Source organism: Copidosoma floridanum, unplaced genomic scaffold (genome assembly GCF_036245765.1).
Source record: "Copidosoma floridanum isolate Cflo_tuat_1 unplaced genomic scaffold, Cflo_Japanese_pri ptg000013l, whole genome shotgun sequence".
Lineage (NCBI taxonomy): Eukaryota > Metazoa > Arthropoda > Insecta > Hymenoptera > Encyrtidae > Copidosoma > Copidosoma floridanum.
In genome coordinates this window covers 11,309,081-11,381,169 of record NW_028321890.1, presented here as the reverse complement: position 1 = coordinate 11,381,169, position 72,089 = coordinate 11,309,081, and the positions used below count along the sequence as shown (strand labels likewise).

General features: G+C 35.1%; 2 protein-coding genes across 2 annotated transcripts; both read left to right on the top strand.

Moving 5' to 3' along the window:
* Positions 1-12,460: 12,460 nt before the first annotated feature.
* Positions 12,461-16,250, top strand: LOC149374839 (uncharacterized). Its single transcript, XM_089590664.1, has 9 exons — positions 12,461-12,507; positions 13,187-13,454; positions 13,529-13,808; positions 13,884-14,025; positions 14,366-14,510; positions 14,602-14,927; positions 15,534-15,625; positions 15,747-15,975; positions 16,076-16,250. The coding sequence occupies exons 1-8, from the start codon at positions 12,465-12,467 to the stop codon at positions 15,945-15,947; spliced, it is 1,497 nt and encodes a 498-aa protein (XP_089446790.1). The 5' UTR covers positions 12,461-12,464; the 3' UTR covers positions 15,948-15,975; positions 16,076-16,250.
* Positions 16,251-26,908: 10,658 nt separating this feature from the next.
* On the top strand, positions 26,909-46,188 carry LOC149374838 (uncharacterized). The gene is made up of 8 exons (XM_089591490.1): positions 26,909-26,975; positions 27,260-27,527; positions 27,602-27,884; positions 27,961-28,174; positions 37,332-37,479; positions 37,567-37,892; positions 45,516-45,619; positions 45,778-46,188. The coding sequence occupies exons 1-8, from the start codon at positions 26,933-26,935 to the stop codon at positions 45,976-45,978; spliced, it is 1,587 nt and encodes a 528-aa protein (XP_089447616.1). The 5' UTR covers positions 26,909-26,932; the 3' UTR covers positions 45,979-46,188.
* Positions 46,189-72,089: the final 25,901 nt, after the last annotated feature.

Sequence of the window (72,089 nt, the reverse complement as noted above, 5' to 3'; positions counted from 1 at the left end):
ATGAGAAGGATGAACTGATGTACACGCTTGTTACTATTTATTTAATACATTTAATTACCTATGAATAAGAAGATTGTGTCATTTGTTAAATGAAACATTGGCATCATTTCTTCTTTACTAGGTCACTAGGCCTAAGGTTCATTGGTTTTTTAGGAAATGGAAAGTGGTAATTTTTTAACAAATGATAATTAAACTCCTGAGTTGTTACAGTACAGTCTAACGTCAATACGACTTAGGTACAGTCACCAGTGGTAAAATCTGCTGAAAGTTTTAATATTTTCCGCTGTAAAATGTAGTATTTTCACTTTTCTACAGAAAGTACTGAGAACAACTCTTTAATTGTACATTACGCACCCAGTGAGCGAGGTTAAAAATGTCACAGATTTCACGTGAAATCTAGGACATTTCTTAACCTCTGAACTTGGTGCGTATTCTGTTTTTCATCAATCATGCGCCGAGAGAAGGGATTTTTGTCCCGCGAAGCGAACGAAAATTAGTATATACATCACGTTCGGAGGTTAAGAAATGCCTGAGATCTCATGTTATCCACGTTTATTAACGTGTAATCCGAGATATTATTAACCTCGTTTACTACGTGCGTAATGTCCTATAGCTGTTTTCGTATTATTTGCATTTCATTATCAGTATAAAATTCACACAAGTTACGAATGAACAACAACATTATAAAATGTTTCACAGTATCTATTTGATTGTTATAATTACATAAATCTAAGTATTTGTCAAATAAAAGCAAATAATATTAGCTTTTTATTATTAGAATAATAGTTTAATTAATTACTTTATTGAGGCTGCCTGGGAATTTAAAGTTTGACATGTTATTAACCTACTTTTTATTAAATTTGGTATGTTTTCTTAATGTAAGAAGAATATCTAACAATTGCCTGTCATAATTTTGATGACATTTATTTAAATATAGTTATGAATATTAAATATTATACAGGGACTTCATTTATGTAATCTATTAAACGAAAATCACAATTCATTTAATGTAATTTATGTTTATAAGTTACTGGACCTAAGATTCATTCGTTTTTTTAGGAAACTGAAACTAAGTATTGTTTCACAAAAGACTCTTTGAAAAAATTATTGTGTAACATCATGTACGGACATTGATAGTTGTATTTAATTATTATGGTCCTATACTGACTGTCATTTTACAGGTCTCAAGTTATTAGTATTTCAATTTTTTTTTTTTTAAAGTTTTAAGTGTAATAAATGCTTAATACAATCTTGCCATGAATATAAAAAAAAAAAAAAAAAAAAAAAATGGTAATCAATAATTAATATCTTGATGCTCTGAATGGAAGTATTTTACTTTGAAAACTCTATTGTGCGTAATTGTAAGCAAAGTCGTGCTTAAAATAGTTATTGATGCAGTTGTGTACAAAATAAATCACTTTGCTCAGGTAAATTAAAATCGGACACTTCACACATTGTGTGCCAGCACATCAAGGTCAATTTTGCCTAGTAATGTCAATAACATCTTTGAATAAAACTCATACAGGAGTCATCACTTTAGGTTCATTGTAATAACTGAGAAAAGAATTAGAAAGGAATAAGTGGCTCAAGCGTCACTGAATGTCTGTTCAAGTCAGCCTTTTCTCTTTTGTATGTCAAACACAGCACCATTAATTCTATCACTAGACTATGCAGACAAACGCTACTCTTGGGGTCTCAACCTCTTTATGGCTCAATGTCCACGAGAAAGCTTCCATGATTTTCTGCCCCAAGTTCCCTTGAAATCCTATTTACGACTTAACTGAAAGAGTCGTGACCACGAATCATCCTTTGTGACCACTTTATCACAGCCTACGTAATAGAAACCTTCTGACAGTTATGTTGAGGCAATAGGACGCGGGGTTTGCTCGTATAGTTATCTTTTGGTAACAATCTTTTAAAGTATAAGTAGTAGTTTTTGTTGAAGAAAACAGTTGCTAGAGTCGTGAACTGCTTCGTAAAATTTTTTTACACGGTTGTCATGTATATATTAGCCAAAAAAAACAAGATAATACATTATATCTATACTTGCAGAATTTTAACCTCTATTGGAAAGAACCAATTTCCCTAATTTTTTTTCACGATTTTATGAGCATAATTCACGCCCTTTCTTTATGTAACAATGGCTTCATCAGCTTACAACTAGTATCATTTGGATGTGGTTCGAAAAAACTTCAACCGTATTTCATGCTCTCATTAGAAGAAGTAATTCCGTAAATTTTAATACGTACTTTTTATTATCGCGAAATTTTTGACATTGAACTCCCACACAAAGTGAAGATGAAATAGTTATGCAAAAATCGGTTTGCAAAAGTTGACAAATTGTATCAGGAATATTTTAAGCTTTGTTGCATGATTTTCGATGCGAAATTGGCGTAAGGTAGTTTTTTCATGACTACTGAGTCACAGGTGTGACTCTCAAGATGATACTTATTAATGCTGCTTAAATTTTAAGCGATTATTTGTTAATATTATTTATACAAGATAATACTTTGCTTGGAGTTGCGTAAGCTTTAGTGTGTCAGTTTTTGACTTAATTACGTTCAGTAAATAAATTACTAGGCTATAAATTGCAGTAAAAAATGTTTAATTGCTATAAGAGCACATGTTTAGAATTTAATTTTTAGATATCATTTTCTTGGGTTTATATTCTTCAGCTCACTTTGAAATTTGAAGGGGTAGTATAATGTAACTTAATAAATGATTTTTTAAGATTTCATACCATTACGTTCATTATTATTTCATGAAACAACCACCTTAAAGCTCGTTATTTCTCTAAAAAATCTCGTTTTGTCCTACTGTATGTGAGTTGTAAAGAGATATTTACTTTAGTTTGGTTATTTAATTTCATTATTATTACTGTAAATGTAATATAATCAAAATAAGAAAGTACTGATCGTAAGGGCAATAGTGAAATAGAAGAAGACCAAGAAAATAATTAATTAAACACAAAATTTACACATTAATAACTGCATTACATCGCTTAACAACTCATCGCTGTTTTAAAAAATGTTTTATTCAGATCTGTTACTCCAAAAATTAAAACTTTGTTTTTGGCGCTTCATATTTTTTTTGGAGTCACCCAAAATTAAAATTAAAATTTACCATGATTGCAATATGGTTTTATGGAGCTCTGTCTTCAATAGTATTTAACTTACTCTAGACTTGATTAAAATATTTTTACAGTTTTTTATCATTTTGAGGAAAAAAAATTTATGCATCGATTTTTAAAGAAAATAAAACGAAGATTAGCAAACTTTTGAAACTTACAATAAACCTAACCAAACAATTTTTCAAACTTCTTTTTCAAAAATTTTTTTTCTTACAGTTTTATAGAAGTTCAAATAAATCTTGGCAAACGTTGTATTCAAGTTTACATAAACTGGAGTAACAGTTGAAACTTTAGAAAAAGTTTTATTAACCTTACTTTCACCGCTGCTAAATAGTCCATCTCACGCTTACATGTATAAATGTTTTCGGCTGCAGCTTTTGTCGTTTAGAATCTTGGTAATCTTTACTCATGGATTTGAGGCCCAGCCTTTACTCACTTGATTTGTATCTCTAGGAAGCTAACATCTCATGAGCACACTTCAAGCATGGTCCAATGGTTGGGAAGCCATATAAAATAACATGTCTTTATATCTGCATAAATTATTTATTCCCAATAAATCTGAGATTGTTTTTTAATACGCCAAAGACGATGGCACACGTGCAGAGCAACACATCAATGCTGAGCCGATATACTTATGTACAGTTCGTCAGAACGGCTGTAGATGGAAAAAAAAAAAAAAAAAAAAAAAAAAAAAAACTACTTATATGAATACAATATACATATGCATATTGTGCAGTAGAAATGTATATATACAATATGTGCACACTCAATAGCTGCAACGTCATTCTCATAAAATTTTCAATCGACGACTGTTTCTGGAGCAGACGTGGAAGAATGTGCACATGACGTATATAGACAGTTTTGTTATCGTTGGAACGACTTTGGTGATAATGCGTGTAACTTGAAACGTGACTTTTTCTGTTTGCCTTTTAGTGTAAATGTCTCTGGCAGCTCAGGCTGTTCGTAATACTACAGTGACAAAGCTTTGTGTGCTGGCCCAGATGCACTGTTTTAGATTATGAAAATATCATGTAAGTATAATATGTATTTATAATTAGACTTAAAAGTTATTGGGAACTTCGTAAAAATAATACAACTATAATTTTTAAAGATTTTTTAAAAACATCGATGAGAAATTTGAACAAACTCACAGTCCAATAAAGATAATTATTATTTGTGAGAAACGTTAAAATTAGCCGTACATAGTAAAAAACAAAAAATAAAAAACCTTTTGCAGTAGCGTTTTTGGCAAACAGTTCACACGAAATTTAACGTTTAGTATTTGTCAAAAAAATGAATGACGAAGAGTACTGCTAAGTTTACATAAATTAAGAAGTCTTTGCAGAGATCATACTGAGTCATAAGGTAAGTACGCTCGTTACATTCTGTTGATATTATTTTTTAGTAATTTTTTGTGAGCGTAGAATTCCAATGAGTTGTTATTTTTATAAATACTAAAGTAAAATTATTACATCTATTCCTGTTGATGCTTTTGATTAAATAAGTGATTGTAACAATATAATTGCACTACTCACCCTTATCTAGGTTTTTTTTATAAAAAAAGCATTGGCTGCATAAAGTAAGCTCAGATTATGCGTACGTATTAATTCAAGAAATTAATGCTAAAAATCACAAGTGATTACTATCTTACCTATTTAAATTAGTAACGTGACAGAAGACGTGGAAGACTCCAAGGTTATGAAATTCATAGTTTTGTCATGTGGTATGTTCAGGCTTGTTATCACTTACGAATGAATGTAGAATTAATTGTTACGTACACGTGCGTCTAATTAATTTATGGTCACTTTTAAGGAAAGTAAAGTGTGTCTCGGTCGTAGACTCAGTTCTTTCCTTCTCACACCTCTTGCTTGACTCCCTGGCCCTTGGCTCTCTACTTTTCTCCATTCCTTCGCTGTCTCTCTTTCATCCCCTACCTCCAAAGGCTTACTTGAGCTTAATGCGGAGTGCACAAACGCATAGCAGTGCTATCGTACGTAACATCCACTCTCAGTACTCTATTACTCTACATGTTTGATTGTATTTGCAGATTTATTTAAAATATAGTGTATATTATTATATTAGTGGAAAAAAAGTTGGGTCTCTCTTTTGACTATAAAAGTAGTATTTCTATAACAGACGGACAAATAAACATGGGATGCGTAACTTTGTAAACGAAGTACAATATCTGCATTCCGATGCGTACATGAGTAAGAGTTGTGATAGAATATTTAAAACTGATGGCTCTTAAATATTCATTGTCAACAGAGCTGAGGTCATCACATCTACTTCCGTATGAGTCTACTTTAACAGTTTTGGGCACATAAATGCCATCCAACCAGGAAAAGTATCTTACTATAAATTGATTCTTGTTGTTGGAAAAAGTAGCCTGACTATTATAGATAAGATTCTAAAGTTACTATAATTTAAAATCGTCATTGCCCGTGTCCATATTTTCGTTTAAATCACTAAAAATGTGAAGATCTAAATCATGTCGTGATTTTTTTTTCAGCTAAGGTAAAGTACCCAGTAGTTGGACGGAAATAAAAATGGCACCAGTAGTTGGACTGTCCAATATAATTAACATTTTCGAATAGAAGACGTTTTCAAAAAGAAAAAAAAATCTATTTATAATCCATCAATGCATAAGAATGCCGGATGAAAAAATTTATCTTTCTAACTCTTTCTCGTTTTTACGTAAAAAAATTATATTTTAAATGCGAAGCATGTAAGATTGCTGTCCAATAATAGATCCCCTTAATAAAATAGAAGTGTTGCCATACTCAGTACTTGGACACAGAAAAAATTGCTAAAAATTATAATTTATTGTTGGACATAGAATAATCAAGTTATTTTCTAACTAAAGTTACGTTGCAAAATGTATATTATTATAATTTTTATTGAGTTCATCAGAGTTGAACGCATCCAAAAATATGTATATATTTTTTATTTTATTTTTTCATATTATAGTGCTCTACGTCCGGCTCCTTTAATAAGGGCACTACTATGGGCACTTAGCACTTTGGAGAAGGAAGGGAAGAGGGATAGGAGGCCTCCCATTACTGGGAGGGGGGTAGGAAGAATTAGGCAATTATGATGTGAGGAGGTCGCCTAAACCCTCCTCGAGGAGCATTGCGTGGTGAAAAAGCACATGTGAAAAATCACAGAGGTACTTGCCCGAAAAGTCGTACTGACCGGGAATCGAACCACGGTCTCCCCCACGTGCCAATCCACGACCTAGCCGACTGAGCCACCATGCGCTCCGAAAAATATATATAACCCTGTCCAAGAATACTTAGCTTCCATTCGACAACATACGATTTTTCCTATACCTGGTACTTGGACAGTAAAAAACACTTAAAATTATTGCTTATTACCGAATATAACATGTTAATTTTACTGTTGAAAACTAAAATAAAGTTGAATGATGACCAGAAACTATGTAGTGAAAAATATTATAATCATTGAGTAGTTGAGAGATGTGAGAAAGCATTTTGAAATTAGGTCCACCCTAACCTCCTTTTCATTTAATTAACATGGGGTATCCAACTACTGGTCCCAAGTTTCATGTTGGACCCAGTACCTTGACACTGGGTCTTGATGATTTTTCTTTAATATTAATTTTTTCTTTGTTTACTAACCGGATTTTTTTTTTTTCTAATAATAGCTCAAACTTAAAATTTTTGAAAACGTGGCCTTTTTAATTATAAGCTTCCAATGGTTAGTATTTTACAACAGTGGCAAAAGGAATTGTGTACATCTCTTTTAAGGTAAAATTTATCTTTTCGATTATTTTTTAGTGATCAAAGTAATCATAATGTCATAATTTTACATACATTTCAACGCGATTTCAGGTTTATCAGAGTTTACAGTCATGGTTAATCAAATTTTACGTTCCAATTTCAAGTCCCTCTCAGGATTCGTTACATTTGTAACAGTTAGTTGTCGACACAGTGATATCGATTTATATCTGATACAACTTGAAATCACTAATTTGAAGCATCCGATATGGAAAAGTTTCGTTTCCTTTTTACATGGAATGCAGAATGGAGGAACAATTGTTTCGTGTGCAAAAAGGGATTTAATTTTTTTTCAACGAAATTTTGAATATTTCAAATCACTTGTTTTGAACAAATTAAAGAAATACATTATTTCGAAGAATAATACAGTCCACGACTAAATTTCTACCGATAAGTATTATAGATACTTAGAAAGGGAAGATCTCATCTCAATAAAACCACAGACTGTAGAAATATCAAGTGATTCAGAGCTCGATACTTCAAAAGATAACGTTTTTAATATTATTTCGACTTTTACAGAAAATGCAATTGCTGTCACGATTGTAAAAATAAAAAATGACGATAATTTCGAGCTTTACGGTAATAACTACAATTTGACTGATTTTGAGAATAGTGATTTTAAAAATTAATAGCAATAAAGACGGATTTAACAATATCAAGATTAACGAGGAAAAAAATTGCTTGATCAAACATAACAGTTATACTTTACCGTTAATTTTTTAGGAAACATATTGGACCAATGTTACAACTTTACGAGCTGGTAGGTCTGACAAATTCAACAGTTATTTAAAAAAAAAATACCCTATTGAGTTTTGTGTATTGAGTTTTAAGCAACATAAATGCCATATGTCGAGTGTTCAAGTTCTACATGTACATCATACAAATTTAAAGTAGTGGAAACGAATATATCAAGTAATGTAGAGGTTCAAGTGTTTCAAACGTTTGAATACAACCATCATTCAAATGAAGCTTGTCAGCGGTTTGTCAAAAGTCAAAAACGAAAAAAATCAGCTCCAGGATTGAAATGTGATGACCCGACTATAAAAAAATTGAAATTATTAAAAAAGAAAGGAAATTTAAATAATTTTCTAGACGTCTTAATTTTTCGAATAATATCCAGTGAAAACAATAGTAAGAAGGGTTTAGATAAAGATTTCAAAAGTTTTATGCAGAAAATGATGAAGTATCAGAAAAAAGAGTGGAAAGGAGCAGAGTTTAATTGATACATATAGCTGTATAGTGAAAAGCCTTTCTATGATATGTAATGCTTATGGCCAAGAAAATTCTAAAATATGCATTGCTGACAAAAAATAGTCCTTTATTTTTTTATTAAGATGCTACTGGGACAATAATAAAAAATCCGCTAGGGATAAAAAAAACTTATAACTATGCTTGTGTGTTATCTGGAAATCAAAAGTACTCTCCTTCACTCCTCATGAAATTAATTTCATCGAATCACTGTGTAAAAGACATTCTTATATTTTTTTCTATCCCAAGTTTAAGTAAATTAACTACTTGGTGACCAGTTGTAAATAAAATTGAAATCAATTTTAGTATCGCATTTTTACAATCCATATCATTAGTATTCAATCATATAAAATTATCTACGTATTTGCAAAAAATGTATGAAAAATTGATTTTTAAAAAACCCATTGCACCAATGACCATTTTGTAGATTTGTTCTTCACATTTTATCAAAACTGTTTTATAAGAAATTGATGAGACAGTGAATTTCGAAGATATGAAAACCCTAGCAGTATGTTATGTAACTAAACTAGTGCATGCATCTTCCTTGAATAAAGCTACTGTAATGTTGAGGCACATTTTTAATACATTTTTATCAATAAAACGTACAAAACTATGTATCAATAAATCATTAGAATTTTTTGAAACAGCTGAGTTTGGAGTTAAAGATAACGAAAAAAAGCAATAAGACGTAAATGATAAATATGAATTAGATGCAGAAAGAACTCATTTTTTCTTTAGATACAGCTTTTAATTAAAAACAACTTTTACAGTATGAAATCAACAAACTGTATCTCTCCTTGACAACGATCACGTTTCAAACTCATATATATGTTACAATTTTTAACAATAAATGCAAATAACAGAAGAATCTTGTATGATTCCATCACTCGAAAATACACATATTCTATCCGTAACATAGACTTACTATATAATCGCCAAAAAAATTTTTTCTGGTATTTGTCTGACAACGTCTCAATCTTAAATACAGATTTGTTGTAATAAGTGTATTTATTAGAAAATGAGCCATCAAAGAGCGTGTATTTATTGAGGACCCCTACAGCACCTTACTCTACGTACGACACCAACCACCCTATATTAAGCCCTTTGTCACAAACAATAATTTAATTTACTGATGATTCAATAACGTCACTAAGTTTTTACGGCCAAATATTGATTTTTTCTCAGCTACACGATGGTGTCATTTATTATATTATATTGTATCTCCTCTACAAGATACTAAAACATACATTTTTTTACCTCAAGCGTTTTCTTTTTAACATTTATACTTTCACTCTGCTCTTGGTAGAAAAAAATAGTGTTCGTCATTGATGCTTATTTGGCCAGGACGATCACAAAAAGGTCTCCCCATCATGCTTGGCAAGCGTCCTTAGACTGGAGGAAATGAGCGTCACTGGAAAAAAACTGAGATCTGGCTGATGGGTGCGTTTTTCTCCGTGTAATTTTTATTTAATGAATATCTTTTGACCATTACTAGAATGAAAATGGTATTTACCTGTTTTATTATAAGTTATATATACTTTAAAAATTATTTTTTTTAAGTACTGACGTAGTGCTATACGCTTTCATCATACCAACGAAATAGCTTTGGTAACAACCGACTTATCGTGGGGAAAATCTTTCATCGTTATTGAATCATTAAATATATAGTTATTTTGATGTACGTTGTGAACACAACGACCGTTTCCATTGTTTGAGCATTCAATGTTACTGCTTTGAACTGATTGAATATAAGTTTTTCTTTGTTTTTCAGTATTACAAAAGTTTATTCGCAAGTTTTTTTAACGAAATTATACTGCAAAAATAGCGAACTTATTTATGTATACCTAAGAATTTCACAATAGTTAGAATAAATTATATCAAATAAATATTGAAGTAATCATCAGAACTTGTTGAAAAAACGCCCAATTGCTTAATAGGCTATTAAGAACAATAAGCATCCTGTTAATACAAAATTTTTAGAAAAGTACGGTAACTAGTAAAATAACTACAGTGTTTGGAGCAAGAAAAAGCCACATTTTTACAGTAAGATGAAAAAAGTTTTTTGAAAAAATATCTAAAAATCTTCAGTTTTCATCAGTACGGAGCTCACTTCTTGACTCATAGGGCTATTGCCTAAGAAAATTTGGTTATATTGGGTTTGTTTAACAAGTTAATTGAAAGACAATTTGCAGTCACTTTACAGCTAAGTGATGTATACGATATTATTGCATCCCATACAGGAGAGATCTTTTTATTTTTTAGGGTAGTGAAATATATATTATAATACAGCTATAGCATCTCTGTGCTGTATTGGTCAACTAAAATTCTGTCACATTTGTTTAGTTACGTCTAAAATTCACTTACATAAAATTCATGTTTGAAATATATTTCATTGTCCCTGTAGATATTGTGTACAGCAACCACGCTCCTGGGTTTATATAGTTTACTAATTAACTTTTGTACACTACAGAGAAGTACCTTAACAAGTCTTTCGATTTTTTACTTAGTAATTGTTTTGACACTCTTACGTACGGACTTTCAGTATTTCATTCTTTTTAACAATTGACTATGCATTTATCTGCATGCATCTGCTGGCAAACATATGAGCCTATTTTAGTGTCTCGTACCAGAGGTATTGTAATCCAAAATCTGTACTTTTTTTGTACGTGGCGTTTATCTGAAGGCACGTCATGCTCCTCACCGTTTTGGACTTTTCACTCAAGGAAATTTAGGTCTTCTTTTTGAAAAACCATCATTTTGTTGGTTCATAGTCTAAGAACATTATGTTTAAACTTTGAAAAGATCCTGTGTCTAGTTGTTAAAATATTAACATTTTATCTAACAATAAAATAATTAAATGGAAGTGTGGTAGAAAATAATAGACAAAAAATATCCCAAAATCTCAATACTTTTTTTCAATTTTGTACCACTTCTAACAAAGTATAAAATATAACCCTATTGCTAAGCATCATATGATAATCAGCTGATAATCACCTAACATTTGGCATGATATTTACCTGATATTTACCCAATTTTCTCATAGTTATCACCTGATTTTCATCTGATTTTCACCTGATGTGTAATTGGTGATAATAATCTGATTAGAATAACCTGATAAATATCAGATAAAAATCAGCTGAGTATCATGTGAGTAGGTATCGGGTGAGCTTTGCTTGAAGCTTACTGTACAGAGTTTACCTGATATTCACATGATATTCAGCTGCAAAATATCAGGTGATTATCAGCTGATTATTATCTGACGCTTAGTAGCTAGAAAGTAAAGTTAGAAACTAATGATAAAAACGTTTTTGAAAAACTTTAACGTATTATAAGTAAATGTTGACGGACGAAACAGTAATATTTCTCTTTATTGATAAAATTGAACAATACTCTTCACATTAGCATAAGCTAAGCTCACACCTTGACCCTCCTCCTTGGTGTTGCTAACTCTATTGAACTGCCCGTCTAACCCACTGTCCGATTACTTTTTAAATGGTTGTTAAATCGATGCATTTTAGAAAGTTAAACGAATCTGTTGTTTACTTTTGAATGTTGTCTGTTGAGTCATTGCCATAGGTAAATAGCTATATTGAAAATAACCTCCCAACACGCCGAATGACCGAAGCCGAATACGGACACATTTCTGCGAGGGTCCTATTTGTAATTCTCATAGCAAATAGAGCTGTGATTGGCTCAGTGGTTAGAGTACTAGCCTCAGCAATAATGCTGCTCAAAGGGGTCATGGGTTCGAATTCTAGTAAGATTACTTATTCAGATTTTCTGTATGCTCTGACTCGAGATAAGAACGTATAACTTTGCCACAAGAGTTAACGTTCATACCTCATTATATATGAAAACTTCTGATATAATTCTGCTGTGGTGAAAGTACTAATCTATACTACGCATGGAAAAAGCGTATAATAATTACAGCCATGTGATGTGTAGTATCCGTGAAAATACTGCGTAAAATAAAGTTACATTGTAATATCTCATGCTAAATATCTACGAGTCTACAGCGGTGTACCTATAAAGATTCAGCTCGGATTCAGTTATATAACGTACAAAATTAAAAAAAATTATTATTCAAATAAGACGTCAAATCACCCAAACTAATGATAGTAATATTCTGATTGCATTATTATTAATTCGTTCCATTAATTACTGACGTATGGCTACAAGACAATTACTAGTACAATACTTCAATTTGTTTTAGAAGGAACTACACATGTGATATCAAAGAATTCAAAAGAATTAATTCAAAAAGGTATTTAAGCTTTGTCGTCGTCAAAATGATTTTGCTACAAATGTTCACCATTGTTTTGGTAATTTACGGTAAGTACTCTTTCTTTCGTATGTACTTAACGATATAAAATAGAATAAATTTATTTCTGTAGTTTAGAGCAGTTAATATATAGTACAGATTATAATTGATATTTTTTAAGAATCTTGAGAAGTCATATTACAGAGAAAACTCTCGAGTTTTCGTGACAATTTTCTCACGTTCTGTATCAATTTTTTATAACGCAAATTAATGCACCACTCCATTTCACTCACTACATTTGTATGTCATTTACTTGCACAATTTTTACGCTTATGTGAAAAATAAAAAAAAAAATAAAAAAAAAAAAAATAAAAAAAAAAAAAAAAAAAACGAAAAATCCTGCGCTAAAAACGTATGTTAAAGGACTTAATTAAGACACTACCAATCTTCATAAAAGATGCACACATGCACACATGGTTAAAATAATCAAGAATAAATCAAGACACTAAAAATAAGTTTTTAATGATTCGCAGTGATCTCTGTATTTTCATAAGAGTTTCGATAATCCTTGCGTCTACCATACTACAAAAACTAGCATTTATAACACATTTAAACTGTTATGTTGCTTTTTAAAAATTCATACCTTAATTCATTCATTATGAGTAATTTATCTTGGTGTCAGTACACAAACAATAATGATTTAAAAAATAATAAAAAAAAAAATAATAATAAAACGTTGTTTTTTTAAAGTAACCAGTGCCAAGATACCAGATAAAACAGTAAAAGAAGGACAGTTTCCATTCTACGTAATTATTGAAACAATTACAGCTAGTGGATCCAAATTTTGGTGTTCCGGAGCACTTGTTAACGACGAATATGTTGTAATGAGCGCCCATTGTCTATACGGTTTTAATTCGAGTAAACCCAACGTTATTGTTGGAGGTATTTCACATAATGAAAAAAGCGTGGAGATTATTCCTGCAAAAAATACTTTTATTCACCTGGAGTACAATTTTAAGTAAGAGATTTATTTGCAATATCGCCAAGGTTGTAAGTTTTTTAAACTGTAAATAAATGATGAAATTCTTTTAGTACTGATGAGCACGACATAGCTCTCGTGAAATTAAAGTGGCCAGTGAAGAGCTCCTCCACAAAACACTTGAATCTGCATAAATTTAATAAAATTAATGTGAATACGGAATTTACACTGATTGGCTACCGACGTCAATCCTTAGGAACTCCTGCAGTGAAATATAACAAAGTTGCAGTCACTACCAAAGAATTTTGTACGAATATGTTACATGACGCTTACTCAAATAATTCTTTGTTGCATACGACAAAATTTTGTCTCTCTGACACTGAATATTACACGGTAAATATTATTTGCGTAATTTATTTTACACATTGCTAGTTATATTTATTCATTACAAATTCTTATCTTTTTCAGATCCAACATGGAGATATTTTAATTCAAAATGATGGCATCAAAACCTTCATAAGTGGACTAGTTTCCAAACATAACATTTTCATCACGAACGCTTCAATATTATATGACGATTGGATAACAGATCTAATAAATCGAACAAAAGGTACTTACTGGGTGAGACATATCTCGCTTTAATCGAAACAATGAAGGTTTTGTTTGATGAGTTACTCCATTCAAATTGTAAGGAAAGCTTATTCGAATTATAGCAAATTTTTATTTTAGAATGGTATCTCAAAGTGCCAATGTGCTATCTTTCAACCAAATATATATTAATATAGTACGTTGAGCATCTAGGGATTTTAAGTAGTCAGCTATGACTTGGATTTTTTCGGTGTTTTATTAGGATAATTTTTTTTTCTGTAGCCTTAAATTAAGGAATATATGACTCAAGTAAGAAGAGAAAAAAAATTCAAACTATTAATAGAGAAATGACATTTTTTCAGCATTAAAATCTGAGTCCAAGATTATAATTACTTCCGACGAGTTAACAAATTTGTTCCGTAATCTATTCGCTAATGACGTCAATAATGTCTTGGATTACATCACGATACCAGGCCCAACGATTGATGATCTACCTGGATGGAACATGTAGGTAAAATATTTTTAGTTTTATTTTAGATTTTATTCAAGGTATAATTACATCATTTTTCTGTTTTATTGCTTTCCTGGAAATTAAAAGATACTCTGTAAAGCCAGAAGCCTTTCAGATCCCAACGATCCAAAGATTTTTGTCAATGTACGAGAAGTACTATATAAATCCAGATATAAAAATAACTAACACTGAAGAGTATCTCAATGATCAGAACTTGTTTATAGAAACATTACTTAACACCACTGTAATGTCAACTGCGATGCGTTTTCTTAGTGACAAGGGCATGGTCAAAAATGACTTGAATGAGTACAAAAACTCTCTGCGCAGACTATGGTTTGAACCCAATAATGCTTTTAAAACTAGTTTTATCGAGAAATGTACACCAAACTTCTCTTCAGCTTACTGCTCTAATGGTATGATATTTTTTTTTTAAAGTTTTAATTTAATTAATGTAGATATGTCTATCTGTCTACCTTATTTGTTTCAAACACATTTCTCATTATGTAAACTAAAATTTTTTTGAACAAAAATATGTATCATGAATAATAATGCAATGTACTAATATTGTATTACATTTAGCTTCGTTTTATATTTAATTCTTGCAAATCCACTTATATGACAGATTTTAAATACAGCCAATACAGATTGGGTTAAGGTCCTTTATTATTTGTACATGTCCGTTAATGGCTCGGCTTAAGTTACTCGTCTATCTCAAATATTGAGAGCATAAACTTTTGCTGAATCGGATGATACATAATATGTAATATTTTAAAATTAAAGTATTAAAATACACATAGTTTTTTTTATGTCCACGTGAGTATTTTTGTGCAAGTGTATATTTTTTTACATCAAAATGTATCTTTCTCGTTCAGTACGTATGACTGATGACTATAAACATTATTACTTTTAGTTCACCTCATAAATAATTAAAAGAAGGGTTGGTAGGGGATATTACACCTCTTTTTTTTAACTTTGTACACAATTTTATACCTGCCATGTTTAACTTGCTTTTTCTGCAGGTCGTACTTTCAATAACTGGATTATTTTGGATGAAAAGAAAAAAAAATATGAACTGGTGTGTTATACGAGAGGACGCTTTGAAAATGAACTTGTAAGTTAATACTATTTTAAGATTCACATTCACTTAAAAGAAAGCTAACGAAAATGACTTCTTGAAAAATGCCAGTGCCTTATTTAAAAACCACATTCTAATTGAGCTACATTTTTTAAAGATGAGCAAAACCATATACATCAGCTATGTCTGCGTAGATTTTACCAGGAAACCATTAAAGCGTGAATGGATGGTCATGTTGGTTGGCTCATCACCCGAGTTAGAGATAGCTTTGTACACGATTTGTGCTTACATCAGAGTAGATGGCCATTGTAATTTCTCTGATGATGGTTACATACAGAGTATAAGACATAACGTATAGCATCTACAAGCCACCATATCTGAGTTAGGTAAGTACCTTATTTATGTCCTAAAGTAGTTTGTAAATCATAGTTTTCTAATGACATGAGGGGAAGGATTAAAAAATGTTCATCTCAATTATTTTTGCAGCACTGGTTCCAAAAAATAACAAGAAATTTCCTAATTTGTCAGTTTAATTAAAAAAATATTAAGGTGTGAAAGTTTGAAGAGCCTACACTTAGGTAGCGGAGTCATGTCATGAAAAATGTCCACACCAATGCCAATCAGTGGCAAAACTATTGCAAAATACTATATGTCTTCATGCAAGCACAATAAATATATTTAACATGATAAAAAAAAGTGCTATGAGTGCATACGTGTTTTAATTAAGAAGGGTATTCAGCATGCAAAATAAAAAAGTTGAAAAAACATATCATTTTTCATGAAAAAATTTTAATTTCCCTGTGATTTTTTCAACTTAGGCTACGTATACATTGGAGTCTCGCAGTCTCGAGATTGAGAGTTAAAGCTTTGGCAGGTGATTAAATTTGAACTGACATACAATCTTATTGTATTTGATCTTTTAATTTGACATTCACAATAACCATTAACAAAATTTTTTCATTTTCATGTTTTTCCAATTTTGTAACGCAACTATACAATACAGTTTTCATATAAATAAGGCTAGTAGTTCGTGGTTCCAACATACTAATCCAGTATTTAAAGTGCATCAGTTTAACGTAAAAATTTTTTGTATCGCCCTCCATGATATCAATCTTATTGTATTTGATCTTTTGGGGCAAGAATTAATACACACGATATGTCGTGCAACGTTTCGGCAACTGGTGTGTTGCCCTCATCAGGCTTTATTGAAAATAAATAAATACACAATTAGTTAAAACAAGATTTTTCGCAGTGCATATTGTAAATTCAACAATATAACTTAATTTCAAACAATTCTAAATAAAAAAATGATACAAAATAATGAAGCAAATTACCTAATGATGAGAAAGTTTCACAAGTCATATTAAGCAAAGAGTAGACTGTCTCCAACGCCAGTCAAAAGTACAATAAGTGCTGATAAGACAGTTACATGAGCGAAACGATTAGAACGACTTATAAATCGTTCAATTTATTTTCAAACATATGTTTGTATACATGGTTTAGACGTTCAGTATCCTCCTGTCGACTGATAGTATTCTTCGTATTCATAATGAAAATTTTTTTAAAAATAAGGCGTTTTTTTCTATTTTTTTCAACGTCCAAAATTTTAACTCTATAAAAATCGAAATTATGATTAAATTCAGAAGTATGCACTGAAACCACCAAATTTAGATCATAGCCTTTCTTATATTCATTAATACGTGTTTTTAACTGTCTCTTGGTTTCACCAATATACGTAGCTTTGCAATTTTGACACTAGAAGCCATATACAACACCACATTTGTCCATATTTTTTACGTTATCTTTTCCTAAAGTCACTATGCGAAAAAACTAAAAAACTATTAGTTGCTAATGGAACCAGTTTTAAATTAAATTTTTTTTTAAAAAGATTTTATTTTGTAGAATAATTTCTCATGAAAAGGTATGGATAGAAAATTTGTTTGTTTACTGTGTGTATTAGTATTAACTGGATTGCTACGTAAGGCTTGCAAATTATTTTGTTATTTGATAGAAAAAGTGCGTTTGTTTATGTATTTATTAATAAAAGGTAGTGGATAGTCGTTCTCGCACAGTATAATTTTGACAATTTTAGTATTTTTCCTGTGGGATATTGGGTTTGAAAATACTATCGCTCTATTTATCAAATTGTATACAATGTTTGTTTTAGTCTTTGCTGAATGATTAGAGTGAAAATTATCAGTGACATTGCTAAAAGTAGGTTTTCTTTACCAATCAATGAGTATTTTATCTTTTTGTTTCATCAAAGTTAAATTCAGAAAATTAATTTTACAGTTACTTTCTATTTCGTATGTTAATTTAATTTTATCGTCATAGTTATTGAAAAGTTGTATCACTAATTTTATTTTTAACAACATTTCCTTTTTATTTAACAACATACATTATAAACAGATATCAGGCTCACCATTGAGATCACTACTATCACCATTTTTGCTAAAATAGTCATTGCATGATTTAACTATGAAATTCTTCGAAGTGTCCTGTCTACATGAGTATTGAATGCTTCAATGCAATTAAATTATCTACCTAAATCTTTGACTGGCAGTCTTAGGGTGCCTGCACATGGGAAACCTGCAGCCTGGAGAATGCCAGCCAAAGCTTCGGTGGGCGATTTAATTCAAATTGATAGAGATAAATTTTTTTTTTGCATTCGGTTTAACAGATACCTTGTTTGCAATGAAACTAGACTCTGAAGTCGTATTTTGATGTCAGAAACTGATTTTGGGAAAAAGTTTAAAAAAAATTTCGAGTAAGTATAATAAATGACTAGTTGGTAAACAGGGAAATTGAGTTGACATACTGCCAGCAAGAACTGTGTAGTAAGGTACCCACAACATATTTTGGTCAACTTGTAACTGGGTCAAATCAAAGTTGAATAAATCATAAAAATGTCAAACGGTAATACCGGGGTTAGTTTTTTAACCAACATAGAAAGATGAGCGGCGTTGGCTCAGTGGTAAGCGTGCTTGTTACTGATACAACGCAGTTCTAGGGGTCGTGGGTTCGATTCCCGGTGAATGCAGATTTTTTCAAAAACTGTTTTCATCGGGAAAAGTTCCTATGTAACTCCGGCTGTTTCGGGGCGGGTTTTTCCATGGAATTTTTCTTCAGAGTAATTCCAGGGTTTTTTCCTTGCCCCACAGGTTTTCGAGCCTGGGTGAATGCGAAACAGTGTTAGGGCTATTCGCTCCATGCATGACACGCAGCGCCGCCCTCGGTGTCAGAATCGCGCAATACCGTACCCCCGTATGATTAAATCGTAACACTGTCGCTTATAGGAGAAAGTATTATTTATTGAATAAGACGTACATACTGCTATCGCGTAAACATCAGCACCCTAAAAAATGGATATGATTATCCAAACAGGCTTTGAAAGTATAAGTTGCAACATAGTTTTTAATAATGAAACGCTGAAAAAAGCTAAAAAATTAGTAGAGAGTGGGCACGTTGCCTACGTACAGAAATATAAAAATAAAATATTAGAACTTTGTATGATGATTATTGTTACATTGCTATATTGATAGTATACAAATCCTCGAAAAATATGAAAAACTTACTATACTTATGTATTTTCTATGATTGCCAAGCAATGGTGACTACTAAGAAAAAGACATTTTTTTAATGACGTATGTAAGTAACCGCAGAGCTGTAAATTATATGTTGTAGGTAAAAAAAATGCCAGAAATTCGAGAAAAACAAAAAAGAACGCAAAATCTTCGCGTCAGCTGAAAAGCATGATTGTTAGTGCCAACGTTTAAAAGTGGCTTGTTTTAGATGATGAAGACAAAGAATCAGTGTATTGTAATTTATATAAAATACTCTAATCTAATCTAAGAACCAAATTCATGGCTTAATAGTTTATGCTTTTAGCTCACGACATACGAAGAAACTTCCTAAAAGTATGCGTTACACAGAATACGATTTTAAGGTACTGGATACTGACAAGTTTCAAAGACATATTGTGACTGCTAATCTTAAGTTTACAGTGATATTGGTTGATAATTTTAATCCTTTTGAATCATCATGTAAATTGCTGAAAGGCATTAGAAATATGTTTGAAACATCGCATATATTGCTGAAAGGCATTAGAAACCTGTGGGACACAAACGTATTGTATAATCTGCAAATAAGAGAAACCAAAACTTGTAATACCATAGTTGAAGTTATAGGTAAAAGTAAAAAATTGGAACTGGCTTAATAAATACAAGTGAATCATATTTCTATAAGCGTCGACAAAAGTACAGATAATAGCAAGAAAACGTGTTGAGTTATTATTTTACGCCACCCGGATTTTCAGAGTCAATCTGTAAAACCAATCTTGTCGGATTTAATGCTGATTTTTTTTTCGGGAATAAAAACCAAAGCATGGCTTGAATGCTTTATAGAGTGCCCGTTAAAACCTTACTCTGAATTGGAAATCCTCCTTGCTAATTTTCTCGCATCCTGTTTAAATAGCTACAGCACGATAATGGGTCAAGTTACTGGCCTTGGCGCTCGACTAATGGCAATGAGTCTCGAAATTATAAGTATTCATTCTCCCTGACACCATACTCATCTTTATTTGCAACACACACTAAAAGAATTGCAGTAAGAGGGATTGACGTTGATGAATAAATTTTACACTATGATAAAAAATGTGATCAACAAAGGGACTTTAAAAATACTCGAGTTGAAATGGGCTTCCCAAAACTTATTATTAAACACTAGCAGCCCCCCGTCTCGGCTTCGCCCGAGACTTACTAAATAAAACACCGTAGTGTGTTGACATGTAATGTGAAAAATTTTTAGTTAGAAAATTTTACACATATTCCCGATACATCTCAGAACAAAGATCTTCTTATTAAAAACATATTTTTTCGGAATCTATATAGATTATTTGGTCAAATAATAAGATGTAAAAATTCAAAAAAATAATTATGCTGAAAAGTACCGTGCGTTCTTTATGCCATAAAATAATCGATGGCTATAAGTAGTTGTTGATTTACAGTTTCTTCTGTGTAATTCACAAAAAGGGCTATTTTTTAAAGCTGTTAAGATTTTAAGCCCCCAAAAAATTTATATTAAAAAAAATTTTTTTTCTTATATCTCACAATTTTATTACCAGAGCAAAAAAGTCCTGGACCTTAAACCCAACATTTTTATTGCCACAAAAATAGAAAAACATTTTCTGCTTATTTAAAAATCTGAAGTAGGATCTTTAAAGATTTCAGAGATTGCTGTGAGGGTACAATGAAAAGCTAATCTCTCACGTAATAGACTCTTAAGTTGTCGATTTTGACGCTGCTGTTTCAATCTCGATAAATTTTCTGCGTCAGTTTCTTGACGCCTCAAATTGTATTCATTAGATACATTTGAAGTTCTCTTTCCAATATACTCTTTTGCAACTATTGGCATGCTTACGACTTTTATGACCCCTAAAGGCTATTTTCAGTCAACTTTGTTAATTTTAATACATTTGTTGGCTAGGTAGTTCGACGTCTGATGGCCCTAAAAAAGACCGGTGAGCTTCTTAAGTTAACTTTTTCTTGACTGCAGTTAATAGCAATTGTGACTGCCTGGATACCTCAGGGTGATCTTCTCTGGCTTACTGTTGAAAACCCAGACTGATTAGGAGAAAAATTACAAAGTCCGAAGCTTTGGGGCTAGTTGTCGTGCTCTTTCCCAACGTCTCCCAGTATAACGTCGAAGACGTTGGTGTCTAAAGCACCTTCTTTATTTGCAGATTCAGTTGTTTTGGTGATCTTAGATGGGGAGATTGGTTAGTGATACTTGTCCAGTGGAGGCTGTCCCGTTGGCTCAAGTTTTTTTTCCTTCATAGCTGTTATAGGTTTGCCCAACGCAGACCTTGGAGAGGATCAGTGATTCCTGGTTGAATGCTCAGAGTCGAGAGGGTAGTATAGGGTCGTCGGTCACCGGGTTTTCCAGCCTTGCGAAGAACAACTCCGTAGGTGACGTCTGCCAGTGAATAGCTGACTTGGTTTAATAGTGCCCGTCTTTAGTTAATATAGTCTTTTAGTCGACGAATCGCTTCCGGAAATGGTAATAAAAATGTATTTGTTGGCAAGGTAGTTTACACTTGGGTGGCCCCTAAAAAGAACCGATAAAATTGATGGTTAAGTAGGGAACGTAAATACTTATAATGGCCCTAAAAAGTGCCAGTGGTGAAACTTCCAGGCTATTCTTTATTATTATTCCTGATGATGAAGATCTGGCTACGGGTTGCTTGATTCTTACGCTGGGAGTCTCGATGTACGGAGACTGTGATGGAGGGAGGTACGCCACTGACCAAAGAATATCTCGTCTCGGGTCGTTCCCCGGATAACCAACTGCTCATCTTCAGACGGGAACATGTGGGTAAGCGCGTTGGGGACGCGACGACCAAGAAGGTAGCCGTTGTGGCTTCCCGTGCCCCTCAGAGCTGTTTTCCCTTGCTTACATTTATAGCCACAAATTCTCTAACTACACCAGGTGGGATGGTGGGACTGCCACACAACTCTGAAGAGTTGGTGCAGATTGTCCTCTGGCTAGATATGTCTCCTGGTATTGTGGCAGAGACGGCATCGGTTGGAATTAACTTTTTTTTTTTTGATCGCACTCATCGAGATTCAGGTTGAAGGGACACCTAGGTCCCTTCCCTTTTAGAGAAGAGTGTCGTCCGTAACCGGGATACCCAGCTGCAAGACTTTCATCAGCATGCCCTGTACAGTTCGTTGAACTGCCTGAGTACATCTGCATAGATATCGAGACGCTCCGGCTTATTATAACCACACTTTTTTAATTCTGTTGCAGGTAGCTTCGATTTTATGTCGACGCCACCTAGTGGATTTCACTGAACTAAAGTGAAAAGCTGGCTTATTTTTACAAAACTTTGAGCTCATTTATTGCTATTGTTATTAAATTTTTTATGATAAAAACTTTACTAAAACCATCTAGGGAGTATCATGAATCAGTGTGTAAAATTTCAGCAAAATCGGTTCAGTAGTTTTCGCAGTTAGCGATTACAACGGTTTTAGCGACTTTGCTTTATATATTAGTAAGATTGGATAACTCACTGGTCATATAACTCATGTTAGCATGTGTTAATAACGATTTGAAATAGTGGTCAGCGTTGTAAGAATTTTCTTCACATCTTGCTGAAGAAAATGATGAACTGGTAAACAAAGTATCTATTACCGTGGAACAAATCGAAATAAAAATTTTTTTTTATCATCGCAACATATTCTAAAATAGCTGAATTTGTTAAACTTATTTTTCAGAGAAGCCATGCTGAGTCAATCTTTAGCTGGGAGATGATGTACACCATCAAATCATAATAAACACTACTAACATGTGGTGATTTTGTGTCACTTCTTTCAATTTTCATAATTTCAACCACCTTAAAAATGAAATCTTCCTCCAATAATTTTAACAATGATCTCTACAAATGTATAATCTCCTCAGATCCTGTAAATACTTTATCAGTGTATTTTCGATAAGAGAGTCACCCAATGAATTCAAAAATTTTATCAACAACTTTAACAAACAAGTTATAAATAAAGATCATTTGAATACAATAATTTTTTAGTGAAACCTACTAACCAAATCAGTACTCTAGTTCTATCTAGAGCTAAACTTTCATTTGCTTATAATTAATTTAAAAGTTTATAGGTGTTTGAATTATTTTCAAAAATTTTTAACTTTAAATTTTTAACTTTAAACAACTTTTTTTTTAAACGAATGTCTCACATACTTATTAAAGAATAAAAGAGTAAGTATTATAAAGAAAACATATTCTTTACTTGTTTTTATATTTTCATACAAACATTTGAAAATATTCTTGCACAACCGTTATAGGAAGCATTAAAAAACGTTTTGACTGACCTTGACCAAAAAGTAACAGACTTGACTTAACGATGTGTAGGATTGGAGACGAAGTTGGACGAGAAATTACCCGTCAACTCTCATGTCACGTTGCATGATTTAATTTGTAATCTCGCAGGTTCATTTTCTATTAAGAATTTAAAAAAACTCAAAGTATTTAATACAAAATAAAAAGATGATCAACAATTTGAAAAGGATTGCGTAAAATTTATCTTTGTGTCTTTCTTTTTTCTTTAGTAAAAGTTTACAGACTGCTCAAAGCCATGTACCTATGCAATACATTTGCATTATCTTAGGTTAAATGTATAGTAGTGTCACACCTCATTAAGTTTATATAATTTTCTTGAGAGTTGGAATGAACTTTAGAAAGTTTCTAATCTTCCAATAGTATAAAAATAATGAGTTTGATTGTTGGCAAAAATTTCAAAAATTACCGATCCAGTCTTTTTCCAACTTGGCAGAAGATTAACTATAATTTCTAAATGTTTTCATTTGATGTGGACTATATTAAATAGCCATAGCATAATAATCACTAGAAATATGAAGTTGGAGTGGAAAATCTATCCTCTCGGAATCCCCATGGTGAGAGAAATTGGCAACTTTATCCGTCCAGAAATTGGCGGTGGTTAATATGAATACTGACCAAGAATAGGAATTTTCACGCACATATCTAAAATACAATGTTATTTATGGAGGAATTAAACATCACAACTCACAATCGCAGCTTACATAGCCAAAGTGTCACTATTTACAACTGCTGTTGGTAATGTCGGTTACTGTACTAGCATACGGCACACTTTTCCTACTTTACACGTTAGTTGTATCCTTAACATGATAAAGCAATCATAAGTTTTTAACAGTCATTGAGTTTCTAAATTCATTCACTAACGTTACGTTAAAAAATTAATTTACTTCGTTTGATCATATCTTTTAATTTTGGTATAGCGTCCATAAGATGTTTTTCGAAATACCGTGCGCGGGGACTCGATTGCGAGCCATCTGCTGTGGCTCTAAAGACCTCGATTTATACACGCTACCCGCAGCTTGTACTGCGCACTCGTGCGAGTGCGTGTGTATGTCGAGGTCTTTGTAGAGCCACATTAGATGGCTCATAATCTCATTCTTTGCGCACGCTGTGTCGAAAAGTTGTATACACCACACGTGCGAGAGGTTATGTGACTGACACGCATGCATTAATCGCTTTCCCCACGCACTATAGTATCGTAATGTACTAAACGAATTGGGAGGACTAGGTTGCAAGTTCTAGCCACGACGCAATAAACTACATGTTATACACTTAACAAATAGTATTAACATGCGTTCTCTTCAGAATGCTCAAGATTTTTTACTATACCTTATTTAATTCTTATTTTAAAAGATTGTGATCTTATCGTGTTCTTTAACACTCCCATGATAAATAGAATTTGCCGTTGAACGTTACAATTAGTATATTACACAGAAAAGTTGTAACATAAACAAAATTAAATATCTCAAACATTCATAAGTATAAAGTAGGTGAAGTGATGGAAGATACTTTGTTGTGCATTCATTTAAATTATTTAAAATGTATTACAGTTTCGTAAAAAGATATCATATTTCAGTACAAACTAGAACAAAACAATATTTTAAGCAATATTTTATAGGAAGCAGGCAAAGCCGCAGAAATTGACAGTACATTCATATACTTATTTTTTTTAGTATTTTGTAATGCTTACTCAGTTTGGTAATACCACTAGGAAAGGCGTTAATAACTTCTGATTAGTCGTTGAGAAAACGTCCATTATTTAATCATTACGTACAGCTATCTTGATATACCTACGTCTTTCCTGAATAAAGAAACTATTTCTATTGTGCTGCAATCGCTGTTCCAGCTTTGAACTGCCTGAACAACTTCTTTTATTCCATTGCTAATAACACAGGCCTACAAAGTAGCGGTCTAAAATTTTTTCTTTGTATTTATAAGTTTAAGCAGTACAAACTTTTTCGTTGATTTATAATTTGATCACAGAAGTGCCCTTTTGTATCAGAATTGAAAGATATCTTAAAAGTGTCATCGGAATTTTTTCACTTAGAATAATTTAAAACAAGAAAGTGTTTAGGCAGATATATTATCGGTATTTCACGTGATGAACTTCAATGTACAGGAAACTTCATAGTAAGTTCACAAACTTGTGAAAATTCTTGTATATTACAACAAATTAGTGACTTAGGCTCAATCTAAAAACCATACGAGTAGAAACAACAATTTTTTATTTTATTTTAAAGTATTTTTTACTAATAATTCGACTACTTTAGTACTTGCCTTTCATAAACATAAGTCAAATCATGAAAATAAAATGGGGCAAAACCGATTTTCAAAAAATAAGGGTTTTCCTATATAAAATAGGTTGTAATTAACCTACGTCTAAGTTCAGACACAAAAAATAGACGTGGGTTTTTTTTGTTTTTCTATTAAATTATCGTTATTTGTGAGATTTAATGTCTAAAATTATTTCTCTTGAAACTGTTTTTTTGTATCACTGAGATGTACCAAACAATTATATTTCTTAGATTACGTATAAAAATAAATTTTTAATCCTAATATACATGTGTATACAACCACATTAATATTAAGCATGATTAATATATAATACGATTGTTTAGAATAAATAAAAAGACATGTGCAGCAGTGAAATTGATAAAATTTCTAGAAATATTATTGTTTTAAAGTAGTACAGATAATAATTGTTTATGTTGGTATACCACACGTATTTCTTTAAAGGCGTAGTAATAAGTAAATTTAGAATTAAGCTTTTGAATTCGTATTGTTAAAAAATGTCTTTCATGTTACATGCCACCAAAAGCATAAAATTTTTAGTTGGAAACTGGGACATTGAAAAATTTCGGAAAATACAACTATAATATTTTTATGAATACATAGACAAAAAGTAACAAATTTCTATGAGCGGATATCCTTCAAAATCGTTACTCTTTTTATTAGTAAGTTATGACTTACAATAAATATTAATTGTTTGTTGTAAAATACTTGTAAGATCAAAAACATATAAACCTCGAGCAGGACAAAATTTAGAAATCAAGCCCGTACGTCTGTTGTTTATTGCCTAAATAAAAATATGCAACGATCACTATTATAGAAACTTTTCGACAGGCCTAATGAGTTATGTCAGTCAACATCTTAATTATGTCAATCATTTTAAAAAAGAATACAAAATTTAACATTTAAAGTTAATAAATTGGTAATTGAATCATCAACGTCCATAATGTTCTAAAGCACTTGTGATGATTTCATAATTTCGCGATTTATAATATGTTACACTAAAATAATCTTAATAGCATGTACTTAAAAAAAAGTTCTTAGTCCAATAACTACATTTTTTTTGAAGGAGGACTTACTAATGATACATCTTGCAATCCAAATCATACAATGTAAAAAAAAAGGATAAAAAGTATTCTTTTTTCGTCAAAATGATTTTGTTACCAATTTTTGCTGTTCTTCTGGTAATTCAAGGTAAATATTCTTGTTTTCTGCGTTTTGTAAATAAAACTATCTAGCTGATATTTGAGTTTCATTTTTTTTGTTAGTTCAAAATAAGTAAATTCCAAATTTAAATGGTAAAAATTTTTATTGTATTGTATTAAAGCTGCTAGCTATAAGAATTAATAAAAAGTTTCTTATCTTGTTTTTTGTAGTATTCGACATTAACATGTTGCTTATTGTTTCTTTATTTAAAGAATATTTTAAGGAAGTTAGTTGGTACATTATAAATTCTTACAAAATTTTTTGTTGTAAAGCTAGTACTGTAGAGACGGTAAGAAAAACAATTGAAAGAACTCAGTTTCCGTTCTATGCGCTAGTTCAAACAGTTACGGCAAGCAGATCTAAGTTTTGGTGTTCTGGTGCACTTATTAACAATAAATATGCTATAACAAACGCACACTGCCTATATGGCTTTAATTCAAATAAATATAGTATTCTTGTCGGTGGTATTTCACATAATGACAAAAATACACAAATGATTCCTGTGAATACTACATTTGTCCACCCAGACTACAACTTTGAGTAAGATATTCATTTAAATCGCAGACAAAATTATAATTTCATTGAAATAGAACTATAAAATCACAAATTTCCAGTACTGACGAGCATGACATTGCTGTCGTAAAATTGAAATGGGCAGTGACATTCAGCTCGCTCGTGAATGTCGTCAATCTACTTGAGTTTAATAAAATCAGCGTGAATACAGAATTTACTCTAATTGGCTATAGACGTCAACCTTCAGGAGGCCCTAAAGTAACATCTAACAAAGTGACAGCTACAACCGAAGATTTATGTCAGTATAAGTTGGAAAAAACCTATTTAAATATCGTTTCGTTGCATAAGTCAAAATTTTGTCTTTCCAACATGGAACACTACACGGTAAATATTTTGTGTGATTTTATTTTACAAACACTCTAACTTAAATATTCAATTTAAAATTTCGTATGCATCTTAGGTTCAACATGGAGACATTTTATTTCAAAAGAATGGTGAGAGTATTGTGCTTATTGGACTTGTTTCTAGAGACAAGACTTTTATTACAAGTCTTTCACTATTATACGAAGATTGGATTGTAAACGTAACAGATGACACAGCTGTAAAAAATGTAAAGCCATCCGATGCGAAAGGACAAGAAAGAAACAATGCGGTTGTTGAACATCCAGTCAGAAGTAAGATTTTTTTATTATAATATGATAATTTTGTATTAGTGAAGCTTGCAAATAATGGAATCTAATTTGATTTATCACTCTTCGAAGTATTCAACATAAAATATCCCCTGGTTTGATTCAAATGTCAAATAATTACTTTTTTAAACTCATTTGACATACATTTTGACATTATTTTTTATTGACAACTAGTGAACAAATTTGAAAGTTACACGTAGCACCCTTCAGAGCCGTCCATGCAGCTATTTATTTTATCGACACCAACGAGGTCCCTGTCAAATTAATTACCACTATCAGATTTTATTCCCTCACCACCTATTAAAAAAAAAAAAAAAAAAAAAAAAACCGTGTCTACCGACAGAAGTGGAAACTGAAACTATAGATTAGCTAATTATTTTTGCTATTTCTGAATGACTCGTTGCATCAGAAATTAAAATTTTATCATTCGTACATAAAAGTTATTATAACTACAGTAGTTTTTGATTTTTATACCTATGAGCATTCTAACAGAAAACTTTATTACATTTTTTAATACTTTTTATTTAATAATAGAAAACATACAATCAACAGACTAAAAAAAATATATATAACTTTCGTCCTCCCGAAAACGGAGAATTAGGTATAATATATGTACTTAAGTATGTCTACATGTATATTATAATAACAAAGCCAAAATACTGTTCATCTTTTTAGCACGATTTATACCCAGTTGACATCACTTTGCCGTGTTTTCACGCTGAAAAATTTTCAGCAATTTTAGTCAGCTCTTCTACAACTCCGCGTTTTCTTGTCATTTTTATGCTGTTTGCAACTGATATGTATCTTCATGCATTATGTCATTGAATTTGTCACTTTATTAGCCTGTTGATTCACTGTAGGTACGTATCTTCTCATACTTATAATACAATTGTTTTTAAACGGTGCCTACTAGCCACTTCACCTCACCCCGTAGCCACCCTCCAATCACCCTGCAAAATCGTGAAAATTTTTTTGAAGGTCTTCATAATTTTAATAGAAAAAATTTTTTTTAATTACCCTGCTTCATTCCGTGGTGCTTGCCAATGGCACCTCGCAAAACAGCTGCGTAGTGTTTGGTGAGAATATTAGTAGTAAATGTGCTATTATCTATAGCACAAGATTATGTTCTGTACTATACTCACGTTTATTCATTTCAAAATTTTTATAAGTCAATAAATACGAAAACATTTTTATTTTTAATTGTTCGTTAGAATTTCTGATGAAGAAAAAATACGTTAAATAATACAATATTTCTTATGATATGATATTTATATAACAGTGATTTTGCAGAACATTGTGTATTTTCAATGATTGTTTACAAAGAATTTTTAATTAATAGGATAATTCAATTGTAAAATATTATTTTAGTATGAGTTTTTTTTTACGTTGAAGCCACTTACCGTTAAACTATATCGTATAGGTTCGGTCTTGTAATAATCAGTATGCGCCAAAAGTCCTCCATGTTCCTACCCAATGTTTGATAGCTACAGGGAGTATAGTTTTAGGAGACGCAGTGCTACGCATTAGTGATCATATAAAGTAATCGAAATAAGTGTCTTTTTTATTGTTTTTCGCCATGTTGATCTAAAAACGTAGGACTAATCAAGGGGCTAAGAAACTATAGTGCAAATAAAGCAATTACTCCTATGAAACTTGGACGGCTCAATGTTAAATTTGATGTAATTGTTATCAGAAAATAAAAATAAATTGACTTAAACCAAAACAATCCTATAAACGTAGTGTCTAACTTTTACGGCAAATTGATTTAGAAGTTAACCTAAAAAATCCAAAAAAGTTCTAAAAATGGTTTTAGATGATACTTTTTTTAAGTTATGAGTAACAGGTTCACATACCTCCAGTAATTTTTCCGGTAAAAAATATTAAAAACTTCTTGAAATATTGCGTTTTTTCGTAAAAAATCACTTTTCGTAAAAACTTCTCTCTTGGCTCTTGGTTGAGAAACTATGGTAGAAACGTTTTTTAAAGCTTCATCTCTTCGTCTGGACTTCTATTTATCATGAAATTTTTTTACAAGTGAAGTTTTTCAGTTTTTTTTTGGGTACCGAAAAGAGTACTTTTTTATTTAGTTTCTTACGATTTTTTGACGCGGTTGAATCAGAACACTTATGAAACTAACTGAAATCGATAGTCACTACTTTTTGTACGAATTTAGAAAAAAAAGTTTTACAGTACGACTATCGGGTGCAAAGATAACAATTTTTTAAATAAAAATTCTCAATGCGACTGTAATAATCACACACCTCTGAAACTTGCACCATCTAATTTTAAAAATTTACTCGTCATAAAAAAAAAATTTGCAATTATAACCTTATACCTATCAACGGCTATAATCCCGTTAAAATTGAGTATTTTTAGCATCGCATGTCGGCTGCCTACTGCTCTGACTCGGGCGCTCCAATGCTACTTAGACGTTATGATAATGTCAGCAAATAAAAAGTTAAGTTTAAACCAAATGGTCGCAAAATAATTTTTTTTTCAATTCGTAGAAAAAATAGTGACTTTCGATTGCATTAAGTTTAATAAGTGTACTCATCAAACTCCGTAAAAGAAAACCAATAATAATAGTAATTTTTTCGGTGCAGGATAATCAAATGAAAAATTGTATTTGTAAAAAAATTAAGTATACTCGTATAATGGAGGAAGTCCAGCGAAAGAAATTGGGCTTTGAAAAATTATTCTACGATAATGTTTTGAGAGAGAAGTGAAGAGAGAAGTTTTTACGAAGAGTATTTTTTCTCGAAACAACACGATATTTCAACAAATTATTAATATTTTTTGCTAAAAAAATTACTGGAGTTTTTTCAACTTAAACTCATAATTTAAAAAAATATCATATTAAAAACACAAAGAAAGAGCTATTAACTAATTGAAAAACGATTTTATTTTCGTTGATTTTTTCAAGTGTTCTGAGCGCCAGCGTACAAATCTATTCAAATAGTTTGATGTAATAACACCGTGGAAAATTTTTAAAAATTTTATTGCGCAACGACATAAATACAGTTATTGACCACGAGGATTCTTGAAGTTGCAAAAAGCTGAAATTTTTATATAAACTATTACATATCAAATATTTTTAAAAATTTTCCATGGTGACCTTAAACTGTCCAAAGAGTATAGAAGTTTAAAAAAATTTAGAACGGAGTACTGAGGATTATCCTCAAATACATTATAGTTGATTTTTCAATAGTAAATTTTTTCTCTCTCATAATGTACTCCTTTCCTATATTACACTATCTCTTTCTTATTATTATTATTATTACTATGACTATTATTATTGTTAGTATTGTTATTATTTTTATTATTATTATTATTATTATTATTATTATTATTATTATTATTATTATTATAATATTGAACCATGGTTCATTATACTGCCCTATAGGCAACTTAATAAATCTATACAAATGGTGCGCTGAGTAGTGGTAGGGTCATATTAATCAGAACTACAATAACCTCAATTGTTAGTTGTTTTGCTTGTGTCGACAATAAAAAAATATCTACGTCCCCTACAATTGTTAATAAGATTATATATTTTTTAAATAAACTAAAACTAGCTTGTACTTGTGTATTCATCTCGATTTTTATCAGCAAAACTGATTTTTTTTCTCTGAATTGGGTTTATGTCTACTTCGCATTAAAGATCTGCACGAAACAGTACTTCAGAACGCATATTTTAATGCAGAAAAAATTTTGTCTAACTGTACTGTCCTATTTAAAATTCTAAATATATATAACTTTACCAACAATTAAACTACACTATAAGTACAATGTATTATTTGCATGAGCAAAGGTTTGCGCCCTGATAGAGGAACACTATATTCTGTGAGCATAATGCCTGCGCAGAACACTCCATGTATAACTTACTAACTGTGCGCGAAAGTTCAAGAACATTCAAGGTAAGCAATAAAAGATAAGCATAGTACATTTAATTTTTGCTGATGACAACCTTTGGATAAATTATATGAGTATAAATGTAGCAAAGTCTCTAGATTATTGATTTTGATTTTAGCGTAAGTCTGTAGCAGACAAAAAAGGTTTATAAGCTTAAGAAAAGTAATGTATCAAAGTTTAAAAAGTAAAACAAACAAAAAAAACTGTCCATTCAAGATTATTACTGATAATTCTGCATATCACTGTTGAAAATAATATTAATTGCTCGTTAATTGCACTACACTATTTGGAAAATGTTCTCCTTGAACTGAATAGGTTCTTGTTTCCTTACTTAAGTAAAAATAAAGAAGGTTAGTGTACTTATACAGGTGATCAGTACACTTGCAAAAATATTAATGCCACAACACCGTCGTCTGCTCTCGGGTACGAAAGATTTGGTTCTTTGTCAAGCCCGTTCTTTCGGCATCTTTTGTGAATAAAAACTGTAAATAGTGCACATAAACTGTCTAATATTAATCCTCGTGTCGTAACTCTGCCCTGTGATTGTTAGGGCGATCGGATCTTGTGCTCTTCTTTGTAAATCTGCATCTTGGTAAAACTGTGCCAACCCTAACCTGTTTCGCCTGTAGCCTATAGGCATATTTGTATTGTACATAGTGTGTTTCTTCGTGTGGCAATGGGCAGTAACAAATGTTCCCATCTTACCTGTGAGCGTGCGGACGACGATGACGACGATGACAATGTCCTGGACTGTATTAAATGTAGTTCGTGTTTTCATGTCGAGTGTGCACGTAGCTCCGGTGCTAGTGTTACGGAGAGAAATGGGGAGATCATGTTTATCGTGTGCTCGGCCTGTAGCTTGGTGGTGGATCTGTCTCTGGAAAACTCTGCTGCACTCGTTGATCTAACACAGTGCCAACAAAGAGCTCATCTCTTTCTGCATGGTGTCATCACGGCCGCGGTGTCACAGGCAGACAGTAGGTTGTCTGCCTCTTGGGAAGACAAAATGCAGCAGGCCATCGACGGGGCCATTGCCCATTACAGTGCCCAGACAGACGTGGTGGTGGCTAGGTGTGTCCAGAGAGTGATTGAGCCGATTGAGAGCAAGCTGGTATCCCATGATGAGGATATATCTGATATACGGGCATCGCTGCAGGGCCTGAGAGACAATTTTGACGCTCTCTCTCAGGGTGGTTTCGTTCGTTCTGGTCCCGAGACCGGCCTGTCCGGAGACAGCATCTCTGCTGAACTCAATGACAGAATCGTTAGATCTTGTAACGTCCTGTTGTTCAACTTGGCAGAGCCCAACCACAGTCCGGCTCTCCCGGGGCAGAGTGCTAACAAGGACTCTGCTGCTGCCTTGATTGGTAGGGTTCACGACATGGATATGAAGGCTCTTAGAGTCAGACGTATTTGTAGACGTGACCCAGTTGATCCCTCTAGATCTAGGCCCCTTCTAGTAACTTTTTCTTCATAGGCTGATGCCTTGGCCGTTATTTGAAAGAGGAAGCACATACCCAAACCCTACTATATCAGGGCGGACCTGACCAATTGGCAAAGAAGAGAGCTCGAGTCATTGAATAAACGGCTAGATGCACTTAATGCCGATGGTGTTGTCAAGACTATCAGATATATAAATAACACTCCCACAATTGTTGACTCTGAACAGTCAACGGATGGCCGGAGGAACTCTATTGAGTCTGGTTCTTCCGCTTCCTCAACTATGGCTGGGGCTGAGTTGAGACACCGTGATGCGCCGCACTTAGGCAAAAAACGTAAAGCTCAGGCTGTCGTGCCTGGGTGCAGCTCTAAGCCACTACACAAGAAAGGACGGGGACGACCCATGGGTTCAAAAAATGATCCTCCTTTACAGTCTACTACCAAAATGTGAGGAGCATTGGGGGTGCTAGGAAGCTGAGTATGTTTCACTGCATCCACTGCATCCTGGATACGGAGCTTGGCCTGCTTGACTATACTGTATATCGCTTGGATAGTAATGCGCAACATACTGGCCTATCCCGGAATGGAGGAGTACTGATCGCCGTTCACTCGCGTCTTCGTTCAACGTTGTGTCACTGTGACAACGTGATTGACCAGATAATACTGAAGAAATTTTTTTCGTCTGGTGCAGTGATACTCGGGGCTTCCTATATCCCCCCCTCCCCCGACGCGTCGTGTGCGGTTTATAGTGATGCACTTATAAATCTTGATAGAGTGATGGCGTCGAACCTGCATGCTGAGTTAATCTACGTTGGTGATTTTAACTTGAGAAACCTTGAGCGTCTGACCCGCTTGGTTTTACTGCTTTGGATTATGTGCCGCCGGAATTATTGAGTGCTGCATCTGAACTAACTGAAGTTTTCTCCTTCCACGGTCTGACTCAGCTTTTTCCTGCTCACCCTCATAAAAACTACACTTTGGATTTTCTTTTCGGCAATTACAATATTGTCTGCTTGATTGACGACTTCGACGTGCATCATGTTGCCGCGGTCTTTGAAGTGAAGCTCGAACTGCCAGTGTCCAGGGGGGCTGGCCCGGCTGTGAGGAACTTTGGTAGGGCCGACTATGCGGCTATATCATCTTATTTGTTAGGGATCGATTGGGAGGCTTGACTAGTGTATGGTGATGTGAATGAAAATGTGTGTGAATTTTATAATGTCTTAAATGAGTGTGTTGATCTTTTTGTGCCCTTCGGTGTCCCACATCCTGGCACATTTCCTAGGTGGTACAGCTCTGAGCTTAAACAGCTCATATTGGACAAGAAGCTAGCACACGCTAGGTATAAGGCCTCGCGTCAAATAAATGACCATATTGAATTTAAAAGACTACGAGCAATGTTTCTACGCCACTCAAATCGTGTTATAAAAATTATATTATTAGTGTCGAAAAATCTGCGTTGCGTAATGTTAAAGCTTTTTGGTCCTATGTTAATGGATTACGTAAAGATAGAACCGATTCAGGCACTATGATATTTAATGGTATCTCTCTCAGTGATCCCCACTTAATTGCTAATGCTTTTGCACAGTATTTTGGTTCAGTGTACAGTGATTCTAGATGTGATTTTAATTATAGTTTTGATAATATTGTCCGCATGAATGACATTCATTTTGAGGTCGGGGATGTTGAGAGAGCTATCTCTCGTCTGAAGTGCGTCCTGCGTCCGGGCCCAGACGGGATTCCCTCAGCCTTTCTAAAAAATTGTCACATGTTTCTATGCGATCCACTTGTTCTGTTATATAATCAATCTGTTAGCACGGGTGTTTTCCCGGACTGCTGGAAGAATTCATTTGTACAGCTTATTCACAAGGGAGGTGTCAAGAGAGATATTTTGAATTATCGACTCATATCTGTTATAAGTGCGATCCCTAAGGTCCTTGATGCCGTAGTTGCAAGTAAGATTCCTGACTGCTTTAGTTCTATAATCATAGAGCAGCAGCACTGCTTCGTGAGGGCTAGATCGACCACAACGAATCTTTTGTCTTTTATCGATTATGTCTCCGGGTCGCTTAATGATTCTTACCAAGTTGACGCTGTATTTACGGATTTTTCTAAGGCCTTCGATAAGATTAACCACGAGCTTTTACTCTGCAAACTGTAGAATCTCGGGATCAGGGGCAGGATGCATGCGTGGCTCTCGTCGTACCTTACGGGTCGTGTTCAGTTTGTTCGTTACCGTGATGCTGTCTCCGGTCCTATTGAGGCATTGTCTGGCGTCCCGCAGGGCTCACATATTGGCCCAATACTGTTTGTTTTATTTATAAATGACTTACCCCGCTATTTGAGCTTTGCACAGTTTTTGATTTATGCAGATGACGTTAAGATATTACCTACAATTAAGTCACCATTTGACTCTTTCAAATTACAATATGACTTCAACTTTTTCAATGAACTGGCTTTAATAATTAATTTGCCGTTGAATATACGCAAGTGCCATATTATTAGATTTTGTAAACATAGAGACCCATTTATATACAATTACAACTTTAATGGTAGTGTTATAAATACAGTTGAATCTATCAGCGATCTGGGCGTAATCCTGAATGACAAGCTCTCTTTTGACGAGCACTTGGTTAAGGTCACGTCTAGGGCTCACAATGGGTTTCTTGATAAGAAATACGTCCAACTTTAGGGATCCCAGGACGCTGATTTATTTATACAGAACGCTGGTGCTACCTATTGTAAATCATTGTTCAGTCGTATGGACCCCCCATTACCAGAATCGTGTAGAAATTTTGGAAAGAGTCAATCATAGTTTTTTAAGATTCATGTCATATAAGTTACGTAGACCTATGTCGTATCTGAGTCATGACTACACTGCTATTGCGTCAATGTTGAATGTTTGTTCTGTAAAGTCTGGTCATGACCTCATTGACTGTTGTTTTATTTATAAAATTGCACACGACCTCGTTAATTGTCCCAATCTTACAAGTCTCTTCGTTGCAAGATCAACCCCATATAATTTGAGACACTATGCGCTGGTCGTTGAGCGTACCCATGTTAACAATTTTTCGTTCTTTACACCTACTGCAAGACTGAGAAGAGTATAGAACTATATCGCGTCTTTGGATTGTGACTTCAATGTGTTCGATAATGTTAACCGGTTTAAGTCATATAAGGTCCCACTTATTCTCAAATTCATGTAGCGGCCCATAGCAGTGATTATTGCGTTGTATTAATCTTTGATTTTTAATTTTTCATTTTTCTATTTGAAATGGCAGTGTGTATATGTTGACTGTTTTGTGCGACTTATTCGTTTGTGTTACCTGAGCACTGTCTATCAGAGCACTTATTGTATTGATCTCTCACCTTAACTTTACACTATTATTTAGCTACACAATTGTATGTAATGGGACTTTAGTCCCGTAAATTTTTAAATAAATAAATAAATAGTTATTTTACGGAATTAAATACCTTTAAAGACGTGAATGCATGTAAAAACAGAAGTTTCTACTTTTTGTCTATTAACAAAAGTAGATGCTTGGAATTATAAAAAAAATTTGTTTTCGGTAAGCTGTGGGAAAAATGTTGGAAATTTTTCGCTTTAATCAAACCTGATCAAATGTAAATAACCTGGTTAAATCATAAAATCGATGTTTTATTATCTTAAATGACACAGAATAAAGTTAGACACTGCTACTTTACATTCAACCTTAATATTATGCATGCATAAGCTTGATGTAATGGAAAGTTTTAATTAAAGTAATAAGTATAATGATATCGTTTATTGCAGCATCAAAAATTAAAGTCGAAAATGTATTCATCAATAAAGACGAGTTGATAAACCTCTTCAGTGATCTATTCAATAATGACGACAATCATGCCATTGAATACATCAACATATTCGGATGGGATCACTATATTTCAAGATATACGATTGGGTAAGTTGGTCATTTTGCATTTTTGTTAAAAAAAGTTTATAGGTTAAATGCAATTTTTATTTTTTTTTGCGTTCTTGATAATTAAAGATACCTTGTGCAGCCACATGCATTTGAAATTCCAACGATCCAAAGATTCTTATCGATGTACAAAAAGTACTACGTGAATCCAGATACTAAGATAACCAACTCAGAAGCGTATCTCAACGATCAGGACTCGTTTATAGAAACATTTCTCAATACCACCGTTTTATCAACTGCGATGCGTTTTCTTAGCGACAAGGGCTTTGTCAAAGATGATTTTAACGAGTACAAGAATGTTTTACGCAGATTATGGTTTGAACCTTACAATGCTTTCAAAACTGTTTTTATGGACAATCGAACACCCAGCTTTTCTGCGACCAACTACTCTAATGGTATACAACTTTAGATACATTATTCTGGTGACATTTTTCAGACAATTTTAAGTTGGTACTTTATGGCTGAGGTACAGTGGAGGCCGTTTAATTCGTTGAGCGGAAAGTATAGAATTGACCAATAAAAGAGGTTATGTGGTCGAATCAGCCAATGCGAATTAAATGTTTGAATTTCCTGCTCAACGAATTAAACGGCCTCCACTGTACCTCTCCATCCCTCCAATTAAAGCTTGCTTGCTTGGCAAGGGATTACGGAAGCACCTCTTCGCCACCTATAGGCACTGATGCGGGAGTGCCTTTTTTCGAGTAATGTATAGCACGATAGCACGCATGCACGAGTGCGTGCGTACCTTTTTTTATTAAATAATCTACAAAATAATGAAGAATATTAATAATACAGGAGAGCAGCCATAATAAAAAGTAATGAAAATCAGCATAAATGATTAATTGGACAAATAATCATGGTTACAATTTGATGTAAGACTTTAAAATGTGTATTGCCTATGTAATCATGGGGCTGTGATTCTCAAATTGAAGTACGTCAATCATATTTTACTGCTTCAATAGATTGCTCCCAGGCCCTGACAGCTTGAATAAAAGACTCCACTACTTGATCACTTTCCCTGAAGTTCGCTTAACACTACAAGTAAGAAAAACTCCTGGGAAGTAAAGTAGTATAGCAGTATGAAACAGTCAATCTAAACTTCCAGCAAGTACTGGCATACATTTGTTTAAAATCAAGTTTTGATTGTTGCTAGTATCGTGCAACTTCTTTGAGTTTATGCAAAGGCTGAGGTAAGCACTTACTATCACAGCTAGCTGATGTTTTGTATGTGAGATGTATAAGTAAATGGTTTTTTTTTCCTTAATAGCCAGTGCTTATGAGAATTTCCAATATTCTTGTGTTTTCAGTTGTTTTCTTTGGTGTTTGAGTTGGACCTGTCATTAACAGTTTGCGTTTTGAATGTCCTGGCCAACAAACACAAGTGACATTCTACCAAGGACAAATTGATGTTGTCACTTTGTGACAATAGCCAGGACATTCAAAACGCAAACTGTTAATGACAGGTCCAACTCAAACACCAAAGAAAACAACTGAAAACACAAGAATATTGGAAATTCTCATAAGCACTGGCTATTAAGGAAAAAAAAACCATTTACTTATACATCTCACATACAAAACATCAGCTAGCTGTGATAGTAAGTGCTTACCTCAGCCTTTGCATAAACTCAAAGAAGTTGCACGATACTAGCAACAATCAAAACTTGATTTTAAACAAATGTATGCCAGTACTTGCTGGAAGTTTAGATTGACTGTTTCATACTGCTATACTACTTTACTTCCCAGGAGTTTTTCTTACTTGTAGTGTTAAGCGAACTTCAGGGAAAGTGATCAAGTAGTGGAGTCTTTTATTCAAGCTGTCAGGGCCTGGGAGCAATCTATTGAAGCAGTAAAATATGATTGACGTACTTCAATTTGAGAATCACAGCCCCATGATTACATAGGCAATACACATTTTAAAGTCTTACATCAAATTGTAACCATGATTATTTGTCCAATTAATCATTTATGCTGATTTTCATTACTTTTTATTATGGCTGCTCTCCTGTATTATTAATATTCTTCATTATTTTGTAGATTATTTAATAAAAAAAGGTACGCACGCACTCGTGCATGCGTGCTATCGTGCTATACATTACTCGAAAAAAGGCACTCCCGCATCAGTGCCTATAGGTGGCGAAGAGGTGCTTATGTACGGCCTTGGGTCACTGAGATGAGACCCGGTTTGCCAAATTAAAATATATCAATTTGCTATTACTGGCTGATGGTAAGAGCTTATGTTCAAGGTTTGAACTGTTTAGAGATCCAGCAGAGGGTAAGTAAGGATATTCGGGAGATGTTCAAATAGATAGGTCAATTTTAAGTATGAATTCTATCAGAAGTTTGGCTGGGACCCTAGTTGGTTTTTGTAGTATGAGACTGGAGTCAAAAGTGAAAGTAGTTTCGTTTTTGCTGTAGTACTAAGTAAGTTTGTTTATTAAGGCTATTTTGTACTGCTGATAGATGAGATAGTACCACAGAACGTATTGAATGTCCTGGTAAATTTGGCCACATGGGCAAGTTGGTGAGGAGATGTAATTTTTTCTGTGCAGACTGGCTGCGAGAGAATAGTGATTGGAGCGAAGTCGGTTGATGATTGTTATGTGTTTTCTTCTGTATTTGAAGTTGTGAAACCAGAGTTTACATTTTATTTTGCCGAAAAATTTGGAGAAGTAGTGGATGCCACGGTAGTTTGCTTGAGAGGTGAAAAGATCTTGGAAGCTATTCTTGATTTGGAAGTTTATTTGTTCAAAGAAATTAGTGTAGTGCAGAAAAATGAGACATAAGGTATCAGAGATAATAGCATCTTTAGCAAAGAGGTCTACTTGTTCGTTGAATTGAATATTTAAATGAGATGGAATCCATATTAGTTGATAGGTTTTGTTTTGTTTAGCAGAGTCATAGAGGAGAGCCCGGATTTATAATATAAAGTGAGAAGAGTGTTTATTTTTTACCGGTGAGGAATTTTTTACAGCTTCAAGAACGCTTTTGGAGTCAGAGAAAATGTAGAATTTATTGTGGGGATGGTCCTGGATGTATTGGATAGCTTGTATTTCTGAACCAGAGAGAGGGAGGGAATGTAAAGTGCCAGGCCAATGTATTCACTGTCTGGAATTTCGGAGGCGTTAGTGAATATGCAAATGTTGTTTTCCAATGTTTTCTTAAAAATTTTATCGAAGGCCAGGGATGGATTGTCGGAGTTCTATATGATTCTGCCGGATGAAATGTCTACATTTAGTTGAAAGATTGTGGTTGGATAGTGAAACATATAGGGGAGAGGTAAATCATAAGATTGAATATGGTTGTTAGTAATTTGGGAGATTAATCTAAAGGACTTGAAGAGATAAGAGTTATTAAGCTGGTAGTTAGGATGACAGTGAATTGATCCTTTGAAAAAGAAGTGAATTTTTATTTGAGAAAAGTTTGAGGATAAAGTGATCCAGAAGTTGTTTTATTCTAAAATCAAGGAATGGGATGTTCGATTCTGCATGCAAGACGTTTAGGGGGGTGGAATTCCTGTAGCCTAGGGCTATTCGAATACATTGGTTTTGAATCTTTTGCAACCTGTTCGGGAGAAGACGCTAGGAAGAGGGGAGAGCCAGAAAGAGAGAGTATTGTAAGGTGAATCTAATGAAGTTGGTATAAACAGATAGGAGGATTTTTGGATGAACGCCTCACTATGCACTACACAGAGATTTCATGATATTCATTAGCTTGGAGGCTTTTCCAGAGATGTTTCGAAGGTGTTCATTCCAAGAGAGTTTATTGTCCAATGTGAATAGTGTAAGAATATCAAGTTTTTGGATAGCCGAGTGGATGTCGAAGCTTTTGATATAGATCACTGTGTCATCTGCGTATTGCAGAATTTGTATTTATGGGTCATTAATAATATCGTTGATTTGTGATACATATATGCTGTAAAGAAGGGGGCTTAGGAAACAACCTTGCTGAACGCCAGTGCTTTTATGGAAAGGTCCTTCGAGATTGTTAGCGATTTTAAAATATAAGAGTCTGTCAACAATAAGATTATGGATGAAGTTTCTAGTTTTGAAGGGTATTTTATATTTGGTGAGGATGTTGTTCATAGTGGTAGGGTATACGTTGTCAATGGCAGACTTGATATCTACGAAGCAGCAGAGGAGGTGCTGATTGTTTGTCAAAGCATGATGGATATCAACGATTAGGGATGTAAGTGCATGCTGGCAAGATTTGGAACACCTTAATCCGTTTTAAGTGTCAGGTATTAGTTTATTATATTCAAAGAAGTGTGTTAAGCGGCTATTTATCATTCTTTCAGTGAGTTTGAGTAGGACTGAGGCAAGTGACACAGGTCTAAATTTATTTGTAGAATTTTTGGGTAGAAGTATAATGAGAAAGTTTTTTCAGCTTTTGTGAAAAATACGAAATCAGATGAAAGGGAGGAGATGAATGTTTTAGCGTTTTATAGTCTATCTGGTCCAGGCCCGGGGAAGATTCAATTTTCATTGCTTTTAATGAAAAATTGAGTTCGTCCATATGGAAGGGATCATCTAGGGTGGTGAAGGCGTCTGTATGAGAATGATAAAAGGAGAGGGTAGGATTAGGGGGGATTATAACGGGTGGGAGGCAGTGCTCATTGATGAATTTTTTGGCATTTTGAATCAGTTTCAGGTTGTTGTCGGGGAATGAGTTGTCGTGATTGCGTATGGAGTTTTTAAATCGATTAATGGTGTTCCATATTTTTTTTATGTCTGAGTCAGGCGAGATGGAGGTTTCTATAAATAATTTGAATTTGGAGGATTTGATTCGTTAAAGTTTTTTTTTAGTTTGTTTTTTTATTTTTTTTTAAGAGAGAAAGATTTTCATAGGATGGGTATTTAAGGATGTTGGCGGCTGCGCGAGATCTAGTTTTGACAAGTTCTGAGCATTCGTTATCCCACCAAGGGGCCTTTTGAGAACGGAGTGTGAAGTTTTTTTCAACGGATATATTTTTGCAATCTTTTGATGTACCTAAGTTGGAAGGAGGAAGATAGTTGGTGTAGGTATTTTCTGGGTTCGAACAATTATTGTTTGATGTGTAATTGATTATGTTAACAAGTAGGTTTGTAGTGAAATCATATTTTTTAATAGGATTGAGAGTATCTATATATTCAGCATTATATTGTAAAATTTGGTCAACTTGCACAGAAAAAGTTTCCAATTAAAAAATTTGTGGTTGAGTCTGTGAGTGAGGGAGAAGGAAATGGAGTGTGGTTTGATAGAAAAAAGGTAAGTTATCAGAAAATGGTTGCTGCTTATCCTGTCAGGATGGATTTGCCAGCTAGAGAGATGAGAGAGGCTGGAAGAGACAAAGGTGAGATCCAATGAAGAAGAGTAAAGCTCATCAGTATTGGAAGGGTTTGGAGCGGTGTTATTAGCGGTGTTAGTTGGTTTGGAGCTATATAACTTGTGTGAACCGTCATTTAGTAGGATTACGTTGTAGTCTATTAGGCAATCTAGTAGATTCTATGCAAAATTATAGGTTTTATGAGAACCTTAAGCTCGGTGATGTGAGTTGAAGTCTCCACCTATAAAAGAGAATTTGAACTTGTTTGTGATTGAGAAAAGTTTGGACCAATCTGCTAATGAAGGGGTGCGGGAGTTAGGTGGATGATAAATTGAAGCTATTAGGAGTTGATCAGGTGGAGATCCTATGTAGTTGTCTGCGTTGGAAATTTGCGTAGCTTCTTGAAAAGGGGTGTTTTTTTTTTAAATTAGGATAGCCAGACCACCATGACAGCCTGATGGTCTGTCTTTTTTAACTAAATGAAATTTGGGTATTCTAAGGTAAAATAGATCATACAGCCAAGTTTCACATAGGATAATTATGTTAAATCAGTCAGCTATGTTCTTCAAAATATCAAGTTTTTTTGATAAGTTTTGGGAATTCCATTGTAGAATTTTTAAAGAGCTAATATTCATTGTTGAGTTTATTTGAGTGGCAGTCTGTAGGCAGTTTTGAAAGTGATTGCAGTTTTCGTAGTAGGAGTTTGACAGATAAATTTGAATAAATTATTAGAAATATTTGGGTATAGAGTCTGAGATAAACTAAAAGGCAGAGGAAAACTTGAGTTTACTGTTCAGGAGGTAGTGAGTGTTCGTGGTGTATGTTCTAAGTTATTAGATTGTTGTGCTTGTTGAGTAGGAGAGTAATTGAGTTGTTCTTACGAAAAAGATTTTTTTGTGGAAATAATTATGTATTTGATAAATTTTTTTTTAACAAAGATTAGGAGATGAGTGATGGTTTGAGTTTGTGGACGGTGGATGCTAGTGATTTTGGCAGGAGCTGTGGGAAGACTGAAGTTGTTATAGTTTTGGTACTGGATAGATGTATTTTGTTGTTGGATTTGGAAATAGTTTAAGAGGACAGAGAGATGAGAGGAAAGAATATTGCCGTCTGGAGAGAGAAGGATGGCAAGATTATCATCTCTGTACCCTGATCTGCGACTTTTAGTTAGGGGAAGGGAAGGTCTATTTGAATTGAGTGGGTTGCGAGATTTCAAGACTTGGGAGAATAGGGACCAGGTGACTGAGATTGAGTGGATGAAGTTGTAGACATTAGGGTAAAATTTTGCTTTTCAATAGAAGAGGGGTAGTTATCAATGGTGGGAAATTCAGAGGTTCTGGTTCTTTCAAAGGCTCTTTTATTCAGTTCTTTGCGTACTTCGCTGACTGATATCATTTTCTCGGTAGCAAAGCTCAATATATCTTGCTCTATGGCACGAGTGTCACAGTTGCCATCATTGGGGAGGTTTTCTTTTCTGGCTAGGTTGGTGCAGGTATCTGCTGTGCGATCTGAGGAGCTACAATAGAAACATCTAGGTTTAGATTTACATGAAAATTTGGAGTGTCCATGCCTATAACAATTGGTACATAATCGAATGTTTGGTATGTATAAGTCAGTAGGGTAAATAACACAGTATAGAAGGGCATGTTGAGGTAAGACCTCGCCTTCGTTAGTGATGAGGATGGTTCCGGCGGGAACATTGGTAGTGGAACTGTTAGTTTGTGTGTTTGGGTTGGAGTTTTCGTTGGTCATTTTTCTGCGGTAGAATCTCCTGACATTAACGATTTTTAATTTAGTGACAGGGCAGAATAACTCGAGGTTATTATCTTTATCAGTGATATTTGTTGGGACTTTTCTGATAACTACTTTTTTGTGTACAAAAAAGGAGGGGACAAATGCTTCTAGATTGTTTGCTTTTAAGAATAGGTGTTTTAAGAGACTGCTTCTTACATCTCTGCGATTAATTATAGCTAGTACTTTATTAGGACCTGATTGTTTAAAGAGTTTCAAGGATTTGTTTGGAAAAAGTGGGATCAGTTTTCTAGATACATCAATGGGGTAGAGTCTTTTTATGGGTTCTGAGGAGTTAGAGGACATAGAGTGCTGCATAGTGATTTTGTAAGGTACAGGAAAGTCTTCAGGGTAGCTTGTGATGGTTAGAAGTTGAGATTTTTGAGATTGGCCTTGTATTAAGGCTTGGGTAGAAGAGAATTTTGAGTCTGATGTAGAGGAGGTGTTAGCTTTTTTCTCTTTATTGACATCACCGATGTTTGAAGTACTTGAAGACCTTTATAGGAATTGTAGGGCTTTAACCGCAGAGAGCACGTCAGATATTTCAGAGTCTACGGTATTAGAGGTGTCCATGGGAAGAGCGGGATTGCTTTCGCCCATGGCGAATGAGCTCGAGGAGAAGACCAGAGTGTCCTCTCCTAGCTGTTACGAAAGCGTGTAAAATCTGATAGGTTATGTGTGGTATACCACTGTGTAAATGCAAGAAGTGAAATAAAAACAAAAGGAAAAAGCAGGGCCACCTTTATAGGGAGTAGTAGTGAAAAGAAAAATCTCACCAATCTGCTGTTGAAGTCAAACTATTTCGTGGAAAATATAGAAAATATCAGTAGGGTTGGGAGCAACACGTACGACGCGGTCAACCGTCAGCCATCCCTCCAATTAAAGCAATTTAATGTTTGTAATACTAAAGTTGTCCTCCTTGCAGGTTCTACTTTTAGTAATTGGATTGTCATGCATGCAGAAGAAAGAAAACAAACTATGCTGCGTAACTATGGCCCAATAAATACAATCTATTTGAACAAATACCCTGTAAGTTTTTAAAAAATTATTCCTTAGATTAAAAAAAAAGTAAACCATGGAAGATAATGCCTGATTAAATCGTCTTCACTATTCTCCAAAATCTTAGTTTGTTCTTGCTATATTTTCACTTTACAAAAAATACACAAGTTCAACTGCTTTTTTTACAGGGTAAAAAAACGGCAATCGTATGGTATGATTACTACGAACTTCCTAAAGACTACAAATCATTCCAAGGACCGCAAATAAAGTCGATGATGATCCTGACTGGCACATCACCCGAGTTAGAGATAGCTTTATACACCGTATGTGCTTACGTAAGCCTTAAAGATTACTGCGTCGTCTATGAAATGGTATCTAGGCCCGAGTGATCTTTCCTGGTAGAGGCATAAGTACACTGATGATAAATTCTAAGATAGTTCGGGAAATGTATACATCTCAAGAGACATGGTAGGAGGTTTGATAAATATGTGTGTTTAACTATGTTTCAAACTCAGTGGTTATAAGAAAAATATGAGGAAATAGTTAAGAATCATTGTAGTAGAAATTTGTTTGCATACGATAACTCTTACAAGAAATTAATAAAGAAAAAATTTAAGAACTATTATGGCCAACAAAGGCATTTAATAAAAAAAAAAAAACTCGCACCAAAAAACAGAAAGCTTGATTTTATCCTTTGTTAAATCATGAAAAATATTTAACCTGTGAACTGATAATATATTATTGAAAAGCGACTATTTATAGAAGTTTTGTACTCTTGAGTAACATATTCTTAAGTTAGAGCAGAAAGATCCTCACCTTAGATGAAATAAATATTAATAATATTTTTTATACCAATCGTTCCTTGATAAATATTTCCTGAACTACCAGGAAATTTAACTATGAGTGTATGTATGTATATTTGCATCCGGGACTGTAATAACTCTTCTTAAATTTTTTTTTTTCGTATGTACTCTAAAGTGTCACACTGATTCTAGTAAAGATTTTTTCATAAAGGGCCTTAAAGAATATGGAATAAGCTTGTATACGATAAAAATAGATGAATTTATGAGTTAGATAGAGTTTTAGATAGAACACATAACCCATAAATTCACTGTAAAAAATAAAAAGATACATTCAGAAGATGATATGTAAGGCTGTTTGTGATAAAACCGTAATAAAATAGTGACCATAACGTTTTTTATATGAATAAGTTGATTTAACTTCTTATCATTTGTCTTTTTTATGTTTTTTCCTGACTATATTTAAATAATACTACTAGTATTATTTGCATGTGTTAATCCAACTAATGTTAATTTATGTTTGAAATATTAATAATCCTACACAATAGCAATAACACTATCTTTTTTTTTTTATTGCATAAGTGCATTTACGAGCAGACACTAATCATGGTATAAATGAGTAAGTAAGAATTTTGATGACTTGTTGTTAGATTCTAACACGTAAGAAATCCATTGAACGGAGAAAATCTATTGTCAGTAACAAATCAAACTTATTTTGAATTTAAAAAATGTTTTACATTAAATTTTTTTGTGTAATAGTACATTACGCACCTAGTGAGCGAGATTAAGAATGTCGCAGATTTCACATGAATAAACGGTTAATGTAAAATCTAGGGCATTTTTTAACCTCCGAACATGGTGTGTATACGATTTTAAGTCTCCTAGTGCTCGGTACGTAAAAAATCCCACCTGCGTAGCAGGCCGTAATTGTCACTTACGGAGCACCAGTGACGTAATCGAAATTTTTTTAAAGGTAATATATAGGTACTAGTTCTTAAGATACTTGAGTTTAAAATATGTTTTTAATACGGGCATGAGATATAGCAATAACAGCTGTAAACACTTACGTATTAAATCAGACTATTTTTTTTTTTTTTTTTTTAAATTAATAACTCTAAAAAGGAATAAAACACTTCGATAGCTTTTTTAAAATTAAAGGTTATTACATGTACAGCAGTGATATAAAGCTGATTGATAAAAACTCTAGACTAAAAAAATTACCGAATAAACATTTGCCGACAATTTTAATGTAGAGATTAAAACTATCTTTTACGTTAAAGTCTATCAACACAACCTTAAAATATCTTTTGATAAAAGATAAATATTAAATGATATTCAATATTTATTTTTTGTACATGATATAATGACATTTTGAGCATGAGATGAATGTCAGTTATTACCTTGGTGAAATCGCAACATCAAATATTGCTTGACCAAAATAGAGGTAAAAGTTATGTCTATTAAGTAAGAGGATAAGGGTGCCAAAAAAGGCTTTTAAAGATTTGAGCCAATTCTTGTAACATATAATAGAAAAAAGTATTTTATATTTACAATGAGCTTACAATAATCAAAGAGTGTCTAAAGAATTTGCAAAACCTTAAAAGTCTTTAAAAAATATATTTTTTTTTTATACCAAAGTTATTAAGTGAAGGTACCTTTCATAAAAGAACAAAGCCAAATAATAATTAAGGTACTGTAACATTTAGAAAATGCGGCATGAATATAGAAAATCGCCTGGGGGATGCCCTTGATATAATGTGGATCCTAGTGTTATGCTAGCGTAATACGTAAGGTTAGAGCTAAGCTTTTGCTTAATGCTGGGGATTATTTTTTACTAATGGCTCTTGTGTAGCGGTTAGATAGACGAACGTAGGCCGCAATGCGAAGCGGTAAGGTACGGGAGTGAGGTTTAACCCTCTGCCAGCCAATCTCGCAAGATGGTGCAAAGGTTCACACGAGCAGACCAACTTGCTTGCTCCTCTACATAAATACGAGCAGCCCGAGTGATTCGGAAAGGCAGCTCTTGAAGATAGGGTGTGTAGCAGGAAATTGAAAAGATTTTTGATTTGAATTTTACTCACTGTTTATTTGTTACTGATACAAAAGCAACCCGAACTGACTTTTAATTGGGAGTTGAAAAGCCAAATAAAACGTGTGTCTGACTTACAATTGAGCAAACTTACTCTGTATTTATTGCCATACGTTAGGGTTCAGGAAACCAAAGGATCAACATTGTGCTCTCTGACGGTGAGATACCTTCACGAATGTTACGGGGTATGACGATGTGGATTCACGAGGCAGATTTTTCAGCCTCGACTGGGTCTGTGTTTTTTTTTTTTTTTTTAATTTAAAATAAGCAATATATTTAAAAAAATATAAATAAATGTAAAAAAAAAAGCTCGCAGGTGTAGGTATGTGAATGTGTGTGTGTCCTCGCAACGTCGAGCGTGATTGCTTGACGTGCTCGCGGCACGAAATCGCAAACTGGGCAGACTTACGCGGGTTAATCAAGGGCCACTGCCCTTTACAACCAAACTGCCTATTAGCTGGTACTTACAGCAACGAGGTCACTAGTTTGCTGTCGCGGGGACGCTCTTCTGGTCTCAGAGAAGCTGCAGTGTATTCGCTGGGGCCAGTAGACGTCCCTACTGGCAGTGGTAGTGAACCGACGACTTCAGCGTCGACTTCTCGCCAAAATTTGTGTTCACCTGCCTTCACGGCAGCCTCCAACATACACTTTTGGTCACCCTGGACATCACACCCAAGGTCACAAAAGGCCACAGCGAATCCTATCACGGCCGGAACTCCAAAACAACCAAAAACTCGCTTCGAGCGGGGAAAAAGAAAACAACAAATCGCGTCACGCACGCTCGAGAACAGAAAGAATAGAAAAACAAAAACAAAAACAAAAACAAAATCAAAAACAAAAAAGATGTTGCAGTCTATCCGTGGCTGGGTTGATCCTGGACCGGATCACTTGCAAGTCCAGCCCCCGCCCACACGCTCATATTTGAAATGTTTGGAGCGTCTCGGGCACTCCCTAGAACGTTTCTCCGCCTGAAGGCCGCACATATAGCAGCAGACGGGGTGAGCGGTGATCCCCGTCGCCTGGGCTTCGACCATGCAGGCCTTGGTCAGGAAGCGTTCGGCCTCCTGGTGGAGCTGACAAGTCTCCGCGTCCACCTTCCTCCTTTGCTCAAGGCATTGGGCCTCCTTGGTCCAACGACGCTCTTCCTCATCGAGAAACTGAATCGTCTCGCTCCACGTCTTGTGGAAGGCCACGAAGCTTCTACGGACGATAATGGCCGTCTTCTCGGCGTTGGATGTCATGGTCAAGGAGCCGTGCTCCCGAACAAAGGCTTCGACTTCCACAAACGCGGCGAGCGCCTCCTCGCGGCTCGCCACAACGTGCTTGCAAGCCCGGTCAAGACGCTCCTGGATGCCTTTCCAGGCAGCGTCAGGGCTGGCAGCGGCTTCGGGAGCCAGCGGCTGTGGAGCCTCCGTGGCCTCTGAGGCAGGCAAGCCTGTCAGCAATGGATCTGCCTGGTCCTCGCCGCAGGGCTCAATGGCCAACTGTGGAGTTGCTTTCATTTGTAAGTTGAGGTCTCGTTTAAAGGCCTCAACGAGGTCGTTGACCTCCTGCTCGTTATCGGCTCGTTTTAGGCGCCTTACAAGGTCGCCCAGACTGATGGTTGGTGTCCCCATCTGAAACAGTTCTGCCCCAAGAAAACAAAAAGAACAAAAAGTAGAGAGAGAGAGAAAGAAAGAACATGATCAGATTGGATCGAGGTGCATACAATTTAAACGTTTTGTTAATTTTCGGGGCCGCTAACATCGCGCGTCGTTTAGTGGCTGACCCATCGCTAAGTCACCTATCCAGACGTCGTCGCGTGGTCTGCCATCAATCACAGGTGTCTCAGCCACGGCGGATGGCTTCGACACCACGGTCGCTTTTTGCGGGCGGCCTCGCTTCGGCCTGGCTGATCCGGCAGCCTTGCTTACATGAAGTGGGCTCATGATAGGCGTGTCACGCTTCGCCTGTTTGCCACTTTCCCACGGTGGTTGAGGAGCACTAACCACTTCTTCTTCGGACCCTGAGTCGTTAAAAGAAGGGTCTTCTCCTGTCATCGCTGATATTTTACTCACGTAGGGTTTCAACTGCCTCACGTGAGTAGGGCCAGAGTGTGTCCCTTCTTCAGATTCCAACTCGTATGTGTTGGAACCCAATGCCTTCCGTACGGTAAAGATGCCGACGTACCTTGAGGCCAATTTCGCTGCCACGCCCTGCGTTGCCGAGGACAAGACGAGGTTCTCCCACCATACTTGGTCACCAGAAACGTAGATCACTTCGCGATGCTTGGCATTGTAATGCTGGGTGGCATTGGCCTATGCCTTATCGCTTCGCTAGGCTGCTTCCACGTGCAACATTGGCAAACGCCCCATGCGCTGCTTCCAGCTCTCTAGTGCCTTATCCTCTAGGCGTTGCTGGGCCGTCGAATTCATCTGTCGACGCATCGTACCTGGGGCGTATGGTTCCCTACTGCTGTTAAGCATCACGGGGGAGAAGCCTGTGGAAGCGTGCCTCTCTGTGTTGTAAGCAAACACATGTTCAGGTAGCTTCTCGTCCCATGACCTAAAATTGGCTTCGACAAAAACTCGAATCATGGTCTTGATGGTGCAGTTCAGGCGTTCGATCGGGTTTGTCTGCGGGTGATACGGTGGCGTAAGCATGTGTCGTATACCCAGGCTCTCCAAGAACCCATCGACGTCTTTGTTTCGGAACTCAGTGCTATTATCCGTCAACAGCGATTCCGGAGTACCATGTTGACAGATGACGCCTTCTCTCAGTACGCTCACAACAGCCTTCCCATTGGCTCGCCGTAGCGGCACGACTTTGGCCCACCTCGTAAATAGATCCTCGATCACGAGGATGTATTCGTGGCCATGTGTTGTCTTCGGTAGGGGGCCCATCATGTCAGCGGCCACTACTTGCCATGGAGCAGTGATGACTCTACGCCCCATAAATCCTGGGGCTAGCTTATGGTCTACCTTGGTTTGTTGGCAAACTAAGCAGCTCCGCATGGAACGGGCAACATCCTGGTAGTATCCTGGCCAGTAGTACAACCAGGACACACGTGCGAATGTCTTCTCGCGGCCAAGATAACTGGCAGATGGCGTATCGTGACACTCCTGAAGAATTTGACCGTGCTGGTTTTTAGGCATTCCAAGCTTCAGTGTCACCGAGAGTTACCATCAACCGTGGCGTCAGAGCGATACGAATAGAGGTATTCCACGGCGATTTTCCATCGTGGTTGACCTCGTGGGTCGTACCAAGGATCTCCAACCGGGGGTTCCCATACTAGCGCCGCCACAGCACCACTCTTGCCATCCTCGTACGATCGTGACAGGGCATCAGGTACGCAGTTTTGCGTCCCTTTCCGGTGTTCAACCTCAAAGCAATGGCTTTGAAGCTCCATGGCCCATCTTGACAGTCATCCAGTCGGGTTGTTAATACTAACCAAACAACCAGAGACTGCTGTGGTCAGTCAGGACTTTAAAGCGCGTCCCTTCGATATACGGACGGAACTCCGCTCTGTCACGCTGTAATTGCGTTCAGCCAGTGTCATCGAACGACTAGCAAACTCCAGCACATTTTCCTGTCCGTTGACTATTTGTGACAGTACGGTGCCTAGTCTGGAGTCACTAGCGTCCGTTTGCACCACGTACGGACTTTTGGGGTCAGGTCGTTGTAGCACAACCAAGGACGTCAGCAAAGCCTTTGTCTGTTCAGAGGAATGTTGCCGTTCGTCTTTCCAGTCAAATGGTTGTTCCTTACGCAATAGCCTGTTGATCGGCTCTACTACCGTCGAGTAGTTTGGCAGGAACTTCCGGTACCATGAAACGTGGGTGTGGATGACCTCCTGGATCTTATCCGATACAGGGTAGCACTTCTGCTTGATTGGCCGTGAGGTCGTGACGTCAATCTCGTGCTCGACTCATGTAGTGCATTCTGAAGGAGCTTCATGCTCTACGTAGCGGTCCAGAAGGGTCTGCAACTCTTCTTGTTGCTTAGACAAGATTTCATTCAGCCCAGTGGCAGCGAGTCGGACCTCGCCGGTCACCGTCACGCTCGCTACCTCTAGAGGAACCTTGGTACCTTGTCCTTTCAGCACCAGGACTCTATCAACAGGATCATGGACGGTCCCGAAAGCGTTGATGTAGTTACCTACGCACATACGTAGCAGTCAGCGTCTAACTCGATCAATACTGTGACGTCCACGTCCCGTTTCACCCCTCCCAGCTCAAAGGGTAGAGTGACGAAGCCTAAAGTGCGTGACAGTCATCCGTCAGCCATCGCCACGCACCCTAGCGTGGGGCGTAGTTGCCGATGACAGGAGTTGGCTATCTAGAGCCCGACTGCTCGCATGACAGTGTGCGTAGCACCAGGGTTGTATAGCGCTCGCAGCTTGTACCCGGCTACTTCAAGCTGTAGCCACCACCAGTGCACATCGTCCAATGCAACTGCAGCCTGTGAGAATTAGATAGAGAGAGGTGGCGTAATACTCTCGTTTACGTCCACCTCCTCTCGTTTCCCTGCCTTTTATTCGGGCAATCCCGCGCATAGTGGCCCAGGTGGTTGCACTGATAGCAGCGTGGCTGTGACTCCTGCGAAGGAGACCTGTCTCTCCGAGTATCAGAATTTCTCGTGCCTGACCCCTTGTTCGGATTTTACCTTGCCTGTCCATTCGCCTTGGGCGATGAAAGTGTGGGTGATCGTCGCCCCTATTAATGGGGCCCGTTTGAGGAGCGGGAGCTCTACTTTGACTTATTAGCATATTTAACCAGGCCTGTTCGACACTTCTCAACGTAAAGAAGGTCAAGCAGCAGTTTCAACATGTCCTCATCAATGGCAGGTTTTCTGACATTCTTAGTCACCTCTTCGACTGTCTCCCGACGACTCGTCCATTACGTCGAACCAGGCTATCTTAGGAGGATTAGCCAATTTCTTTGGTAGCTCCTCGATTGCCATTCGAAGGGCAGCTTGTTCGCTGCGGATGGATATTATCTCTTGCGAGCTTGCGCTCCCAGGTTGCGTCTTGCTGATACCAGCAACCTTGGGCTGTTTTCTGGCGTCCGCAGCCTTAGCCTTGGGCTTGTACGCCGGTTTTGGCACGTAAAAGTGTTCCGGTGGCTTATGGAACGCACTCCTGAGTTCCAAGAAGCGCTCAGCCTAGGTGGCTCTTCGCAGCAGCTCTGCCATGCTGTGTACCTCATCTCGTCAGATTCAATGCTGTAGTTTCGGTTGCATGCTCCTGTAAAACAGGCCAAGTTGACGTTCGACCAGCCACGGAGGTTAAATTTGCCGTACAATATTCTTAATCTGTGTTAAAATAAGAAATTTCGAATGGGCTCACCAGCTGGGCTTATTTCGTAGCCGAGGGGCAGGAGTGGTATGGCTCAGACGAGGAGGTACAGCGCCATCTAACCTTGGATGCACAAATGCGCACCCAGTACGCTGGTGAGCCCGTACGAAACTTCTTAACACAGATTAAGGATATCGTACGGCGAATTCAACCTCCGTGGCTGGTCGAACGTCAACTTGGCCTGTTTCACAGGAGCATGCGACCCGAACTACAGAATGGAATCTGACGAGATGAGGTACACAGCATGGCAGAGCTGCTGCGAAGAGCCACCTAGGCTGAGCGCCTTATGGAACTCAGGACTGCGTTCCGTAAGCCACCCCCACCAGTACACTTTTACCTGCCAGAACCGGCGTACAAGCCCAAGGCTAAGGCTGTGGAGGTCAGAAAACAGCCCAAGGTTGCTGGTATCAGCAAGACGCAACCTGGGAGCGCAAGCTTGCAAGAGATAATGTCCATCCACAGCGAACAAGCTGCCCTTTGAAAGGCAATCGAGGAGCTACCAAAGAAATTGGCTAATCCTCCTAAAGTAGCCGGGTACAAACTACGAACGCTATACGACCCTGGCGCTACACACACTGCCATGCGAGCAGTCGGGATCCAGATAGCGAACGCCTGCGGTCGTCGACTACGTCTCACGCTGGGAAGCGGGGTGATGGCTAACAGACGATCGTCACCCACCTTAGGCCTCGTCCCCCTACCCTTCGAGCTTGGAGGGGTGAAACGGGACGTGGACGTCATAGGACTACCCGAGTTAGATGCTGATTGCTATGTTGGCACTAACTTCATCAACACTTTCGGGACCATCCAGGATCGAGTCCTGGTGATGAAAGGACAAGCGATCAAGGTTCCTCTGGAGGTAGTGGTCCTGACGGCATCGGGCGAGATCTGACTCGCAGCCATAGAGCTTAACGAAATTTCGTCCAAGCAACAAGAAGGGTTGCAGACACTCCTGGATCACTACGTGGAGTGTGAAGCTCCTTTAGGATGCACTAAGTAGATCGAGCACGAGATCGAGGTCAGAACCTTGCGACCTATCAAGCAAAAGTGCGACCCTGTTTCGGATAAGATCCAGGAGGTCATACACGCCCACGTAAGTGAGATGGTCGAAAGTGGTGTGGTCGAACCGTCTAACAGTGTCTGGGAAAGTTCAATGGTCATGATAAGCAAAAAGGACGGGAAGTGCCGATTTTGCGTTGACTACCGGAAGGTAAACACTGTGACAGTACTCGACGCGTCCCCTTTGCCTCACATGGATACGATCCTACGCAAACTGAGATCGGCACGTTTTATTTCAACCCTCGATCTCAGCAGCGCGTACCATCAAATTCCGCTATCCGCGAAGGATAAGCCGATATCGGTGTTTACGGTGCCAGGAAAGAGACTGTTTCAGTTCTGACGGTTGTCATTTGGCCTGAGTAATGTGCTGGCTACGTTCCGGCGACTGCTTAACCACGACATTGGGCCAGAGCTAGAGCCATGTGCCTATACCTGCTTCGATGACATAATAATTGTCACGGAGACATTTGAGGAGCATCTGAAATGGCTAGAACATTTGCTGAAACACTTCCAAAAACGGCGTTAACCATCGTTGAAAAGCGGCGCACAGGCGAAGTGCGACCCGCCTAACGCGAGCCTAAATGATGTAAGCGAGGCTGCTGGGCCAGCCCGATCAAAGCGAGGCCGCCCGTGTAAAGCGACCGTAGTGTCGAAGCCATCAGTCGCAGTTAAGACACCTGCGAGCGATGGCAGATCACGTGACGACGTCCGAACATGCGACCGAGCGACGGGTCCGTTTTCTGAGCCCCCCACCACTCCAGCCACTCTCTCTCTCTCTGCCGCGTCCCCCTTGCCACCACATGCTATACTAACAGGCATCCCTACTACTCCAACTCTAGCCACTTTCTCTCTCTCTGCCTCGTCCCCCTTGCCACCAGAGCAGTGCATATACGCGTAGAGTGGGACATGGGACGGCCTTGCTCTCTGCCTCGCTCCCCTTGCTACTACATGCTCAAATTTTTACGTGTAAATATATATATATATATATATGTATTTATGTGTGTGTATGTGTGTGTAATGAGGTATTATTTCTTATTAAATAACCTCAAATTCGTATTTTAGTTGTATTTTTCTGACATATGAGTTATAAATTGCGAAAAAATTATAGTATACCTTGAAAATTAATAAAGATGTCCACAAATTAATTAAAAGTGTTTTTATAACAATATAACTTCACAAAATAAGAAAAATCGTCATCTCTCGACGGAGAAGCAAAATAGGCCAAAAATACCGATTTTTTACGGGGAAATAAAATATCGAGACGCACAAATATAGGTGTCATTTGTTGTGATTACATAACCTTAAATTCGTATTTGCGGTCTATCTTTATGAAGTTGTAAGTTTATCTTAACTTGTAGCAATAACACATATGATTGCTTCTCATATAATTTTCTGTATAAAATGAGTTCAATATTTGATACTTGAAGTTTCACTTCTATCATGGGTCCCACAACCCTTTTTTTTCTCCTCTCTCTCAGAAATTGTCCCCAGAGCCTTTCTGAATGGCGCCTAAGAGGTAAAGTTTGATACCTCCGGTATCCAACGTCTAGTGGGGGGGTGTGACGATGAGATACCGTCGAGCCATCATCGATAGGGTAGGACCGATAGGGAAAGAGGAAAAAGAGTAAAAAAGTAGAGGACAGTTAGGAAAAGTGGGAAAAGGAAAAAAAATCGAAAAGGAATTAGATCAGCTTGGGCCAGTAAATGCGCGTGAAGCGAGTTTTTGCTGTGGTTTGCGAGACGCGATTTCCCCAAGGTGATTTCCCCGCGAGAAGCGAATTTTGTTTTGGTGGACGTGAGAAGCGTCCTCTGGAGTGTTCCTGTTTCTGCGATTATTGTTGTCGCGACTGTGCTTGAGCTGTCCCCAGTGCAGTGCTTGGTGCTGAGTGTCCGGATCTTTCTAGGATAGCCACGATTACTTTTGTATATTTTACATATTCTTCAGAATATATTTTGTTTATTTAAATTTACTTGGGAGTGCTTCCTTTCTGTGTGTGCCCTGTCCTCTCTGTATGTGCTAAAGTCGTTGCGAGAGGCGACGACATCCAAGGTCGTCGCGATACTTGGCCCCTGCGGTGTCTCGGCGAACGAGACCCACGTACATCACTTACAGGAAGTGTCGCCGAGGGTATCTGGTCAACGCAGGCCCGGTCGAGGTTGCAAATTCCGCCTCGTTAAAATCCGCATCGGTGGCACCCCGTAACAGCTCTTTGAAAAAGTGCAAGGAAAGAATAGTGTTTAGGCACAACTCAAGTTGAATGCACCTGAAGTAACAAGAGTAAACAATATTTTACAACGAGAAATTTTAATTTATAGTTCACTAGAAACTTAAAGTTTTTTTTAGAAATAATAACGAGAAAAGAAATCTTTGCCGATTATAAACTTGTGTTACTTGATCGGTGTCAGTTGTTATAGGTTAAGGTTCAGAATATGTAGGTCCTACGTCACACTATTCGTGGAAACAGGACGAGGAAGGTGGAGTAAGACACGATTCGAACTCTGTGCACCTAAAATAACGAGCAAGAAACATTTATTTTAACTAACCTTTAAAATACATTACCATACAGTATAGCAAAAGAAAAAATTTGACGGTTATCCAATTCAATCACTTTTTAGCACAAAATTTTAAAATCCATACTCTGGAATACACAATTAACGCCAACAATCACCAGAAAAAATATTACTAATGCGATACGCAATGAGAATTCCTTTATTTTTAATTATTAATTAATATCGATAGTGTATCTTGATTCAGGTAAAATCTGTGTAGGTATGCAAGTTTTATATGATGGTAAATATTAAGTATCTCTCTTATTACAGCATTAATCATTGCAATGACAAGTGTTAGTTTGTTCAGCTTAATATAAACCCATTCCTGATTTTTCCGTATTAAGTTTGTGAGATAGAGACCTATGCGCACATGTAGTATTAAAATAATATTTGAAAAAAATACAGTTTTTTATTTTTCTATTAGTGAAACCAATAAAAAAGGCACCTAAAGCTATTGAAATAACATATTCAGATTTTCTGCTCTATAAAAGTTATTAATAATTTTGTATACTATTTTACATAAAATGAATGTATCGTTTATAAAAACCATTGAATCAAAACAACGTTATCGTTGTATTGCAAAATTATATTAGAGTACAACACCACAGTTTCGATTTGAATTTCCTTTAAACTGATCGAGAACCTTCGGTGGAACCTTATGCTGAATACTATTTAAAAAAAAATTTAGTCTGAGAAAAGGGAGAAAAGAGCACGTTAAAAGAAGATACAAATTGTTTTTACTAGATGCTCTCAACAATATCTCACACAATCACTCATATTGTTACGACTTGTGTGGCGTGACATTGGTCTACATAGCTGACTAGCAAGTAATTAATGCATCATATTTTCTTCTAGTCTAATCTTTCCGAAAGCGAAAAATAATTCAACAGATAAGTATGCAGCGATACAAAAGTGCAGCTCTTCTTAGTTACTGAACAGTGTAGTAAATACGAGCAATAATATAACGTACTGTGTATTGACACAGCCTTGATACAATGAAGTATAAATAAACGAGCGTGCGACCATGACCGTGATGATGCCGCAGTGGCTCGACTTAAAAGTTTTTGGAGTCAATGGCACTGCGTTATTGCGTCAAGGTGATCGATAAGAAAAAAGTTATTTTCTTGAGCTCTGATGCTCCGGAATTTATTTCTTTGCCAGTATAAGCAATGGCTCTCGTGTATAATGCTCAATTGTTTTAACTTAGGGCATTTTTCCTTGCTTCTTGAAGTCGATGTTGTAACGCGATGAAAAAATGTATATTAATACTTTGGCAACGGTAATTAATGACAAATTGATGCATGCACTGAGAAGAGAGACACAAAAATTCTCGTAGTGACGACAATGGCATTCCTACAACATTGTGCCAATACGGAAATTTTGACGATAGTGTTACATTACCTTATGATTATTTTTACAGAAATTGTAGAATTTATCTGGATTTTATTATTGTTTTTAATGAAAACAAACCGTACGATGTTCCCTAAAAAAAGGACCCATAGATGAGGTCCGATAGGCTAAAGGGGAAAGCTTGAAAGTAGATATTTATACGCACGTCTACTGTGAATATTTACCCCTGCTAACTGAACTGCTATTTTGGACTGACTAGTTTTTGCAGCTAAATAATTGAATATATATATATATATATATATATATATATATTCATCAAGTATCACAGTTTCGATTAATTTTCATAAAAATTCGTTCAGTCTCTCTGCTTACTCAGAAAAAATTGTAACATTCAATTATACGAAAAATAATTAGTTCAATCGAAGAAAGTCTCTTAGAATGCTTGGAAAACTCATAAATATTTTGCACATTATAAATGAGTTATTTTTTTAAACCTATACCATAAAAAAGTTTTATCCCAAATGTTGTACAAAAAAATTTTAGAAGCGAATTAGTAAAATTTCCTTATAGCGTGTATTCCAGTATTGCTTTCCAACAACTTACCGGCAACTTTATCGTGTCTTATGGTATCGTATGTCATGTTTAAGTTACCGAAAAGTTGTCAGAGAACGATACTGAAACACACTCGATCAGGGGGCCCCAAAACGCTTAACTGTTTATACTTGCATAAGCTTTCGTTTTATTGCTTGTTTGTCCTTCCTTTCTTTATTTTACATCCGTCTCAGTGAATACATGACAATGACGAAATATTCACATATATGTACGAGGGCTGTGCACTCTTGAAGTCAATAAAAAAGACTTCAAAAGTCTTAAAAAGACTTCAGATTGCGCAGCACCTCGCCTATATGTACAAGTTAGAGCAAGCTGAACACCGATTTTCGACGCGTGTTGTCTATTATTTTTATGTCTCTCAGCTCTTACTCTGTCTATTAGATTTCTAGAAGACATACTAGAAAAATCTAACATATTTTAACGAAAGTGTTTACGTATAATCTACGTAGACTAAGTATCTGGGGCTCAACGCAATTAAACGCTACATAGATTATAATAGAATAATTAATGAAATCTACATCATTTTTATATTTCAATAAAAGTAAACATTAACGACAGTGAGAATTGACGTATTTCGTACCATCAAAATAGCACAATATTTCCGTTACCTTTACATTCAAAATTTTAATGATTTTCTTTCTTCGTCTTAGGCAATTTTAGTTTTAATCATTGTTATTACGTAAAAATACATAGATATTTGTAAGATATTCAAGTGCTTAGTAAAGTTTGCAGGTATACGAGTGTATGTATTGGTGTTAAAATTAGTGTTTATTAAAATTTTTTAGACTGTTAACATTGTTTTATTTGTGTGTACATTATCTGTTTGTTCAAGACAAACCTTATGACTAATATTGCCAACTTCTCCATGAATTTCCGCGAGATGGTGAATCGTTAATGTTTTTCAATCTAATCTTTTGATGTAGGTATAAGGTAAGAGAACGTTTGCATCAAAGTGTAAATATAATAACAATAAATGTTTTAACAATATTGAAGATTCAAAAGGTATACTAAAAACAATTGTATTTGTAAATATTTATCAAAACTAATAGCAGGATAAATTTTAGTAATCAGAATTTTTTTTTTTATGATATAAGATAATTCAGTACATAAAAACATTCATTTACAATTATTGGGTAAGTGTAAGGTTGCACATTTTTATCGCAGCGGGCGTTTGGACACCAAAATCATTTTTTACCATTTTTGTTTTAATAGTAAAAGATTGTTTGGAAAAAAAATTTTTTTTCAATTCTTAACACAACTTTTAATGAGGAAAGTGGGAATCAAATAGTATTTATAATTTAAAGATACGAATTTAAAATGCTTTCTTATGGAGTACGTACTAAAAATATTTTTTTAATGTTTATAACATACTACATGTTTGTGGTTGACTTTCTAGTTTATATTTAAAAAATTAGCGCTAGAAATGAAATCTTTCAACAACAACTTTTTTTGGACAGCAATCGCTCTTATAATTCAAAGATATAAAATTGATTAAAAATTATGATGCAGCAGATTTTTAAGATGGATTTAAAGTAAGCAAAATAAGCATCAAAAAATGATACACGTTCAAGAATTATAATTAAAAAACTGTCTCATTTTTTCAGTTGTCTATGAAGCAATAAAAATCTTGATAATACTGTACAATGCATTTATAAATATTAGTATAGTCGTGTGTTGTATTTAATTCCACATGTAGATAATTAATAAAGTTTATTTCAATTCCCCATTATTCACCGTTTTTCTCGCTTCTCCTTTGCCATTTCCGATTTTTTTGTATACCATTTCCAGCACACTTCCTTAACACATTAGCATTTTCATTGACTGAAGGACATGATGTGCAAAGTAGAAGATTTCTTGTTAGCTAATTGTAAGATAAAATGTAAATATCGTAGAAGGTCGGAAGTGTAGCATCATATATGAAGAAAAAGTTTAGATGTTTACCTTCACTACGAACATTATTTTATAATTAGACTTATATTGCTATAATATTCAACTCACAAGGTTAATAATAATTTGAGTCTGTAGTCATAGAGATCATTTCAAAGTCAATATTTTGGTGGCAGCACCCTGTAATAACAACATAATTACACACGAAATAAAAATAAAAATATAAATATAAACAAAACAGAATCTGCTAAATCAACATCTAATAATAACAAAAAGAACTCTGAAAACTAATAGTTAAATTTATGTTGTATTTTTCTTTCGTAATAATTGAGTCTTTGCATGGAAAGTGGTCATAAAGAATGATTTTAAAGTTTCATAAAAAAACTCTTACAATTAGTACTTAGACAATGAAAAAAAAGTTGTATTTGTAATACAAATGAATAAGGGATGCTTTTGTATACATATTTATATAAACGAAATTATAATATTTTTGTAGATGATTTAATAGTTGTACCGTTCAATATATTTTTGTTACTGAAGTATAAATCCCAAACAAAATTGTACAACTGTGTAAAGTATTGTATACATTTATGACCACACCCATAGAAGTGATGATGAAAAATTCATCAAAATTAATAAAGTTAATTATTTCAATCAAAAAACCTCAGATGCGATTCAAAATCATGTCTGCGGCAGATATAAACGTCAATTAAATTTAAAAATTAAAAAAATCTAATTTTTTTAAGTAACAAGATTGTTCTATTGAAACATAGCATGGGTGATAGATTCGTTGGTTGGTTGTATTTAGTGGCAGGTGTGCACAAACACTGATATGTCACTGAAACAAAAAATGGGAAACATGCTAGTTTCAAATTTTTTGAGGTCTATTTCCAAAATCAATTGTCAAGTTACTTAAAGACGTTCAGTAAATCGGTCGGAGTTTCTACTTTACCAACTTCTCTATTTTGAAAAATTATGGTTAATAACTTATTAGCTAGTTGTTTAAATCCAAAATGAGAAGAAGAGCCCCTAAGCTCACACTTTAAGGAATCAATCGAGCCCTAATTCAATGCAATCCGTTGCAAATTGAGAGAGAAAAGTTACATTTCCTGCTCATGAATGAGAGTGTCAGTGTGCATAATATGAAATTTAACTTTTTTCAAAAAGTAATGCATTGAATTATCTGAAATTTGAACTGGTCCTCTACAATAAAAAGGTAAACACGACTCTTCTCGTAATTTTGCAGTTGTTGAATTTCAAAAAATTTATATTTGTCGTGAACAGCATTACATAACCTATAAATCTGCATATGTTGAGTAAGGCTGCGTACACACGCTACGAAAATTTACGCGACGGAACTCTGGCGACAGTACATCAGAGCAAATCCCTTACCAACGATTATTTTTCCACTCTGCAACAAGTTTTCTGATACCTGTAGAGTAATTTCTGTGACGAAATGTTTCGCTAACATAGCCTATAAATAATACTAAACTAGTTATTAATAGATAATTGTATGCATCAGAGTCTGTAAAAATGAATGAGGCAGTTCAAGTGCGTACTTGTGGATATTTCAAGTGCAGTTTGCCAGAAATTCGTAAATGTGGTCAACGCCATTGTTTTTTAAACTTGCAACCTGGTGAGAAAGTTTTTTTGAAAAATAACGTAACATAATCTGAAGAAGTATGTACTGCTGTCAATTGATCAATTATTATAAAAAAATACGATTTACAACTTATTTTTCTTCATGCTTATTGTTTTCAATGAAAGTACGTCCTACAACATCTCACAAGTTGACAGCTGTACCAAAATCACCAGAAAAACAAAGTTTTGGTTTACAAGATGATCGGCGTACTGGATCCTTTGATGATACTACCTCAATCATTGAAAATGATGATGATGCTGATGATGATGATGATGATGAGTTGCCTGTTTATTGCAGGCTTTAAAGACAAAATGGATTTTGATAAAATTTTACTTGACACTATTCAAGGAACTGAGAAAGAGACTAATTCTGTGGATGGAACTTTTATTAATCTTGGATGTATTTTAAGGGGCTTACCTTATAAAGAACGAAGAGAATTGGAGTTAAAGTTGTTAATGCTGGTTTATGATGTTAAAATGTACCAGAATAAATACCTGAACGAATTTATTAATATTCAGTTGTAAGTTTAATTTACAAAAGTTTGCTGATACATATTACAAATATACACAGTAGAGAAATGTTTTGGATCGAACGAGTATACAAATGTTTATATAAAAATAAGGTACATTTATTATTATTTAATTAACATCAACGTTTTGCTGATTCCTTAAAGATGTCAGGTAAAAATTTCAGAACATCTAATCTATTACATAATATTATTTGTATCATTTTCCCATTGCCAGGGTAGGGCTTTTTCCTCTGTACAAAACGTGGCCAGCTATTCCCTAATTTATATAGATGATTTGATTGGTTTATACATCTCATTATTCTTAGAATTTATTAAACCAACAGTCTGTCCAGATTTGTGTAAGTTGAATAGTACCGAAACTCAGATTGTTTCTGTAATTCTTCTGTGATGATAAAATGACAAAATTGTGAAAGCATATTGTAGCCAGTACTATGACCACAATTTTATCAACACCCAAATCTAGTGGACGCTTGTAAATTCTCCATCGAGCTACTAAAATACCAAATCCACACACGATTGTTCTACGTGCCCTACTTAGTCTGTAATTAAAAACTTTTTGTTTTGTGCTTAGCATGCTTCTTCTTGCATATGGCTTCATCGTATAGACGTAGTGGATACGCTTCATCACCAACAAAAATAAAAGGTAGTAGGCGTTCAGCAACATTCACATATGACGGAAGATTGAGTTCATCTTCTTCTATAGCTTTTCTAACATAACTCGTTGCAAAGATACCACCATCACTGCGACGACCCTCAGCACCAACTTCTATCAAAGTAAATCTACAGTTACTATCACAGACTCCTGTAAAATTCAAGCTGTGATGACCCTTGTAGTCAAAAAATGTTGACTCACTGTGAGGTTGTGCCCACGTTAAATAAATAAAAAGTATTAATTAATTATTTTCAAATGAACTTAGGAATATGAAGAATAATAGACGTATACCTGCATAACAACTTTTTTTTCCATCAATCGCACCAGCACAATTTGGAAAATCACACTTTTTTTAAAACCCTCAGCTATTAATAACTATTTTTTCTTTTTGGCACAGTTAGAAATATATTTTTTGACGTTTCATAAATTGTCAAACATGTTTCTTCAACAATTTCGGAAACAGTGCATTTAGCTATGCGAGAAGCGTATCCTATGGAGCTGAAACTGTTACCAGTGGCCAAGTACCTCAAACATACCTGCAATCTTGTGAAAAGTTGGATGGAAATCCTTATTGCATTACTCTTCACAATTAATGGTGCTACAAATGTTAATAGTTTCTCAAAAATATCAGATGATAATCGTAAATAATTAAATTAGTGTCCAGATCTCTATCACGCATGAAAACAATTAAATTATTACTGTCACCATGTAACAATCTTTCTGGCAACGTATAAATTGGTCGTATGCACATTTTTCTTGTATTCTTGATGTAGCTGCTAGATAAAGCCACGTACATAGCATGCAACTTAATCAAGGCTTTTTTTATTTTCTCTTTTCTTGTTTGAAGCATTGGTCTTTTGTACATTTTCATTTGTTTCAAAATGCACAATTGCAGTACCTTTTTCCGATTCATTCTAGATTTTTTTGTTTCGCAGTTAAATGATACACAGATGAAATAAAAACAAACAGAAACAATCGATACTACTGCTACTATTCAGATGACAAAATTTGTGCGCAAAATTCCGAAAGGTCAAGACCCTTCGTTTACATGGAGCGGAAAATTCCGCGACGGAAACTTCATGATCCAATCAGCGTTGAGCTTTAAAAGAATCCATCGAAAAATGTGCTCTGATTGGTGTATGAAGTTTCCGTCACGGAATTTTTCGCTTTCACCGTGCCAAACAGAAATAATCTTTGGTAAAAGATTTGCTCTGATGTACCGACGCCAGAGTTCCATCACGTAAATTTTCGTAGCTTGTATACGCAGCCTAAGTTCATAATTTGAACTGTATATTTTCAAAAACCATGAGAGGACCGGCGTTTGTCTTTTTAAGAGGCTCTGTCAAAATTTTAGATAATTCAATGCATTACTTTTTTAAAAAAGTTACATTTCAGACTATGCACACTGATACACTCTTTCATAATTAGAAAATGTAACTTTTCTCTCTTAATTTGCAACGGATTGCATTGAATTTAGGATCGATAGATTCCTCAAAGTGCTAGCTTGGGGGCTCTTCTCCTTATTTTGGATTTAAACAGCGACGTAAATAGTTATTAACCATAATTTCTCGCAATAGAAAAATTGGTAAAGTAGAAAATCAGTCTTGTGTACTGAATGCCCTTATACTGCAGATACTGGAACAATAATTTCCCTGATGACAATGCGGTAGTATATATATGTATATTCACTGTGAGGATGAATACCAGCAGCGCTTCAGCGGATTTTTTCCAAGACCTGAACGTGTCGTGAGCAGATTGTTGTGCCGTGATACATACGGACTCGGTGACATAAATGTTCATTGCAATTAATTGAGAGCTCGTGGTACTCCACACTTATAATATATAAATGTTTGTGTAATGAGTTATCCATAAACAATTTTTTAATCTATCACAGTGCTGTGTATCACCAACAAATATGAAGGGCGATGATGGAAATGACACAAAAAGGTTATGGGCATGTACATGTGTATGTACATGTGTGTCTCTCTGTGTGTAGTTGTCGACTGCAGCTGCTGTGCCGACGACGGCGACGACTGTACAGTGTACACTTTGCTTTTTGTAACTAAAGCAATGACATACTAGAGTTACTGTCAGCCAATTATTAAATTTTTCATGAATAACTGATTGCACTAACTTTCATAAATTAAAAGTTCAGAGTGCCACGAGCTCTTAATTAGTTAGGTGGATGTCCCAGTACTCGCTTACTTAAGCAGACGAAATGTCCCAATAGTCGGTCACTTCTTTTCTTTCATGGGCCTTCGTTATATTTTCAATTTGATTTATACATTAACTTGTATTGAAATAGTAATTGCTTAGTGTCTGAATAGCTACCCGATTTATATATGTTTTGAAAATTTATAGTGAAAAAATCAGCCAGATGACAGATTATTGGGACATGACCGAGTACTGGGACATCGACCTTTGCAATAAATATTTATATCTCCAAGTCCGTATGTATCACGGCACAACAGTTGGCTCTCAACACGTTCAGGTCTTGGAAAAAATCCGCTGAAGCGCTGCTGGTCTTCATCCTCACAGCAAATAGAGTACATGAGTTTAGTACCCATGCTTGACCTCAATGGCTAATTAAATCTCACAGGCACCTAATAAATGTTTTGAAATGACCAAAACGCAGTTTATGTCTTTAGCGTATTCTTTGTAAATTCTTATAAAAATCATGTAGGTCATTTTTTTCAAATATGAACTAAACCGTTTGGAAATACATCGTTTTCGAAAAGTTAACATATTAAACTGATGAGTAGTAAAATATTCATGTTTAACTTGAAAAAAGATTTAAAAAACTATTTTTGATAGTAGTTCTACCTCAAGTACCACTCACAACAAATATCCAAAGCGATTCTACTACAAACTTTTTGGGTAAAAAGATATACGGTATTTTCGAAAAAAATATCTCTGCTTCTGATGCACGTAGCAAAGCTGCTAGTATAGTTAAAGTGTTCTAACCCAAATGAAAAAAAACTTGGATTCAACCCTATCAATTGAAATTAAATTTAGTTCCATTTAGTGCCTCCATTCAAAAATTATAGCGTTTCGAAGAAGAGCAACAAAAATCGCTAAAAATGAGATTTTGTAGATTTTTGCCGAAAATTCGTAACTTATTTCAAAACGTCTGTAACTTTTGATTGGTGACATCAAATTTAACAAACATTTTTTAATCGATAGAATTCCCTTTAAACAGTCATTTAAGCCTATTTTGGACCACGTAAAATTGTGTACTTCTTCGCTACTAGTGTTGGAAGTGAAATATCGATATTCATCAATGTATCTCGCGAAAAAAAGCCAATTAGACCGAACTCCACGACACATACCTTATATTTTAGCCCAACAGTACTGGAAAAAAGTTTCATAAAGTTCCGATGCACGAAAGCTAGAAAAAGAGACATTTTTACCATTGAGGGGTACGGAAGTGACATTTTGAACTTTTGAGTACTATTGCAACTTGTAGACTTAATATAAACGGTATAGGAGGAGATGGGAGCGACCGAAATTCATGTTCACATGAAAATTGAAAATTTAAATACGTGTCAATTCATCGTACATTACGTCTCTAAGATTACAAAGTGATTACAATAGCACAAAGTGTGTCTCGACGGTGCAAAGCAGCCATTGTACTTTGTGCTCGTACTTGACAATGTACACTGAGAGAAAAATATAATAAAAATTACTGTGCTAGGATGGCTAACATTAGGTTGGATAAAGTAAAAAGTCCCTAGATGGCAGAATGATACCCGATTATCATTCTAGCACAGTAATTTTAATTGTATTTTTCTCTCAGTGTATGTGGGAAGATATGGCAGAAAAGCTAATTTTTTTCTAGTAGGAGCTTTAAGGTGTGAAATAGGGATTGGGACAGTGTATGGAAGTGACACTTTGACTATATTTTCCTAATTATCTTATTGAGGAGTCAAGATATCAGCTTGAAACCTTTTTCTAAGAAAGTTTAACACTTTTAACATAACTTTATGTGATTATAATATTCAGTTTAAGTTTTATGTAGTAGTTTTAAGCAGAGTTTAAAAATAGATGCACTTGATAAAAGTAACTCATTTTTCAACTTTAAAAAAAAATCACTCAAAATATAACTACTTCATCTAGAAAATGGAAATCTGAAAGATAATAGTAAAACGTCAGTCATGCTCAAGAATTTAGTCAATATATGCTCTGAAAAAACTATAATACTTAATGTAAAGAATCAACTTTATTTCACCAACAACGTGCTATAACATAATCACAAAAAACATACATAACTTTCGATTATTATGCATCTCATAAATTTATATCACGAGTACAATTTATTAACTCATGTTTTTACAACTACCAACTTTGAAGTCTTTCATGTAGTTAAATTATGAATTATTTATCTTTTAAATTTATGGCCAACAGCATTTATCTTGTCTCTCGAGGAAATGGGTAAAAAGATAACAAAAAAAGTATAACTTTGACGTATAAATTTTATCCTCATTTTCACGTCAGCAATTCAAGCGACATTATTCTACAACAATTTTAACACGCCCATTTTCTTTATGCATTTAAGCCCAGATGATACTCATACATTCTGGTTTTTATTACTCATCAGATACTTATTATTAATTTTCGTACCACATTCATAGAGCTGTACGAGTAATATTATACATTTTATGTTTCACTTACTACAGAATTTTCTTGAAAATATTGTAATCTAACATTATATATTAGCCTTTAATTACCAGACTAAAGAAAGCCCCAATGGCGCATGCAGGCATTAACATATCAGAAAAAGCCTGATAACACTGAACAAATATGCACGACGGATAAAAATGCACGTTACTCGATTTTCCGCGCCGAAGTCTTTGGAGTCTTGAATTTTTGGAGGAAGAACCAAACATGCATCGTTGACGTGCTCAATCTAAGTGTACAGATGAAATTTTAAAAAATCTTATCCAGTACTAAAATAGCGAGACCATCGCGTCGCCCGAGCCAAGTATGAAAGAGCGATAATTTCCGCGGATGATACATCATTGCGCACCAGCTAGCATTGCGGCCACCGACACGGCGACAAAAAATGCGCTTATCTGCGTTAAATTAGAATTCCTATCTACGTCTACTATCGTACAAGATATGGTCTTCGAGTCCCCGCTATTGCCATCGTCGTACAGCGCACATTGACGGCCGTTAGTAGCGTGACCGATTTTTTGCCGTCTCGAGATTAATTCTGCTCGTAAGGTCAATCTTCGCCGTCGCGGTCATTGTTGCATCGTCGATTCTTTTCCAATGCGGTTTCTCGCGATCGTGTGAGCGCGGAATCAAGTGCAGAGTCTATGGAGCGGTCACTTTATCCTTTCGGCATACAGAAGATAAGTGCCGATCAGAGCATTTGCATGCCCGAAATCGGTTCCTTTCACGATTTCCAGCTGCTACTGTAGTATATTTTGCATATTACATGAATATGCCTGCATGTGTGTAGATATGAGGCTTTTCCATACGCACTTGAAATTTCCATCTATTTGAAAAAAATACCAAAATGCGATCCATCAAAGTATTGTCTTGTTTAAGTCTTGTCTCGAAGGCTTGAGAGGAATCACAATACCATTAAGACTAAGGGATTTGAAGAGAAAAATCCAAACTCTAGAGAGTCTCGAGCTTTTTTTCGAAATTTCCAAGAAAAATGATTTAAATTTGACACCAGTTTAATTATTGCTTATTATGTTTGTCTGATTCTCTTCTACAAAAGTACTAAGATTCATGACAATCATTTTTCAAGCTTAAACATGCTCAAATCATTGTTGTACAATTAGAAGTTGGAACAAAGTAGTGTTCTTTGTATGTTGCAGAGTTAAATATTAAAAAAAAACAATATTTCTGATAAGCTGCCACAATAATTTTAAATATTTTTAATCTTAGCAAATGATTATTGTTACTCTACTTTTATAGAAGATAATTTCAATACTTTTTAACCCTCTGTAGAAGACATTATTTTGAAGTACCTACTTTTACTTAAATTTTTTTTTCTATCCAAGAAAAATATGAAATATACCATAAATACGAGTATTGCTCACCCCTACTCCCGAATTTCAATGTACTCTAACTTATTTAGTTTCTGCTAATGAGAAAAAAGCGTGTAAACTCAAAGTTGTAAGAATATATCCTAATTTAGTAATATGTTTGTAGGTGAAGCAATAATATAAGCTTTGAATTTAAAACGGAATCATAACATTTTATTTAAGCTCATCCGACGATGCCTTGCAGCTGTTTCTATTACGTAAGTTCGTGATCAAATTTAGACTAAACAATCTGCAAGTTCAACTGTACTGATAAGGAAATCAAAAAATTCTCAAGTTCACGCAACTATATAGCTGAAGGAGATATCTTTAGCTCCTTGCGATAATCAACTTTATGTAACGATCTGTTTCATGCAATGAATGAATTCATAACTTCGTACATGATTAGTTTTGATTTGATTTCAAGTCAAACATTGCAATGAAAATTTTGAATTTATCTTGCGATTTAAATTGGACGAGACAATTTTTTGGAGATTTTCACGGGATCAAGGGTGCGTTGGACAATTATCATTTGCTATCTGGATCGTTTCTTCGAAAATTCATTGGAAAGCAAAACTGTAAGGAAATACGTTGTGGAAATACCATAGTATCTGGTTCATGAACAGAAAAAATTTCTTTGCCCTTTTTTACGATGAATAGAATTTATTCGCTGTGCGTATAAAGACAACTATAGTGCTCTGCTGTTAGTGTTGCACGCAATATTAAAAACCTTCATCACATACGGGTTTTTTGCAATAAATTTTGATAAATCTTTTACAGGATGTTCGTGAAGACATTGAAACATAAAATTAAAATTTGTAGATAATTTTACTGTACCGTTTTGCTATCTCACGGAGGAAGCTTTGTAATAGACGAAAAATCGTACATCGATATAACATTTTATAAATATATCTAAGATTAACGAAGCTTAAAAAAAAATAATAATAATAATCATACGAACGATTTATGAGGAAGCGTTGTGCTAATAAAATAAAAGGGATTTTATAGATATGGGATGATAAAAAGAAATAATAAATTCGACATTCAAGCTTATTAAAGCTTATGATAACATTCATACGCAAAGTGATTCAAAGATAAGTGGACTAGTATCTCGGAATGGCGATGAAAAAACTTACAGAAGAATCACGTACAATCGTTGATACAGGATAACGCTTTCCATAAATTTGTCTTTTTTTTCAAATAATAAAATCAGATAAAAATTAACTGAAATTTTAGAAAACTTCAACAGTTATGTAAATAATAAAATACATAAATGGTGGTCGTATTTGCGTACATGAAAATGTTGTAGGAGATACTCAGTTCATAAACGTACCAAATTTAATTTGATACATAAACTATTATTTTGATCAATTGTAACACATATACCTATACCATTTTTAACATGACATAAGAAAAGATAACGACTGATACTAAAAAACTGAGACGTTATTATTATCATTATCATATTTATTATTATTATTATTATTATTATTATTATTATCATTATTATTATTATTATCATGAACATAATTATTATTAAAGATAAAAATTTAATCTTGAAAAGTCATTCACGTTTGTAGTATATTTATGATCACAGTAAATAAATGATGCAAAATGTGTATATTTACTTTTTGTACAATAAACATATTTCGAATATCCTCTTACGTATGCATATAGAAGCATACAAATAAAACGACAAAAACTTGGAACGTTGCCATATATTTTTATCTCCTTTTTCTCTAAAATTTTCCCTGCTAATTACAACATACGTTTTGGAAAATATGTGTGTAGGCACTACTTAGTTCATTCATAAGTTAAGCGAAATTACTCGTCAACTAAATGTTTTCGTTATACGTCTTATCCCAAACTGAAAATGCCACTCTCTAGTAATATTAGAATCGCAAGGGCTCTGTCCAAACTACTGACACGTATGTAGTAAAGTCACATCGAAACATCGTAA

Excerpts from the sequence above, each read along its gene's own strand:
- LOC149374838 (XM_089591490.1), top strand. The coding sequence starts at position 26,933 with ATGATTTTGTTACCAATTTTTGCTGTTCTTCTGGTAATTCAAG. Across the intron at positions 26,976-27,259 it reads TGTTCTTCTGGTAATTCAAG|CTAGTACTGTAGAGACGGTA; the intron begins GTAAATATTCTT and ends TTTGTTGTAAAG. Across the intron at positions 45,620-45,777 it reads TCTATTTGAACAAATACCCT|GGTAAAAAAACGGCAATCGT; the intron begins GTAAGTTTTTAA and ends CTTTTTTTACAG.
- LOC149374839 (XM_089590664.1), top strand. The coding sequence starts at position 12,465 with ATGATTTTGCTACAAATGTTCACCATTGTTTTGGTAATTTACG. Across the intron at positions 14,026-14,365 it reads TCTAATAAATCGAACAAAAG|CATTAAAATCTGAGTCCAAG; the intron begins GTACTTACTGGG and ends ACATTTTTTCAG. Across the intron at positions 15,626-15,746 it reads GACGCTTTGAAAATGAACTT|ATGAGCAAAACCATATACAT; the intron begins GTAAGTTAATAC and ends CATTTTTTAAAG.